Raw genomic sequence first — 70,982 nt, forward strand, 5'->3', positions numbered from 1 at the left:
GACATAATACAAATAAATAATAAAATAATAGACACTAATACAAGTATAATACTATATAATCATTGTGGTACTTTAATTAAAATTCTAATAATAACATAATCAGCTAATAGTGATATGAAATTATGAATAACAAAATAATGGACAATAATATAAATGTTTGTTAAACATTGACTATTTGGACCTTATTATACCTTATTAGACCTGATTGGAACTTATTGGACCTTATTAGACTTGATTGGAACTTATTGTACCTGATTGGAACTTATTGCACCTGATTGGAACTTATTGGACCTTATTAGACCTGATTGGAACTTATTGTATCTTATTGGAACTTATTGCACCTGATTGGAACTTATTGGACCTTATTAGACCTTATTGGAACTTATTGCCCTTATTAGATCTTATTGCAACTTATCTGAACTTATCTAGACTTATTGGATCTGAAACATAACTTTTAAAGTTTAGCAGAACGCACCCTAATAGTAGTATCATAGAGATAATAAGGCTAATAATGGATGTTATCTTTAATATTTAAGTAATTTCAGTTCGTTTATTCCCAAAAAAGAAACATAGAGATAATAAGGTTGATGAAGTTAATAATGAAACTGAATTTCAAAATTCAATTAAATATTACTCCCTCCGTTTCCTAAAGATCTTCCCTCTTTCTGTTTAAGGGTGTTTCCAAAAGATCTTCCCTCTTTTGCTTTATTCCTTATTTGGCAAAATAAATTTCCCTATTTACCATCTCATGTCACTATTATATGGTCCACCATTACATTATTAATTCAATTTTAGTCCCTTTCCCTCTCCTACTTTAACCCCTTTTTATTTGTTTATTTATCTTAACCCCTTTCTCTCTCCTACTTTACTCACACCATGCCCCACACAACTTGATTTTCCTTGGTATCTGTAGGAACAGTAAGTGGGAAGATCTTTAGGAAACGGATGGAGTAAATTAAGAAGAGTGATTTTCCTCTTAATATGTGAGAAAAAACTTTGATAAAAATTAAATTGACAATATAATTTGATTGAAGCAATCCGTACAAATAAATAAAGACTTGAATCTATTTGATATTAATAATTATAATGATAATATTTTAAAACCTAAATGTTGATTATTATTCAATAATCTCTATTATATAAATTAAACTCTTTCACTTTATTAATATTCAACGATTGAATCTGATACATAAATTCTTCCACTTTATTAGTATTTAACGATTGAATCTGATACACAAATTCGTCCACTTTATTTGAACACGGACTTCCTTCTGCTTTGTATTTCCTTCACTTATATAATAGAGATTTGAATAATGATGAACAAATAACTAAAAAAATCGACGAAACATTGATTTGAGAAAATATATTTAAATAATTAAAAATTATTATAAATATTTGTTCAAATCAAATATTTTGTGGTATTGATGAATAACTAATTGATAAAAAAAAATGTTAATATGACATGCACGCATAGCATGCAAAAAAATACTAGTTTTACTCAGAAAGTAGTGGTGGATGAGATTTGGACCCATAACCTTTATGTCACGCTGACTCTAGTACTATGTTAAAAGACCAACTCAACCAAAAGATTCAGCTGGTGGTTGAGGCCTCAAAAATAGTTTTATACTCTATCACGCGCCCTCACGCGAGGTCCTAGTGTGGATGCTGCACAAACCTCTCTCATACTTGGCGCTAAATATTCGATCACTTAGAAATGAAGGGTGGATGAGATTTGAACCCGTGGCTTTTATGTCACGTTGACTCTAATACCATGTTAAGGGACCAACTCAACCAAAAACGTAAACTGATGGTTGGAGTTTTAAGAATAGTTGTCCACCCTACCATAGCCTATTAACCTATGTAAGTTTATCAACTCATGCGAGTTGACATCTACACAAATATGATTGAATAGGTGCTAAGCTACTGTAATATTTAACTTAATAATGTCTAACCACCCAACTCACTCCAAACCCAGCTCTCTACATATAGCTAGCTCATGTCTTGTGCTTATATGTTGGAACTTTGGTTAGGCTGATATACGGTCCGATAGCCTTGTGTCATGCTACTCCAAGTGAAATCTTGACTGAGACATAACCTAACCAACGTCTCTATCAGACAATGGCTTATCCAGTGCGGGTTCAACTGAACACACGCGCATCTGAGGGAAAACCAAGAGAGGTTGAAAACTACAAAATAGTTACAAATATAAAACACGTATAACTTTGAGTCTTTGATAGAGATTCCAATCTGGCCCATTGGCAAAGTGTGCGTGCAATGTGAGTATTTGTGTGTTGGGTCACTGGTTCGACTCCTCACGATAAGTTTTATTTACTTGTCATTTTTTTTTCTTTCTTCCCTCCCTTTGTGAGATGTTATATTTTCATTTGTCATTCTTTTTTTTTGTTCCCTCCCTTTGTCTTATGTTATATTTTCAGTTTTCATTATTTGTCTTGTCTTATATTATAATTATATATGATATGCAATGAGAAGTGTGTTAAAATGTGAAGGATTAATGTTATATATATTTACAAATTCTATATGTGCATTTTATAAACTAAAAGTGTAAATATTAATTTTATGGAAAAAAATTTATACATCGCTTCTAAACAAAATTATTGACAGAGCCAAATGCAAAGACTTATTGTTGTGATTGTGTTGATTCGTTCCTAATTAGCCATTTTATATTTCTCATTTGTGCTAGTTGCTAATATTTGATCTTTTTTCATGTTTCATATCATAGATATATATGTATATATACATGTAATGAACCTTAAAGGCAAAGGAATTTTTATTTTGGCTAGAGGTAGCATATGTCTCTGCTTGCTACTAAGTACCGCTCCGTCTCTTATTAGTTTATCGACTTCTCCTTTTGAATTTTCTTTAATCAGTAGTAGTCTATCCATTTATTTTTTCTGTTTTTGAAATGGACTCACTAGTATTATACTACTACCTCCGTTTTCTATTATTTGCAACGATTAGACATTTTTCCTCTTTACTTTATGTCAAATCGTTGTACATAATAAAAAACATAAAGTATTATATTTTTATTTTATCCTTCTCTCTTGGCTCACACTAAATTCTCACTTTCTCTCTCTTTAATGCTCAGATTCTATTTGTTCTTAAAGTTTTGTGTCTAAAGAAGTGGGTAAAATCATAAGAGACTGAGGGAGTACTTACCTAAATCCATGTGAATTCACATATGGCTCCTTGAACTCGTTTAGAAAAATCTAGTAAGTACGAGCCCCATCATGACGCTCTTTAATTTTTATTTTTAAGAAAAATGAGAAATCTATACAAATATAGTAAAAGACGTTACTGAACAAGGAACATAGTCACGTGTCACTCCACCTACAAGTAAAATAAAATAGGAAAACACATTGTATAAGATATGATCTCGTGACTCCAAGTTTATATACTAAAATCTTCCACTAAACCAAGTGAAACTTAGTTATATAATTTTCAAGTGAAATATTGGCAAATAAAAAAAATATATTGATATATTAAAAAGCATTTATAAATGAGAAACAATGTTACATGACACTCTCCCTACAGACGTTTTACTCTATGCAATTCTTATACAATTAAAAAAAGTTTGCAAACTAGATAAGGTTTGATTCCGTGATTTCAAGTTTATATACTCAAATCTTAACCACTGGACTAAGTGATATATAGTATTATCATTTTAAAGTATAATATTAATAGAAAAAATTCATTACTCGAATATAACCCGGAACTAATAACTAGTTATATATAATTATCTAGAGGACAATTGTACATAGAAAAGAAAGTAGTTTTCTTCTATTTTTTTTTAAAAAATCCACTTTCACAGCTCTACTATGTACCCAAAAACTTTCCAAAAAAAACCTTAAAAAAACCCTCCACATGTACAATAGAAGACATAACACACTTTCCACACTTCTACGCGTATGATAGAAATAATCGACTCATGACAGCTAACATACGCGTCATTATACGCGTATAATAGACATAACAGAAATAAAACAGCTAACATACGCGTCATTGTACGCGTATAATAGACTTGACAGAAATAAAACAGCTAACATACGCGTCATTTGACGCGTATTATAGCAAATATTAACCATCATAACCCACACATAGAAGACGCAAATTCTCTCAAAGAAATTCCATTTCTTAATTTTCTGGGTGTTCCTCTAAATTTCTTGTTTTGATTTTCGAAAAAGAGGAAATTCTGAAGCAATGATAAAGTTTATTATGATAATAAACAGTAATGGGGATAAAATTGATCGATTTCACATATTTCTCTCAAACGTGATTATAGTAGTATTTGTTGGGCGAAGATTTTATGGAATTTGGAAGATAGTGAGGGGTAAACTTCATTATAAGGAGTCAATTATGTTCAAGCCTAACAAAATTAACTATTTTGTGAGTTCTTCTACAACTTTTTTATTTTTAAACTTGTGAATTCAATTATGTTTGTTTAACTTTTAAAATTTTTTTTTTTTTTTTTTTTTTTTTGTGAAAATTCCAGAAGACTATACATTTAAGACGGTTTAATTGTAAGTATTTGGATTCAATTTTTGTTTTTTTTAATGATTGACTCTTAAGTATCTATGAATATGATGTTCTAGTAACATGATATCTTTATATATTTTATACTGATTCTTGCTTTAAGTTGTTCTTGATGTTCTAGTTTAACTTGTTCTTCATGGGATGAGGCTGCAGTTAGTTATGTTCAATCATTCCCTGCTCTTATTGACTGAATGTAGCACTGATTACTTCATCAGGAATTTATGGAAGTGATGACAATTCGATAGTGAAGTGGTATTTTCATTTCCTCCTTTGAAAAGTTTGGTCTTTAATTAATGGGTTTAGTTTGTGGCTATAATTATTAAAATTTCTGCTCTTTTTGCTCCTACATGTTTCATCTGTGTTATGTTATTTCTGGGGTTGTTAATCTTCTAAATTTATCAGGGGGAAAATGGGCGCTTCAGTTCACAGAACTTCATGGGCAGAGTTCAATCATGACCTGCTCTTCTCGACTGAATGAGGCACTGATTACTTAATGAACCTCCTGTCGAAATTTTGAAATATCAAGTATCATAGTCATGTTCAGGTATCCTTGTGCTTTCTTGACTTTTGCTTGTAATATTTTAGTTTTTCTTTGTGCTAGCTGAAGGAGCATATAGCCATATAATCAGCACTCAGCAGTGTTTGTCATAAATATGCTAATCTTCACCATCTTCATATTAGGACTTTGACTTTTCTTTCTACTAGGAAAGAGGTTTGTATGGCATATTGGCATATCCTTTACATAGAAACTGTCGCTTTTAATTTATACGTACATCACTAGTCTTGTTTCAGCCTAGACCTTGAGAGTGTTGTTCCTTTACCTGATGTCAATTGGTGATTGTAGTTATTCTTTTCTCTTCTGTGTATGCATTGAATTTAAATGTGTGCTACTTGTTCATCATATGCAATTTCATGAATGAGTTTGCATTTTCTATCTTCAAGCCTCCCTGACCAGGTGGTACACGGCTTTCTGTCTAACTCTTAAAGGTTTATTGGGAATTGGGATTATCTTTTCTTTGGATATATAGTATCATTCTCGATGTTATTGATGGTTACATAATATATTTGTTATCAGTTATGGTTTCTCATTCAAGTCTCCCTCTGCTGCTGCAAGCTCACTTGTTAACCTTTCTGCAATATAGGGTACGGGGCCTACTGGCTATGTGTTAGAATCAGTAACTGCTTGATGGAATTCTCATAGTTAGCTTATTTGGTTAATCGGGAGAGAATTTGTTTTGCAGTGTTGTGGTTTACGAGGATAAAGTTTCTGTCTTTGATACTGGCTCTGGGATGGATGGAAGTGATGAGAATTCGATAGTGAAGTGGTACTTTCAGCTTCTCCTTTTGAAAAGCGTGGTCTTTAATGGCTTTAGTTTGTGGATATAGTTACTAAATTTCCACTCTTTTTGCTCTATGTTCTCCTACATCTTTCATATCTCTTATACTAGTTTCTTGGTTTTGTTAATTTATCAGGGGGGAAATGGGTGCTTCAGTTCACAGACTTGCGATTGGAGGAAAACCTCGATATCTCACGATTATCCAACCTAGTAGCAATCATATGTAGAGACTCACATATTCTGCAGTAGACAAAGCTAAGCTATCTTTGGAAATATAGATTAGTGTCTTCACTTAGTTGAGAGACTGCTCTTGGAAAGAGAATCTATTTGCCTTTAATTCCAAGGAGCTTTATTTTTGAAGCAAACAAAACTACTCTTGGAAATAGTTTCATAAAACCAATACTTTTCATGAATTATGTACATGGATTCTTTTGAGGAAGGTGGATCTTTTGAATATTAAAGTTGAGCATTTACTCATTTAGTCTATGTCGTAACCTGAAAGTTAGATTTATAACTTTGAGGTTTATCTGGGCCATTGTTTAGCTGTGACTTCTTTTTGTTACATGCTTTCCTTTTTCTTATTTTGCAGCCTTTTTTTTGGGATATATGGCTATGGTGGAACTATTAGGGATGTATGATAATTACTTCTCCTGCTCTCCTTATTGTTGAGCATGGAATCTCATTTTTGGCAATTTTTCTGAATTCTGTGTCCTATGCTAGGCATGCTATAGTATCTGCAAAGATTAAACAGTCTAAGAAAGTTTACTGGCTTCCTTTAAGGAAGGGATGCGCTATTAAGGCGGTCTGGGACTGATCTTAACTAGAAGGTAATATAGCTTTTCCGTGAGATGTGAACTTTTTGAAGTCCATGAATGAGTTCTCTTTCTTTAGACAACACTTTTCTTTGCAGGCTCTAGAAGTTATCTTCAGTGTTATTGATAGAAATATTTATTAATTTTCAGGCTGCGAGTGGACTTCAAGATTCATCAGACAGAGAGATTGAACTGTCCCCTCATATATGAGATAGTAATAGAGGCCCTCCATACCATAGGATTTTAAGTTGCTTGCTTATCTGGTGAACCTTTTGTCCTTCTCTTACTCTTTCTTCTGTTATTGAAGATTCAACCCTAGTAACCAATGTAGCGAAAGATAGCATCCTGATGCTATCTCTCCAAATTGTTGCATGTGCTATGTTTGAAAGGTAATGTGGTTGCTCACGCATATTTTCCATAGGGGAAGGAACAAACAATGTAGTGAACTTGGAGGAGGTTCTTTGGCAATTTCCTGATCTCTTTGCTCTCTAAGTATAATCTCCTTGGGCTCTAACAAGTCAAGAAGAAGTGATCTTGTTCAACTCAACATTTAGTCTCCTTTTTTTGGGTGGTGATGTGGGGGGATAAGTTAGTATCACTAGTCGAACTCTATTAACTTTAGAGGAAGCAGTGTGATATGGTGAAATCAGAGTGATTAAATCGTGAAAACATCTTTCATGATAGGTTTTACTACTTTGGTGATAAGACTATATATCCCTTGACCTTCAAGATGCCACCAGCCTCAATGAGTAAACGTTGTTGTGGCCGTATATGACTTATGTGATAGTGCGATCAATCAAAAGCACGACAATATGGCAATCACCTTGAAAGAAAGCATCAAAGTAACTTCTTTTCCTAAAATCTATGAGGACAAGAATACTAGAGGATTCAATGAAAGAGATTTATAAATGATTTTGTTGATTGTCAGAAATGATGCATTCATAAATTGGAGTGGTACAAATGGAGTACTCTGCCACAGCCATAGTAGAACAACTAAGAATCGAAAACTTAGATGAAGGGCCAGGTAATATTGTTACCTTTGTTTTTGAGAAGGAGAGGGTATGCGATTCATTTTCATAAAATGCATGCATCTGTTCTAGACTCACATGCACTTGTTAAATAGTTTTCTATCTCTCTCTCTTTTTCTTTCTTTATAAAAATATTACATTATTACTTAGTCATGACCTATTTCTCATTTACTGCTAAATGAAGGTGTTGCCCAGTGTTTGGGAGAATTGTATCGTCTTTTTGGTAAGAAGATCACATCTGGGTTCTCCGAAACAACAAGTATTGCCTCAAAACTTATGAAGTCTCACGAGGTATCTAATTTTGCTGATATCTAATGATATTTTACTTGTCCATTACCGACACAGTATGCAGTTGTATATGTCATATGCATCTTACCCTTTTCCCTTAGTGTGTATCGTGATGCACATAAGTAAGAGTCTGATATCGTTCATTATTTTACAGTTCTATTACCATCATGCATCTCACTTTTTTTTCCTTGCTGTGTATTGTGATGCTCATGTTTGAGAGACTGAGATTGTTCATTTCTTTCTTAGCTTTGTCTTAGGTATACTAATCTCCTCCTTTGATGCATTTGAAATTTGCATGTCGAAAGTGTTTGCAGAGGGAGTTGAATGCTATATTGAAATGTACAAGATTCATATATGTCCTTGAGCCTTGAAGCTTTGTATTATTGATGAGGGAAACGTAGCTATTAGAGGCGAAAGTCTTTAGAGGGATACTGTCAAATTAGTTGAAATTTGATATTGGCTGAAAGGTTTCTCAGGGAAAATCTCTTTGGGGGTACTTTTATCTTTTCTTTTTTGTATAATAAAATTAATATATGTACATTTAAATGTCTAAGGGTGTTGCTCCCAGAAAACTTAACTAGGAAGACACATTGTGAAGTCAAGACTACCCTTTCTTATCATGAAAGAACCATTGGAAGTGCTTTCCTGAAAAATTTGCTTGCATTATGCTCCAAAGTGATTACTTTATTGTGCCATGCATTCCTCAATAATAAATCTTGCAACTCTTCATGTATTCACTCTGAATGGTGGAGAGTGCCCCCAAGTCCTAAGGAAAAACCAAATACAGACGTGATTTATGTACCTGAATACATCATCTTGACCAGATATGGTTGAGAGACTGCACCAGGTAGATGCTAGCTTGTATTGACATCACCATAGCACAATACATAAATAATCATACATCTGAGACAATGATCCATGAGGTTGCTGTTACAACAAGATGTTGATTGTTTTCTTAACAACTGCATATGCTTAGGTTTGACTTTAGAAGCAGCATTTATTTTGTTAAGAAGTTGATCTGAGCACGATGCACATATTATGTGTGTTGGCAATCAGTTTGGGTGGTGTTTAGAAGGGTTTATGCTTATTGCTTTTTTTATTTTTATTTTTTAGAACCTTTTTATTTTAAATAAAAATGATCCTATTCCATTTTTAATGCAAAAAATTACAGGAGTATGTGAGAAAAGAGGCTCTTCACATGCTTCAGAATGCTATGGAGGGTTGTGGTGGTGTTGCTGCTGCTACAGCATGTACAGAGGCATTTCGACTCATCATGCGGTTTGGTGTTGTTGATAAGTCATCTATCGTCAGAATTGCTGCTGCTAGATGTTTAAAGACATTTTGCTAATGTGGGGGACCTGGTTTAGGGGGTGCAGACCTTGACAGTTCAGCCTCTACTTGTGTCAAGGTAGATCTTCCTCCCTTGCTGTATATTGTTGCTTCTTTATTTGCTGTAGTGATAATTTATATTAATTGATGCTAACTATACCAGGCCTTCAATGATCCAACTTCAGCAGTCCGTGATGCCTTTGCTGAAGCGTTGGGTGCAGTTCTTGCTCTTGGAATGAATCCTGAGGCTCAGGTTTTTACAATTTCACGCGTTTTTAGGGAAATGAGACTCAATTTTGAAAAAATATTCAGGCTTTCTTATATTGCCACAGTCCAATTAAGAAAAAGGACAGCTTGCGTCAGCAAAGAAACTAGAAGATGGTTTGCAGAGGCACCTGGTGTCTCCATTTGTGAAAGGTATGTCTTTCTTTGGGTGTCTACTGTCTAAGCCGTATCTGTCAAATACTTAAATAGTTGAGACATTTGGAGTGGAGGAAAGAGTTTAAGATGTTGGGGAGAGGGGGACGAGGAGGAGGAGAGAAAATAGAGAGAGAGAGAGAGAGCAGGAGAAGGGGAGAAGAAATTGAATTGTGTGAACATAAGCTCTCAAATTGAGTTACTTTTATGTTCAACTGAAGTAAAGGAATGTAGCAGGTGCATTGTTATACACTTGATACTTAGAGAGAATTATCTTGCCTCCAACATTCTACGATCTGCCACCTTGGGTATCTAAGTGTATCTGTCAATGTTATATAGTTGAGAAATCTGGAGCAAAGAAAGAGTTCGAGGTTTGGGGTGGGGGGGGGAGGAGTAAGAAGAGAGAGAGAGAAGAAGGGGGAGGGATGAACAAGTGTGATTGTGAGTTCATAAGCTCTTAAATTGTGCTACTTTATGTTCAACTAAAGTAACAGAATGTAGTAAGAGCATCGTTTATACACTTGAGAGGAACTCATCTAGCTTCCGACTACCTGCCACCCTATATAACCGTCGTCTAGCTAACTAGTTGATGTGTGCAAGATGGCTGAATAAGGTAACAACTAATTTGGTAACAAATTAAAAATGAGCAGACACAGCAAGATCAATTCAGTATTTAAAAATAAATGAACTACGATGCTATATCAACAAGAATCAACCATGGATTCTGAATTACTCAGAGTGTTCCACTTTGCTCTCTGGTCAATTGCTGCTGGTGACTGGCCTTGTCTTGGATTGCTAAACTGATTGTCATTCTCTCTGTTGCCATGAGTTAAATGAATGTTTAATCAAGAGAGCGAGACATAATGTTTTTATTTTGAGTGTGCTGTTATGTCGGGACTCTGGTGTGACGTCCTTGCACTTTCTACCTGTTGCCAGGCATCGGCACATTAATAATCTCTGCAGCATTGCTAGCGGGCTGATGCCAGCAACTTTTCCGTTCTGACTCTGTAAAAAGTGGAAACCACATATGTTGATATAAATTGCATGCCAAATGAACAAGCTTGACGAGAGATGAACAGTGAAGTACTTTTAACTGCAAATGCTCATGTCAATTTTAGATCACCATACTATATGCGTCATCCTTTTCATATTGAATACAGTTCTTTAAAAATTGCAACATTTTGATTTTGACAGCGTATTTCTATTGACCATTAAACTAATATATATAGATGCAAGTGTTATTATTTAACATAGATGGTATGTTTTCAAAATATGAACTTCCCATAATTTTTACTAGTGAACAATCAAAAATATTACTATTCAAAGTTATGCATCGGCAAGCGTGAAAGTGAAAGTCTTGCAATTTATGAAGAAACAGAGGAAGTAATATATATTGAAAATATATGGTAAAAGCATAACTTATCTTCGACTATTTCAAAGATGATGTGTATCTTCCTTAATTTTGCTTTGAACGCAATACATCTCATGATTTAATTATGTGGAATGACTATGGAAATAGTGATTGCTTATTCTCATGAAATGTAGAATGCAAGACCGAATAATTTGTTACTAATTACTGTTGAATTGTTTAGAAATACCATGATTTCTTTGTTTAAATGAGTAAATTATGAATTAGATTAATGATAAATAATTATGACTAAATATTCTCTTTACTATTGGAATAGGTTCACTATCAAATTCCTAAATATGCTCTTTGTCCTATTTGGGATCGATGTTATCCCCAATTTGGACCAATGAATTCATTTCGAATTCAGTTATGCTACCCTGATAGGAATTTAACTCAATTTAGTTTAAGATTCTTTTGCAGGACCTTCTGATAAATTATGTTTCTTTTCAAGACCTTTGGATAAATTAGTTATGTTTCTTTTCAAGACCTTTTGATAATGACTATAACATATCTTTTTTAAAGTGCAGCAAGTGGTATTCGGTCAAGGATGTGCGAATCAGTTTAACTTTAGCATGGGTCTCCTTTCTGCAGGTTGGTAATAATATTTCATTTTGCTGAATGAAGCTTCACTAAGTTTTTATTAGCTTTCTTTCATATGTATGGATAATTAAAATAAAACTTCTGAGCTAGTTGCTGCATCTTTTGAGGTGAACTCTTAGAAATTTTGGAGCTGATGCGTCATTGCACTTAGCTTTCCATGATAGATATGTACAAATTTTGACTTGCACTTGGAAGATGTATGTTCTCTTTTTGATGTATCTCTAGTCTCTACTAATGTTTATCTAGCGAATTCATTCTTTTAGTGGCTAGGCAGCTGAAGAGCTGTGTATGTGAATTAGAAGTGGCTATTGGCTTGTCCTATCCTGTGATATTGTCATGCTTTATCTCAGAGCTAATAATCTATAGGAGTTTGGCTTTTACAAATAAGAATACTCATTCTCACTTTTAGTTTGGATATTTGGCAAGCCCAACATTCTTGTATCCCTTTTTCTCTTTATGAGAGAGTAAGAGATGGTCATTTATTAGCTCATAGGACAAATTGGTTGGCTGTGCAAGCTGCTGTTAGTGCTTAATTGCTTGATATGTCTTCTGTGCAGAGTGTGGCCATAATCTGTGTTTGGAGGTTCTGGTAATCTGTTATATTTACTTATTTATGTTGCATTTGTGCTCAGTTGGCTTCTTGAACTGCAAATTTCAGGCCATTCTCCTCAAGTATCTTCATCCGGACAGTGAACTTCAAGACTTCACTTCGCAAGTGATGGACATGCTTCGAGTGGATACATCCGTTGATGCACAAGCTCTGGTAGTCTTTTTCAAACTTGCTAAACCTATTATTTTAGTGCGTTGGCTTATGATCTTCCCTTAAAATCCTGAACATTTCCTTAAGCTCTGAAAATTTAATAAAATTGTAAAGACAATAGAACATAGAGGACTAGTAGCCATCTACATGAACCAAAATATGATAGGGTAATGTTGTACAAGCATATTCAAAAATTCTCATTGGTTTCTCGGTTTCACATTTCTTAATTAGACAAGTTGTTTATTGAAGAATTTGAAGTAAGGAGGCTAGGTAATTTCGGTTTTGGGCTGGGATACGCCCATTGGGATGAGAGTGATATGGAAGCTGGAATGACTTTTGGTGGTTCTGAAAGTAACTTGACAACAGAAGGTTGACGTTCAAGTCCATGTTGCCAGCTAGAGTAACTTTCAAACTGTACATGATGGCTGTCCAGTCATAAGCTTTGTCATAAGCCAGAGTAACACGGACTCGAAAACTGAAAGAGACATGAGTGTAAATTAATAGGATAACCGAGAGAGTTCATAGGTTTTTTTTTGTTGTAATAAGCTCTATTTCCCAGATTTATGCTAAGAATATAATTTGGAATAGGGAGCCACAAAATTCATCATGTGACAATAATTATAGTGTCGTTATCTTCTTTCTCACTGATTCTAATAGAAGTTTATCTTAGCCGAAAAAAGCTCGATCTCTTTTACTGTAAATTGAACGAAAAGCTGCAAGACTATGAAGTTGATTTTAGAAGAGTTTCTGCTGAAAGACTATAAAGTGGATCTTAGTACACTTCCTGTTCACTAGATACTCACTCTTTTTCCTCCTTTTTGTGAAAATTGGGACAGGGGGTATATAATTGCTAAATTTTCTGCGTTTGCTTGTGATTTTTAAGTTTGAATATTTCGTTGGAACTCCATGGAAGAATCTGTTCTCTGCAGTTCATGGTGAGCTGTGGCAAATAATCGTTGTACCGTCCCAACCTATTGGATATGGCTCTTTTATTGTTAGTTTTAGTTGTCAAATTAATATTATCTCTCTGGGGAATATGTACAATTCCAGGAAAATTAAATCTGATAAGCTTTAAGAAAGAGATGGCAAACACATTTCTTTCTTGGTTACTAACTTTTGATTATGATAGATACAATGAAATACATTTGCTTTTGGACGCAAGGAAAAAATCGCGGATGCGGTCGCGATCGCCGTTACATTTGCGTTGTCGCGGAAGCGGCTTGTAACGGATGAATGGAATGGATCGCGGCCGACACGGCGTGGATTTTCTGAAGAAATTCACATTAATATGTTCTAACCTTATTTGCGATGTTTTCGTTTATGAAGCATTATTACAACATAATATAATCAGAATATCATGTTTCATTAGCTATATTATTAATTCATAAAATATTTTTGGCCAATTTTTCAAAAGAACGGATGTAACGGGGTTCAAACGCTGTGACTCGGGGAGTTCGAGTTACGGAACGGACAATGCAGCTAGAAGTATGTGATTTTTATTATGGCGTTCCGTAACCGGATTTTGCGGAACGGCAAATCCAAAATCCGTTACAGCTGTTTTACCTTCATGATTAGAAATGAGAACTACAGTAATCCAAAATCCGTTACAGCCGTTTTACCTTCATGATTAGAAATGAGAATTATAGTCAATTTTAACATGCTGGCTCCCTTTTTTGTTCCTTTTTTTTGGGTTACTGTAAGCGACTCAATGATATATACGATATACCTAATATAGTTGACCATGGTGGCGAGGCCTACTTTTTCTGCTTTTTTTGTTATTATATGCTGGACACTGATGTATCAATGGTTTTTCAAGGCATGTGTGCTATATATTCTTAGGGTTGGTATGGTCGATCAGATGACAGAACCTACTCAAAGGAGCTTCTTAGTTATCCTGGGAAAGCATGTTTGCTGGATTAAAGTTAGAGCTATTGATGAATGTCAATGATGTTTATCGGTGTCTATTTCAATTTATGCCTGTGTTATCTCTGGCATTTTGCAGCTTCAATCTCCTTATAGTAGCGCGCCAATGAAAGTTGCTGCACTGCGTACATTGTCATATACATTAAAAACACTAGAAGAGGTAAACTTAGCTGTTACATCTACTTTAATCTTTTTGTTGGTAATCTGATTGATGATTAAATGGTTCTTTTGACTCACATATTTGTGGGTGTATTTGTGAACAATATTTGAAGGAATAAAAAGAGTATCTGAAGCTTGACTAAGGTTGCAACTCGCATTATATAAGCAGGAGCACGTTTTGTTTGGTTTAGATCGACATTGTCGAATAGAGAAGGAGAGAAGAAAGATCTCTTGATCTGAGGATTTAAGAAAAGTCACAGTTGAGATGATAGAGCAGAGAGATAATAATTAATGGCAGAATATGAACATTCTTGTTTAAATATATCTCCGACAATCAGGAAATGACAACTGAATAAAGTTCTAATAATTCTATCCCTTCTCGAGGGAGGTGGGATTGAGCCTGTCAAATCCTCATATATTGTAATAAAATGAAATTGAATCGAAAAGGAGTGCATAGGGTGTGGACTGTGGAGATCTGCTCAAGTTTTGTGTGTTCCTCCCATCTTTTTTTTAAGGTTTGCCGTTTGGGTATCAATGTCCTTTTCTTTGTATGGTAATATTACAATAGATTGGTGCCTGAGTTCATCCATGGTGTAGGTTCCAATGGAGTTTAGGGAAGTTCTAGATGATACCGTTGTTGCTGCGCAGTCACATCCTTCACAGATGGTAAGTACTAAACTCGTCCTTCTAATATCTTCTTTTGCTACTTTATGAGATTGTTAGATCATAGCTAATAGCCACAATTGGAGCAAGAGTCGCACAGTGCAGAAGCTTGGTTTATTGCAATGTCGCATAAAGAGTCATTATTGATGCGACTTGGATTTTACATCTGTCACTTTGGTGGTATCGGCCTAATATTGGTATATATAGATGTTATTGGACTGTACACAAGTATGTAACAGTCTTTTACAATTCTGAAAATTATCTGTTCGGCAAGATGTAAAACCAATGCATATCAGTTAATATGTTGTGTATTGTCCGAGATTTAAAGCCACGGGCTTCTGAGTCTGCATATCTAGTTGTTTGTACACAACTACACAAGTGTAATTCTGTATGGATTTTGAGGTGTGAAAATAATTAGTTTTCAGTTTCCTCGAGTTAGTGTTGGCGAGTGTGCTCTGAATTATGAAGAACATCTTCAAAATATCATGTTGGACGTTCTTTTATGAAAAGATTTTGGATAGAGTAGTGCAACACAGAAAAAATTATGGACACAAGTAAAAGGGAATAAGAAACCATGCTTCTTATTTGTGAATAAGTAAAAGAACAAAAAATATGGGGTAGACAACAAGGCGGGCGTCCAATCTGCATATTGGGTAGACAAGAGCCTTCCTGTACATTTGTTTACTCAAGTAAGTCTTTTATGACAATGTCCACGGAACTTTAAGCTGTAAGTCACAGCTTGGATGTTTTTGAAATACATATCTTATGGAGATTTGTGAAGAATGTGAACTACCTAATAGAACCTATTGGAAAAGGATTATGATTTTCCAATGTCTACATACTTAATCACTGTCACCTTGTCTCTGCTTCTTTAGTTTGATTTTGCTTTTGGCAATGTGATTTATGTCGTTTTGCATATTTATCTTTATGCTTAACTTGTGTTTGGTCTGGTTTATATATGTTTCTGTAACTCATGCTTTACATTAATCTTAGGTCCGTGTTGAAACTGCTTTGACTCTGCGGGCATTGGCTGAAGTCGATCCTACTGTGCAGTGGTTTGGTCTCTTATGGTGTGACGATGCTATCTGCCTTAAGAGAAAGTGTTTCATTTGACAAGGTTAGATCTACATAGCTACTCCTTTGGTATGTTTTCTAGGTCATGCTTAAATGGTGTAAAGCATGATTGGCACGTGATTTTTGAATACCTTCCTTTTTTAGATGTGTACTTGGTAAAAATAAGCTACTAATGTAGCAGCGATTCCTCTGTTCTTGTGGTATATTTGCTGAATGATTCTGCTTGAAGATAAAATTACCCTTGTTTTTCTACTTATAGCTATTTTAGTTGTAAATTAACTTTCTTTCTGTCAGAATATACCATTTTGATATGTTCTTCTCTACTGCACTATGTTCAAAGTTCATTATCTTTTAGCAATTCTAATTGCAGAGCACACTTATGCCAGAGCAATCTAAAATTTAACATATCTTCCATGTAGGGAAACACCTTTAAACTGGACCTTGATTCTTTGCACGGGCAAGCCACGTTACTTGCCGCTCTAGTTTCTATTTCGCCAAAGCTACCTCTTGGTTATCCAGCCAGGTAATGCTCAATCTTGTATTACATTCTACTTCTCTCTGTTATTTTTTAATTGCAACGTTTCCCTTATTTGGAAGTTTCATACTAATCGCAACTTTTCCTTCTTTGATAATATCTTCTCTCTACCTCTCTCCTATCACATGGCCCCCACTTCAGATCTATCTCTATTTCTCTCCTCTTAACATGGGTTTCTTAAAAAATGTGTCAATGGGATATGTTGCAATAATTATAGAACGGAGGAAGTATTTTACTTGGACCTTCATTTTACCTAAATACCTGTGCCAAATCCTCGGACCTCGGTACTTTGACTTGGGTATGACAACACTCCAATTTAGGCCAAAGTCATGGATAAGTTTGATAAAATAGTTGAGTCGGGCACTTGGAGTCTCGGATAAATTCCTGTGTCCATAAGAACTAAGTCTTAACATATTTACATTATGCTAGGAATCTTTAGTTTTTAATGGCTAAGGTCCTTATAACTAATTATCATTGTTCATGTTGCTGTTATTACTATTGCTTCTTGGGTTATGTTCTATTTTCTTGGTCTATGAAGCGGTGCACCTATATTGATGAAAAACAAACCTTTGGGACCTGAGGTATCCCCATTTCGGAAACTCAGATTATGCGTGTTTCAGGAAATGGTGGGATGTTTCCCCTGTTTCAGGAACGTTTTCATTTCCGAAACTTTAGCCGATTCCATGCTACATTATTTATATATCTTCCCGTTGGATTTGAAACAGTGATGATTATGTTAATTTTATAACTCATTCTGATGCTGGTGATTACCATATAGGCATTTAGCAATGATGGAAGATCAATTTCTGGTATTTTGGTAAAAATTGGTAGTCGTGGTAGACTTAGTCCTAATTCTGGGAGAATACTGCACTGGGGTCTCTTATGCTTTTTAGCTGTATAGTTTTTCTTCTACTTCAAACATGAATTTCTTCATTCATTAGAAGAGTCACCACTCGGTCTTGTTGGTTGATTGGCTGTTTGTCTTTAACAAAATGTAACAACCCTCTTCCAAGCTGAACATGTTTGAATTTCTTTCTATTCATATTAAGTTTGCACCATGTCAGTTGCTAATTTTTACATCTTTTCTACACAAAAACACGAGTTAACAGTGGAAAGGAAAAGTCAGATTTTTTGAAAAGTCAAGTAAATCTATTCACCCTTAACTAACTTACAATTTGAAAATCTGTCTTCGAAGTTGTGGAAATCCGCTTGATGTAATAGAAGCATCCCTGATTTGAGATATAGTTCGTTTAAGCAATTGTTTGCAACAACGCCAATTGATTGTAAATATATGATAAACCCTAATCCGCAATTCCAATTGTCTAAGTGATTGATAAAACAATTCTTCTCGAATTAATTGTTGCAATATAGCTAGTTTATGTATGCAAGAAACCGAGAGGGAAACAAGTGAGATTGGGTGGGGGGGAACAAAAGCATGAAGAAATGGTTTTTAATTGGATGGAGAAATCGACAGAAGACGTGAAGGGGTAAAAATTGTCTAACTTGTGGAACATGGAAGGTAGTTAATTTTTTTCGGAAAGGACTTATTACCAAAAAAATCCTATTACAAAGGCTTAGCAAGTGCCCTTATATCTCTCTGAAAAGATCTTAATCTCTTATGCCATGCCATGCTTTCTTAAAGTTAAGTCAGACAAGATAAAGATACAAGATTCTGTCTATCTTATCTCCTTTTCTCTTATTATTCGACTTTTCCTGGAGTGGGTGACCACCTAGTTCTTTTTCATCACTAACCAATTTATAATACGGGTTGTTTCTAACATTGGTGTAATCTGACTTGCTTCCACCGTAACCTTTATTTTGCTAGATATGCATGAACTTTTCTTTTGTTTCGAGCTTTTTTATCGGGTTGAGAAAGCAACACGCATATGTAATTTTCAGACTTCCACACTCAGTCCTCGAAGTATCCCAGAAAATGTTGACGGTTTCCAATAGGAACCCTGGGGCTGCAACTGTTGAAAAAGAAGCTGGGTGGTTACTTCTAGCTTCAGTTTTGGCATCTATCCCGAAAGAGGTAAAACAACATTCTCATCTTCTGTAAACTGATTTTGACATTTTAGCTATATGTTTAACTTCTTTGTGCGTGCAGGAGCTTGAAGACCACACTTTTGATATTCTTGCCTTATGGGCTCCCTTATTTAGTGGAAATCCAGAACTTGAAAATCGACAAACTGGCGATTTGGCATCTAAAATATGGTAAGCGAACTAGGGACCTTTTGCCACTACTGTTGTGTGTTGTTTATACTTTATAGCATCCTACTGAATTTGGACATGAGAAACATGTGTCATCTAGCTAAAATGATGATCAAGACAGGTACTCTTGATTCTTGTAGCTGCATGAAAAGTTGGGAACAATGCAGCAGATCTGTCAACAGATGAAACTTAATGAAAAATTCAGAACTGGATGTTTGCTTTTAATGAGAAATAGAACTTCTATGGAACTTTGGCTTGGTAGCTATCAATAGGAATTATATTGAATGTTGCTCTTATTGAAAAGTGAAACTTTCATGGAATTTTGGCGCTGCTCTCAGGAACTCATAAATTTGGTATGCTAGATTGGTTCTGACTGGTGAAGCTGGCAAGGGTTAGCCTAAAATCTCGGGAGGGTGAGCCAAAAGCTTTGGCCTGTCTGGCCTAGAGAAGGGTGGATATGGACTTGTAGATTTTATCTATATTGGCTGGACCTGTAGTTTATCCTAAGTCTGCATTTGAGTGTTTGGTCAGCTATTTACCAGTAGAGATTGTAAAGCACAGTAAAGGAATGTTTTGTTGGGACTTTCCGCCTATTAAATAAAAAACAGAGAAGCTGTCAGCTTAAATTAGTGAAGACAGAAGTTTGGTGTAGCTCTGGTCATTAGTTGGATTACGCTGCATATTATGCAAATTGTCAACATTAATATACACAGTTTATTTCAGGGAAAGAAAATTTAGTACATGAAATTTTCATGTTGTTCTGAAAGAATAGTTTGTTGTCCATCAGTTTTACGGGGTTGTAGCGTGGGGAGGCGGGAACAGGGTGGTAGTAGGCAGCACAGCTGCATATAACCTGATCGAAGCTCTTTCCATATGTCTATTTGTCATTGTGGGCTCTTGCATAAGTCCATTTCATAATTGCCAATAACTGTAAAAAGGATCTCATGGGTTTGCTCTGCCTATACTTGTTTCTTTTATAATTAAGATGTTGAGAAATTGTTGCTGAAGTTTCTGTGAAATATGTGTTTGCAGTGTTTGGGCAGCGGCAATTGAAGCACTTACAGCGTTTGTTAGATGTTTTCTTTCTCCTAAAGCTCTGAATTATAAGATTCTACTCCAGCCAGTGCTAGTCTATCTTAGCAGGTATATACGGTATCTTATTATGTTTTTGGTTAATCTGCAAGACTTCTTCTGGGCTCTGTTTGTTTAACGTGCTGACATTTTATGAATTTCATGTACTGAGCAGTGCATTATCCTACATTTCTTTTATAGCCGCTAAAGATCTTCCTGGGACAAAAGCTGCCCTGGACGTGTTCATTATAAGGACGCTAATAGCATTTCAGTCACTCTCTGATCCAATGGCATATGAAAGTGATCACCATAAGCTTCTCCAACTATGTACAGGTCCATTTAGGTAATATTGAGCAAGATGGTTTTTTGGATGTTGCCATCTGTGTTCGTGGATGTATTATCCTTTTTATTTGTTTTGCTTTTATGGTGCTGTAAAGTTATTTTGTCTTTGTCAAACTGCTGAAGGTTTGTGTCCTTGTATACCTGATTACAGGAATCCTTCTGCTTACGAAGAGAGCTCATGCTTGAGACTGCTGTTAGACAAAGAGATGCTTGGTTGGGGCCATGGATTCCTGGAAGGTTTTCATACTTCACATTTCAATTTAACTATTATGTCTCTTCTTTTGTTCCTGATATATTTATTTTATGTTTTCTATTATTATCTTTCAATTAGCTATATCCAAGAGAAATTGTCAAATTAACTAGTGCATATGGGGCTTCAAAGAATTTCTCATTGCATTTATTTTGCTGCTAAGACAAGGGACCTGTCTATTTTAATCTAAAATCGTGCTACAGGGTCCAATACCCCTCCCCCCCCCCCCCCCCCCCACCCCAAAAAAATCAAACAATTAAGCTCTCAAAAAGAAAAGAAGGGAACATAGAATATAAATTACAACAACAACAATGCCAAGGAATCAAGTCCAATAGAAGAATGTACATTATAGTTGAGATCTCAAATCTAACTTGTAAATTTCCATCCTCTGTCATATTCAAATGTAATACAGCTCTCTGATAGTTATTGATTGTAATCATGCAGGGACTGGTTTGAGGATGAGCTTCGTGCTTTTCAGGGTGGGAAAAATGGTCTGATGCCCTGCATCTGGGATCCTGAACTTTCTAGTTTTCCTGAGGTAATCCTCTTATCTGTGAATTGTGAGCATTAGGACTCAGTTTAGTAATGTTTGCCTGTTTGGGAAATTTGGCCCTTCTTAATCAATTTTGTCTACTCATATATATTCTATTTAACTCTAGTAAGGTTAAAATATCTGAAATTATTCTTTTGAAGATATAAAGTCGGCAACTATAGTTCTTTTGCACGAGAATTTTGAGGTTAGATCAATCAATCACTAGAGAGCCAATTCTATATGTATATATGTATGATCAATTGGCGAATTGAATTATTGTTTCCATATTTGCAACAACTTGGTGGTCCTTGTGACCAGAATTGGGACCGCTTGGTATCGGTTGTGGGTACCTGGTCATTTGATAATTCGTAATTAATACTAACATTAGCGACTATTCTAGTATTTAAGCTAAAAACAAAATCTAATTACAGTCACTTAAGTCGGGAGAAGCCAATTACAGCGAGAGCATCTTGTGAGAGTGCAAAAAATCATGCCTAGAAGTTTGAAAAGAAGAACAATCATGATAATTTCAACTTTCAAGGTTGGACTCGCTTAACCAAAAACCCAACCGGTTCCCCTTCCATATGGTTGGGGACTAGAAATGGAACCGGTTTTAAGTAATTCCCATTATTGTACCTGTGTAACCAGTTCCCATTTTCTGTACTCGGCACCAGACAACTGGTTCAGGATCCTGAACCGGGTACCCGACTATTTTGCTTATTCCTACTGGAGATATGGCAGAGACAAGGTTTGGCCTTTGGGTTTCAAGGGATTGGGCTAGGCAGGGGAGGGAAGTGGATAGAATAAGGTGGGGTTGCTGGTCTCCTCTTGCAACAAAAGGGGGGGGGGGTTTCAACGTCTGTGTACCTGGCTGGGTAACCCCCCTAGAGAAAATGATGACTTTAGGGCTTGGGAAGACGGCGAGGAGAGGATGTGATCGTCTGCTAGAGTGGACAAGACAACTTAGATATTTCTAATAGCAGTTGCTGATCTCCTGTTTTTTTCATCTAAAATTGCCTGGATTGAGTTTTCTCATTTCGTGCATGTTGTGTTCACAGCCTCACATAGTTTTCTTTATTCTTGATAACTACTTCCTCTGTGATTCCTTTCCCCTTTTATCCCCAACAATTATGCTTTTTATTTCCTTTTCCTCCAACCCTTTAACTTCGTGTTTTACTTTTTTTTTATTGTTTGTTAATGTTGTCTGAAGCCAGAGAGTGTGAGTAAGTTGATGGTCAACCAGAAGCTACTGTGTTTCGGGACAATGTTTGCAGTTCAGGTACAATGCTTACTCTAAACTTTGCTGCTCTTTCTGAAGGCAAACCATAACTGGATTTTGCTTCTCTATGCTCATTGGTCGTGCACCCTTTTCTCTTTTTTTTCTTCTTCCTCATTTATTTTCTCAGGATAGTGGGGGAATGCAGTAACTACTTGGTGCCATCGAGCAATCTCTCAAAGCTGGGAAGAAACAACCATGGCATGCAACCCTTGTCAACAACATATGCGTCGGGTTGCTTGCTGGCTTGAAGGTTTCCATTTTTGCTTGTGTAAATATAGCATCTGTTATATCTAACCTGTTGCTGTGGTCTCATTTCAACCCTTGTTGTGGACAATGTTTGCAGGCTCTGCTTTCATTTCGTCCTCAACCATTGAAGTCTGAGATATTAAGTCTTCTGCAGAATATCTTTCAGGTAATTATTTTCTAATCGCTTGACACTGTGAAGTATCTACTATAACACCCCGACCTCTCATGGTTGCGAGTTGTTACCAAATGTTACATTTAGGACCAAAAACTGGCCTCACCGTCCTAATACGATTTGTCATCCTTTAAAACTTTCTAGTTGTGGAGTAACTTAGTATATAAGCTCCCTAAAAGGAAGGTGCTCCTTATTGGTATAGCAATATAGGTAGTGCCATGAGATCCTGTTAAGCAATCGTGCGAATTAGGCTCATATTGATGGTGCCATGATGGTTGGGATAGTTCACTAGATGTGGTCATAGCAGTGGTGCTTCAGCCCCCTCTTTGTGTGATTGACTCGAGCCAAAGAGAAATGAGTGGAAAAGTGAAGAGGTTGGAACATTTTAGCACGACGATGACCCACGACATACGGCTGGTGAGGCTCCGGAGCGGATAAGGTGGTAATTATACCAGAATTGAGAGAGAAAAAAGTATCTACTCTTGGAGCAATTATATACTTCCTCCATCATGTTTTAACTTTTAAATGAAACGCAGGGGGATTGGCATGGGGATCTAGGAGAGGAGAGAGATAGAGAGAAAGAAAAAGAGGGACCATGTGATGAGGAGAGAGATAGAGATAAGTAAATACCAAATAAAGTAATGTGATATTTATTTTGAAATGGCCTAAAATGACAAGTGTTTCATTTATTTTAGAACAGAGGAAGTACTATGCATCATTGTCAAAATACATATATTTCAGACATAAACAGCTGATCTAAGGATCAGGATTAAAAGGTAATAATGATTCTCTAGTTAAGAAAATTATTATAGACTCTCTGGTTTTGCAGAGTATTCTGGCAGAGGGTGATATATCTGCATCTGTGCGTAGAGCATCATCAGAAGGCCTTGGATTATTAAGTCGGCTTGGAAGTGATACTTTTACAGCAAGGTTGGTTAGTCTGACATTTGTGCACATTATTACGTTCTTCTTTTTAGATTCGTTCTGCTTTTCTTCCCCTCTCTTTGCTGACATTTCTGCCGCTTCTCCTCTTTTTTCCTTTTGACTTTTGTTTCTCGATGGGGGTCGGGTATTACAACCAGACAAAAGCACTCCTTGGTGATCTGTCTCGTGCAGCAGATGCAAGCTATGCTGGCTCCCTTGCTGTGGCACTTGGTTGCATACATCACAGGTGAAACAGAATTTCATCAGCAATTTCTTTATTTCTGCCCCCAAAGACAGATTAAACCTACTTTTACAGTTTGTTTGTGATAATTACGAATTTGCTCCAAGGCTATTAACTCTGCTGGGGAGTACTTGAAGTCATGCTAGCATTTTTTTAAAGAACTAAGCTTCTTGATATCTTACTACTATGAACTTTTCAGATCATGAAGGCTCCTTAGAGATTTGTAAATGAGATTCATCTACTTTATGACATGAGCTTTTAGGTTATCTAGAAACATTTGATGCGAGTTTTAACATTCGGTATCTAGGCTAATGGGTATTTTATTGTCATCACCTAATTGTCAATAACTGTCATATCTCCATCAAACCCTACTTAAACCGAATCGTGTCGTCCCCCTCCCCTTCCAGATGTGTCATTATCTTCCCTTCCCCTTCCAGATCTGCCATTTTTCTCTTTGTTCTTCCTTTTTTTTTTAGGGTTTGTGGGTGGTTTAGATGGTGGATGGTGGTGGCGGTTTCTGGTTTTTTGGGTGACTTGAGTGGGCGGCTTTGGTTGTTGGGTGGGCGATTCTCGATGGTTAGTGCATGGTTGGGGTGTTGGACTCACATGGTGGTTGGTGGTCGGTTCAAGTCCCGGTGGTTAGGTGGGCAGGTGGTGCCGATTGGGGGGTCGTGTAGTGTCGGTTAGGTGGTCTGGTGGTGCCGGTTGGGTGGTCAGGTGATGGTTGAATGGCGGTGCTAGTGGTTGGGTGGGTTGGTCAAGTGGTGGTCGAGTGGTCAAGGTTCTCAAAGAGGTGGTCAATGATGAGTCAAAGAAAGGGAATGTGAAACCTTGGGGGGTTGGGGGAATGAGAATAGAGGACTTTGGGGATAAGGAGAAGGTAAAGGAAATCATTAAACTAAGCAAACAAACAACAAGTAAGAGAATCAAGTTTCTTGATTCCCTTACCCTTTCCAAAAGACCCTCAACCAAACGCCCCATAAGGGAATACTAAAGGAAAAAAAACCCAAACCTTATCTCAAAAACCCCTTTGGGGAGGCCGCCGCCTAGCCTCACGGCTAGTGTAAGGCGTGTCTCCCCTCCCTCTACGTGTTTTTCTTTTGTTTGTTTCGTTGTGTTTACGCTCGATTTATTTCCTCATCCTCATAGTTTCTTTGTCCCTCCCCTCTATTCTGATTAGAGAAAGTGAGGCAAAGTGTTTGATTGTGGTGGCCCTGAGGCGGTGATCTTCCTTTTCAATAAAGGTTTGTCTTCTCATCTGGTAGAAGTTTGTTCTTTCTTTTATTTTTGCTCTGTTTATGGTTGTTTCAGGGGAAGGTGTGATTTGGAAGATGAAAGATCTGATCTACAACAAGTGTATTGATATTCAAAAAGTTACGGCACGTTCAGTGAAGATTGAGTTAAAGATGCGTAGACATCGATTCAAATGAGATCGAATAGATTTTTAGTTGTCTTCTTCGGATGATGTATTACTTGTTGTTTTCATATCTACTTCCGTATCTCATTTATCAACCAATGTAGATGCCAGATGACTTTTCAGTGAATGATAATTTTCTTCCTGTCAAAAAAAAAAAACTTTATCCTTTGCTTCTGATCAACTTCAAGCTACGACCGTACAACGTATAATCTTCTCCAAATCAAAACTACTGCACAAGTTATTTTTTTTCTATAATTTATATTTCCTTCGTTTCTAAATAAGTGCAACATTTGCATAGTGTTTACTATTCACAGTTTAAATTTTAATTTGCTTTGTTGATTTAGGGTTTAGGAAAAACATAATCATGTGGGAACTTGTTAGATTCGTCTAAATTTGAATTTTTTTAATATCAATTTTTTATAATTTTACGTATTGATAAGTGAAGACATTAATGGTTAAAATAATGCATTGGCAAACGTGAAAACAAGAAGTGTTGCACTTATTTAGAAACAGAGGAAGTACTAGTAGATAATTAAAAATATTTACACACGCGAGTTCTTCAAAGTTACATCTATATGCTTTATATCTTTGATAATAGCTCCATATACTTTATAAACTAGTGTGTTGCCCGGGCTATGCCCCGGGGTTACTGTTAACATTTTGTGAAAGTATTGGGTCAGACCATCTGACCAATACTTACTGTCAGACAACTAAGCCTAAAACTTCCTCTGTCATATATTGCTACTTCCTCTGAAGCTGATTGTTGTTCCTACCGCCTCTCCTGGTGTTGTAGTGCTGTTTGAACCTCCTCGTCTGTGGGTTGATCCCCTTTGTATGTACCAAAAATCCGATCCTATGAATCATCTCCTTTTATTGGGTGATTAGAGACTCAAAGAGTATTATAGACACTATTCTATCTCATTTCTCAGGACTACCCAACGACGTCACCGACTAAAGTATATTCGTATAGTGTCGAAACTCCCTGTAAAATGTAAATATATCAATCTTGTATTGCTTTCTTGCATTCTTGTCGTTTTGTTCAACAAATTTTGTATATATGTTCAAGAATCATCTGGAAAACAACTTCCTCTGTCATATATTGCTACTTTTCGCCATATTTTCGTGAATTCTTCGCTGCAAAAGAGATTTCCACCATTCACAACAAATTGAGGTTAGAAATTTTCTTCATGAAATTCTTAATTTCATTCTTCATTCTTTTCCTATTTTCCATTTTCAGTTGGACTTTGTTTTGTTTCAGTTGGACTTTGTTTTGTTTCAGTTGGACTTTTGTTTCTTTCAGTTGGACTTTGTTTTCTTTCAGTTGGACTTTGTGTTCTTTCAGTTGGACTTTGTTTTCTTTCAGTTGGACTTTGTTTTCTTTCAGTTGGATTAACTGAAACAAAATGAAGACTACCTGAAGAAAAATGAAGACTACCTGAAAAAGAATAAAGACCAACTGAAACCCAAGTAAGTCTAACTGAAGCACAAAAACCAACTGAAAAAAAAAGAAGAGTAACTGAAAAAAAAAAAAAGACTAACTGAAACAAAATGAAGACTACCTGAAAAAAATGAAGACTACCTGATATATAATAAAGACCAACTGATACCCAAGTAAGTCTAACTGAAGCACAAAAAACAACTGAAAAACAAAGAAGACTAACTGAAAAAAAAAATGAAGACTACCTGAAAAAAAATGAAGACTACTTGAAAAAAAATGAAGACTACCTGAAAAAAAATTGGAACCACCTGAAAGTCGTCCGACCAAGATTATGGTCGGACGAGTCCGACACAATACGTTCTCTAACATTTTTGTATGGTTTAACTCTGGTGTTTATTGTTTATGGAAATCGTGTTATTTCCTTCTTATCATTTAAATGTAATTTCTTGTATTATTGGTCATTAAAAAAAATGTTTCCAACAACAAATTATGCATTTAAAAAGCGATTCCAAGCACAATATAGTACTAAGGTAAGAGCTTCATGGTGTTTAAAAATTAAAGAGATTGACAAACAAAACTAAGGTAAAACGCCAGAGTCTTCTATTCTAATATTTTTAAAAAGTGATGCGATTCATTATGCTTTATTGCTATCGGACATTCAATGTGCTCCTCATTGTAATACTCCGTATTTTTAGTAGTAATTTCGTACTAATTAAGAAAATATAAAAGAATTAATAAAAAGGTATTTTAGTTTATTTACAAATTAATAGGAATAAATTATTGTTAATAGGGAATTGTTAGGCATTTTCGGAGTTTTAAAAGAGTAACCTAATCTTCACTTGACCTAGGGTTACTACCTTTTGAAGGGAGTATAAAAAGAAAAGGAGAGGGAATTTCAGAAAACCCTAAACCCTTCCTTCTCCCTCTCCTCAGCCGACTTTCTTCTCCCTCTCTCTCTCCTTAGCCGATCTCTCTCTTCCTCTCTCTCTCGGATCTTCTCTCAATCTCTCGCTGCTCTTCCTCTCGTCTCCTCCCTATCGTCGTCGGGTGTGCGTGGTGCGGTAGGAGTTCGTCGAGGGTTTGGTGCGATTTCCGACGAGAGTATTCGAGAAGTTTCGGTGTGAAGGAGTTCGAGGTTGTGCGATTTCAGGCGAGGGTTTGGTGCGAAGGATCGAAGGTTCGTGCGGGTGTGTCGAGGTTTTCGTCCGTGGGTTTCGTGCGGCGTGTGTGTGGTTCGAGTGTTGCGACGAGGGTCGCGGTGTTCGAGGGTTGTGCGCGAGGCTGCTGTGTGGTTGCGCGAAGAGTCGGGGTCGTGCGGGTGTGGCTGCGCGACATACCTGGAATTGTGCGAACCAGCGAGGCTGGTGCGGGTGTCCGTGGGCGACGAGCGAAGCCTGGCGAGGCTGCTGTGCGCACGTGTGGTGTGGTATTTCGGTCGCCGGAGTTCTTTCGCCGGCAAATTTAGCGGTATACCCTATTATGTACCTAAAATATTATATCAGTTTTATTACTTATGTTTACTGTTTTCATAATTACGTAAGGTTTGTAATTAATAATTAGTAATTAGAGTGTTTAGTAAATTATTAGATTGTTTAACTAGTTAAGTTATTATTCTGTTTTAAGTTGCATTCTGGTTAGGTTTGTAATTGGAATAAGATAAAAGTAGGAGAGGTGTGTATTATTATTAGTTACAATTATTATCGTTTCATGGGTGACTTGTTTCACGGAACCTGACTTTGGGACTTATGACTTACTTTTGGACATATGACTTACTTTTGGGACTTATGACTTACTTTTGGACATATGACTTAACTTCTGGACATAAGACAGGTTGGACTTATGACCTTTTCGGATTGGTAAAATAGTGGACTAATGTTACTAACTAACTTAGTTACTCACTAACGCTGACTTCTAAAAGACGTTAAATTCACTAGATTAGAATTATAACGAAAGTTCTGGAATAAGGTTTTAACTATTGTTTAATTCGAATCGTTAGATCGTTATGGTCTTAGTACGTAGTAGTTGATAGTGTTATCAAGGACGTAACACTAAAGCTTTGTTTTAACGTATAGGTCCCAATTTCATAAGCGGCTCGTTCTATTAAGTCAGCGAAAATTCTCCGCTACAAGGTACGTACGCGTACCAGTTTACTTTCAAAGCTTAGTATCATGATTAGGTTGCAGTTCATGTTATTGGAACCTAGTACCATGATAGGGAACATTTGATTGTGATTGTTTGGTTAGACGTTTATAACGTGAAATCAATATGATGCGTTGAAATATGTTGCATTGAAATGCGAAGTTCTATCGTAGTGTAACATCAACATTATTAATCTGATCTATAGGGTAACAAGAGTGTTACCAGAGATAAGATTGAGTTTGGTAATTAAGAGAGCATGTAAATGACTCCTTAAAGTTATAAAAGAATGGTTGGTATTAAAAGAAGATTATGGCGATACTTGTAGTTGGATTCCCTACAAGTATAGAACAATGGGGGAGTGTGGGACTTGTCCTACACTCCTACGCAGGCCTACTGTGACGACAGTAGTGTCCTTATATTTTGATAACTCAAGTAGGCGGAAGGTTCCGTTCGATCTTGGGGGTATGCATACTAAGGTGATGGGGTGAGACGGAACAAAACCGTATTTGCATTTCATCTAATAGACCAAGTTGTCTATTAAGGATTCAGTAGCCCGTATGATTCTAGTAAGATGACGGTGCCCGTTCGATGCCAAATAATGAAAGATTAAAGAATGTGAGATATTGTAATTTCATATAGTAGTCTGTAAGGTGTGCATCATTTATGTTCATATAGTTTCAATGGTTTATTACGTACTCAGCATAGCTGACTCTGTGTGTTATTATGTGTTTGTTGTCCTGTGATGAACCATTGACACTTCAATGGGGAGCAGACTAGGTGAGCTGGTGCTGCTGCATGATATCAAGCATAAGGGGCTAGTTGTGTAGTTTGAAGTTAAACTTTTGGTTTAAGTATTACTGAATTTTATAGAACATTTTTACATGGTTTGAGTTTGAATAAAGAGGGGTCAACTATGATTCCCGAGTTGTATTTACATTTTCTATTCCGCTGCAATTTGGTTTTGAGACAATGAATTTGAGTTACCATATTTCTAATTATGCCTTGCGTTCCAACGCGGCGGTAACACTCCCAAAGTCGATGCGACGTAGCATTAGACGTGTATGGATTTTGGGGGTGTTACACTCATTCTACAAAAAGAGAAGACAAAAAATTAAAATTTTATTAATATGGCCATCAACAAAGAAAATCTAATGAAAGATGAAATAGTAATTACTTAAATAAATATGCACATTTTTCCGCGTAGTCGACATAAGTTACATAGTCTAATATATAAGCCGATAGATGAAGATGATGAAATACAAAAATATATGCATTGCGCACACGTGTAAGAAGTTCGGATCGTAGCAAAACTCTATCATGCACCTGCAATAAATAAATCAAAATAACATAATTAATCTGAAAATTACAACGTACATTATATTTCTATTTAGTCATGTTATCAATAAGAGTAAAGTTCATAAAATTATATAGTACCGCATCAAACATGTGCTTCAATTTTGCTTTAGTTGAATGGAGTATAAACTCAATTTGTTTTGTAAAGAGCTTGACACGCATTGTACCGGTAGACTCGAGTATATTCATATATCCATAAACACTTTTTTATTGTGGAAATATTAAAAACAAATATATAAAGTCGGTAAGCAGGTTAATAAAAAGTAATTATAACTCTTAACATATTTATGAAATTTATATCCAAATAGTATAAAAAAAAGAGTACCTAATAGTTGTTGGAGGCTTTTCTTTGTTACAATTACTACAAATCATATGCTCACTAACATGTTGTATATCAAGTCCAAAAAATGTGCAAGTACCATATGTCATACCATGTAAAACTATCAACATCGATATCAATTAATCTCCCAACCATTCTGTAGTGCTTTCCCTGCGCATTAATCAAAATAGTAATAATTTGGATAGAGAAAGTAAAATTTTCCTAGAAAATAATTTCGACGTAAATAAATGTGTATCACGTACTTTTCTTTTTCGTTTGTAGCTCGCTATAGTAGTCCGGATTGCATTTGAAGTCGACAATGCCCGATTTATTGGTAGTCCACAATTATTAAACCACTTCATCTTCCTCTTGGCAAAATTATCACAGACAAACCTGATTATTAACCAGGGCAATGATTATATATATATGTATGTATATATATGTATATATATTTATATATAACCCGAAGCTAATAACTAGATATATATAATTACAAAAATTATTAAAAAAATCGATATAATTTTAATATAAAAGTAGACCTAGTCACTAAATAAATTAAACTAGTCACAGAAATAAATTAACCTAGTCACTATTTGACTAATTTTCTTTTTTATATCCACTTTCACAGCTCAAAAAAAAAAATGTACCAAAAAACCTTAAAAATACCCTCCACAAGTCTACGCGTATGATAGATATAACGCATTCATGACAGCTAATGTACGCTGTCATTATACGCGTATGATAGTAATAACAGAAGAAAACAGCTAACATACGCGTCAAATTGACGCGTATTATAGCTAATATAAGTTATTCTTTCAATTCAATGCTTTATTTGCTCTTTGTATTGGCTTTCATCTCTCACCTGCTCTTATTACTTCATCAATGCCTCTTCCTCTTATGGAAGTGTTGAAGTTTCTGCATTTCATCTGTGTTATGTTATTTCTTTTCTGGGATTGTTGATCTTCTAAATTTATCAGGGGAAAAATCAAAAATCGATCGATTTCACATATTTCTCTCAAACGTGATTATAGTAGTATTTGTTGGGCGAAGATTTTACGGAATTATAAAGAGTTGAATTTGGAAGATAGTGAGAGGGGTAAACGGAGTCAATTATGTTCAAGCCTAACAAAATTCACTACTTTAGGGTTTTTGTGAGTTCTTCTACAACTTTTTATTTTTAAACTTGTGAATTCAATTATGTTTGTTTAACTTTTAAAAGTTTTGTTTTTTTTGTCTTGTGAAAATTCCATTTAAGACGGTGCTAGCAGACTTAATTGTAAGTATTTGGATTCAATTTTCTACTTCAGTTTGTTGTTTGCTTCTAGTTGCATGACTCTTTTTTGTTTTTTTAATGATTGAACTCTTTAAGTATATATGAATATGATGTTCTAGTAACATGATATCTTTTTATATTTTATACTGATTCTTGCTTTAAGTTGTTCTTGATGGAGGACATTTTAGTCCGGTGTTTAAACATGTGATTGAGGTTTACGAGGATAAAGTTTCTGTCTTTGATACTGGCTCTGGGATGGATGGAAGTGATGAGAATTCGATAGTGAAGTGGTACTTTCAGTTTCTCCTTCTGAAAAGCGTGGTCTTTAATGGCTTTAGTTTGTGGATATAGTTACTACTCTTGGAAATAGTTTCATAAAACCAATACTTTTCATGAATTATGTACATGGATTTTTTTGAGGAAGGTGGATCTTTTGAATATTAAAGTTGAGCATTTACTCATTTAGTCTATGTCGTAACCTGAAAGTTAGATTTGTAACTTTGAGGTTTAGCTGGGCCATTGTTTAGCTGTGACTTCTTTTTGTTACATGCTTTCCTTTTTCTTATTTTGCAGCCTTTTTTTGGGATATATGGCTATGGTGGAACTATTAGGGATGTATGATAATTACTTCTCCTGTTCTCCTTATTGTTGAGCATGGAATCTCATTTTTGGCAATTTTTCTGAATTCTGTGTCCTATGCTAGGCATGCTATAGTATCTGCAAGGACTAAACAGTCTAAGAAAGTTTACTGGCTTCCTTTAAGGAAGGGATGCGCTATTAAAGGCGGTCTGGGACTGATCTTAACTAGAAGGTAATATAGCTTTTCCGTGAGATGTGAACTTTTTGAAGTCCATGAATGAGTTCTCTTTCTTTAGACAACACTTTTGTTTGCAGGCTCTAGAAGTTATCTTCAGTGTTATTGATAGAAATATTTATTAATTTTCAGGCTGGGAGTGGACTTCAAGATCCATTAGACAGAGAGATTGAACTGTCCCCTCATGGAAGTTTTACGGAGGTGGAGTTTCTGCATGTTTATCACCTTGTTGTCTTTTGGCTCCTTAGAGTTTTCTTGCTTCTGTTTAGGAAATTCCCCAACTTACTCTTTTGCTTGCATGTTTTATAAGCTTATATTTAATTCCTTGCGGCATGCTTGGACTGGGGGCATAGAATTAACTTAAGGGGTAAATAAGATAAAATAAATAGAAAGAAGATGGGTAGAGGTGGTGGTTGAGAGAGGAGTAGGCATGGGGGAAAAATGTTACCATAAACTAAGGGTGATTGTGCTTTTATCAAACTGTCATCAAGCCACAGGGCCCACAGTCCTTGGTGGCTGCTTCATGTCATATTATAAATATGGATTGGCATCTGATTAAGTTGTTTTATGGTGGTCATAATAAGCTCATATTTTGGTTATCTATAAGGTTTCCCAGGTGCTTACTGGTGTAATTTACTGATCTTTCGTTTTTGTTAGATCAATGACATCAATTTTGCTGACTTTGAAATGAAGTCGCGGTGACGAATCTGCATTCTTCTAACTCTAAGGGCCGAGACTTTGTCCTGAATCTTCACTTTTCTTTTGAAAAAGATATGGTTTTGTCTAAATCTCCAAGTAAGACCAGTATTATATCTTGATTAGTATTTTAAAAATCTACTCTAGAAAGTCTGCCTTTGACAGTTAAGGTTTCTCTCCCTGCCGCTCAGTTGGTTAGCGTCTAGTTCTCATCGTAGACTTTCTTCCCGTTCTCTTGACTAGCTGTGTAGGTGTTTTTATCTATTTTATGATGTTGATTAACTTCTTCTGACTGCTTTTAGGTGTACAAGCAGCGCGAGAAGGGAATGCGCGCCTGAAGTTGTGTTTACTTTCCCATTGTGGAGGTATAGACTTTTGTATAATTTATTGTCTTTTTTATGGCTTTCGAGTCTATTGATGTTTGTATGTTCTCTGCAGGGCGAGGAGAGTATTGAGAAATTTTTGGAAAAACTAAATTCTGCTGGCTGTGGAATTCAAGACGACTATGAATCTTTTAGTCGTATTTCCATCAGGCTGTTGGGCCGTCTTCTTTCTGAAGCTCACTGGGTTAGTTAGTCATATCACCTACCTCATTTGTTGTTTTGTAATTCCTCTTGTATGGCCATTGACGGAGGAGATGTTTTAGTGAACATATTATCTTCTACTTCTATATATTTTTGTTACTTTTTCTTGTAACAGCAGTTCGTATTTCTGGTAATCTGTCATCTTTGCCTCAATGTGCTTACTTGACAGCATGTGAGAATGACCCGACCTTATCTAATATGTTCTACAGGAGCTGCTACCTTTCACGAAACCCAGACAGAAGAAGGGGAGAAAAGTTGAAATTTTGAAGAGGGTGCTGTTCAAGAGATTAAGTGCTTCATTGGTAAGATTGTTTTCTTTACCAAAAATCTTATTCTAAATGTTAGTTTCTATGACTTCAATAAATTTGACATTTTCCATTTTGGGTTTTAACAAAGTAATGTTCATCTCTCTTTATTTTTCTGTGGCTCTATATGCTTTTTCTTACCCTTTTTTTTTTATCTACCCACTTAACACCTATATTTGATCTCTGTTGCATCCCAAGATGTGAAGATTTCCGAGGGACAGACGGAGTATGTGTTAGTGCACTCTTTTTCCCGTTTTTTTTTTCAGTTTTTATATGGACTTCTTTCTTTTGCAGACACCGACGCTGGTTTTAATCCAATACCATCGAAAGTATTGAATTGCTATCAGCGCACTAGATTGTTTGTTGTTATTTCTCTCTGTCCTGTACTCCTGTCGTCTTTCAAGTAGAGATGTCTTTTTATTTAATCTCGTCCCATCCTTCCAAATTTTGTTCTCTTCCTGCTATGTGTGAGGTTTATATCAGTTGTAAGGTTGCTGAAATGTTATGATAGCAAACTGAATAAACAAGTTTTAATAGCCTTTAGATACCAGTGTTCTTTTTCGGGAGACACGACTGTGTTGGAAATTGGATGTCTGCTTCTGTGGAAAGAGTTGTTTTTGTTTTCTTTTTTCAAAAGTTGAAAATCAAGAGTAATTCAACGTTGAGGACGTGTTTCTGAAGTTAATGAAACTAGAAACCTTCTTTGTCAAACTGCATTTTGCAAGTACTTCAGAGTTTTTCGTATCTATGCCCAATGTTTTCTTGCCATATGTTCGAACTATACACTGTTTTCACGTTTCTTGGGTTGTAATGAAAGCATTGCCAACCACTACCTCATAATTTGTGTTACCTGCCTACCACTCAACCAACTAAACTAATAGTCAGATAGTGATACTTGTTTTAAAAACTGAAAAGAAGCCAAGATACTTGCGGCTTTAAGTTTGTGTCTGATGTTCACAACATCGTATTTCAGAACATAGCAAAAGTTTAAAGATATTACATTTTCCTAGACACATAAATGAGAAGTTGCTGATATGGTGTGTTTTCTGGGTGGAGAATAATCGTTCTATAATTTGCAGCCCTCCCAGGAAAGCTGTATTTCCTGCTCCCCTAGAAATAAGAAGATGGAACAACATATAAAATATAATATTAGTGTCCAAGTCATTTAGATTTGTTAGTTAATTGCTTCCCCTTGTCCTTGTATTTCTATGATGCTTCTTTTTACTAGTAATGGTAATTGTTGTACCGCCTTTTGTTTAAAGCCTGATCTTAGATGGTGAATTTTTCAGACTGATTTAGGTCCTCATGACCGTAAGCATTGAAGGATCTGGGAGGTCGCACTCAGAAAGAGAAAGGTGACTTGCTGATCTGTCTCATCATAGTTTCTGTACATTGTAATATGTCCTAGGTCTTAATAAGCATCTTAACTGATTAATTCTTGTTGTAGTAAAAGTTCAAATTTTTAGAGGTGAAAAGCAATTGACACTTCAACAACTGGAGCGAGAGTATCAACACTGGATTCTACAAATACATAGTCAGTATTATAATGAATTCAACTGTGGTGATCAAAAACCTGTTTTTCTTGTTGGTGAAAGAACTTGGCATAACTTGTAATGTTAAAGTAGACAATACCTTTATTATGAAATTGTTATCTGAACTTTTCTTTCTGAACTTAAAAGAACTAATGATTGAAATTTTTCGAACCGTTCCGAACTTTTGAACTATCTAGAAGTACTTGAAGAAAAGGCTTTAATTACTGTACTAATTACTCAAGTAGTTAGCTTGACCATTCTAAATTAGAATTTTTCTGTGATTTTAAGCACTCAGCTTGGCTAAATTGAACTGTTATTGTTCAATTTTCCTACAAAAGCAATTCCATCAAAATGTCAGATATTTGGCTAGTATATGATTATAGGAGGTAATAGTGAAATAGTGAATGTTGATGTTAGTGACAAGGTAGACGTTTATAACTAGAGTGTGCTTGGTCGAGTGTAAAACCTTTGCAAAATTACATTATAACATTTGTTGTTGCCTACCAAATAAGCCCCAACAATTGATGAAGAAGTTTATTATGGAATGTAGAGCATATCGTTCCCCCCCCCCCCCAATCTTGCTGCCTTGGGTAGATGAATGATTTAAGAATGTACTTGTCCCCAACATCAATAAACTCAATTGTTGCTGTATTTGTTGTGTTATTGTTTATGACCTATTTTTACTATTATGTAGTTGTGAGGGTTCTTCAAGCTATAATTGGAAGTGCAGATCTTGGAATAGGGGACATGAAGTTAAGATTCTCAAAGGTGCATGCTGTGGCTGTCATAAGAACAACCTATTTGTAACGCTCGGATATTTTTTACTTGAAGGCCTTGAAAAGGATACAGGAGGTAAGTGACATATAGGCGGTATTTCATCTTATCATCATGTAATACCGTTCTGTTATACATTATGTGTAGCGAAGATGCCTCTATGTAATGGAGTGCTCTTGCTGTGTCATTTGCTTGCTAATTGCAAACTGTTTCTTAAAAGCAGGAGAGGCGCGGATTATTTGCAGGTATATATGAAACCTCAACTTTCTGTTACTCTTCTGCTAGAGTTTTACTGTTTTTATGTCTCCTGGTATTTTGTTTTGTGAAGGCCACTAGGGTTGAGGAGGAAAATGGTAGTGTGCTTAGAGTTGATGCTACTAACAGTGACTTCGAGTTCGAACTCCGCAGCTTTATATCTTTGCCTATCACTGTGTTACATCCAGGAAAGGTTGGGATACTTTTCCTTGTATAAAAAATTGTCTTCTTAGTGATTAGTGAGTGCATCAGAGAATATTACCTTAGGATGTAAAAGAGGCATGTAGAGCACATTCAGGTATTAATGGGGCTCTCTTCCCTGCAGTGTATTGCCGTTAGCGACAACGACTGGAATTGCCAAGTTGACAAGCTAAATCTAAAAATTCCCCCGACAAGTGCTGGGACCAAAGCAATGCAATGCATTAGAACTTGATGGGGTCAGTATATTGGCATCTAAATGTTTTAGATTGTAGGGAAAGATATTATTGAAAACAATAATCATATTAGTTAATTGAGAAGATCTCCAAGATACAGTAATTAATGTGATATTAAGGAGACCACGTGGATATTATCTAGAAAGTGGACCTTGCTAACCAAACATGAACTGAAAAATGTTTGTTGTTTTCTTTGTGGTATCAAGTGAAACCTATACTTTGTAGTTATCTACTTAAGCCAGTGAAGTTTTTCATTGTTACCCATATTGCAAGTTGCAACACCATTCTCTACAATTCTCCTGAATGTCAACTCTGCATTACTTTTAAATCACTTCTTGTGTTTATTGATGTTGTATCACATTGCAGGGATTACTTAGAGATATGCTTATGTTTCTGCTGGAACATTACCTCCTATAGAAGTTGTTGCCTTACTGCGGCCTTCCAATTTCACTTGAAGTAGTGCCTCTAATGATTTAGACCAAAAATACATTCTAAGGGACAATGACGACATGCCTGGATATTAAATTCATGACTGCAGCTGCAAAATACCCTGAGGGTGACCATATTTTTTCAGTAACTGTTACAAATACATCACGTGATGGATGTCAGGGTTTGTATAGATTTTTGGTGGGGTCAGTGTCATGTTTATTTCAAAAAGCTGGAGTTATTCATTTTCCTTCTCTCTGGTATCAAATCCCTTCTCCTGCTTCCTGCATTCTGGATTTTGAAAGATTACAATTAGGATTTGCCTCTGTACAGAAAAAATCAGCAACTGCAAGTTCTGAATTTTGATTGTGAGGGTCAAAGCATCATCTAATATCAAACGCTGGGAACTTTCAAAAGATGATATAGAACTGCCTTTGAGTGTGAGGTATGCTACTACTCGTGGATATTTTCTCTGTATTTCCAGTTCTTTTCACCTTGAATAATGAACTGTTATGTCACCTATGTTGCATGTGCAGCTAATGTGGGTCTTGCTTACCTGACTAAAGGAAGAAATTTAGTTACTGAGCTGCTTTTAGTCTTTCAAGTTGTATTAAATTACAGTATGTAGAATTAATTTTTTTGACATGTTGAAATGCTTACATAAATCACACGAAACATGCTATTTGATGATCTTCAGGTCGACTTCTAGGTCAAATTTTCACTAGCCTATCTTGGATAGACATGACTGCATAAGATATGAATGTTAATCCTTTTTTCTCTTTTTAAGGGTGGGTTAGGAGAAGTGAGGAAGATTTTGTGCATTGGACTTTGTATTATCCACGCCCTTGCTCCCGTTCTTTCAGCAATCTCAACATCATGATACATCTTTTTCATGATTCTTACATCTCCACTCAATATGAGCTCTCTTGGTAGGAGGATTTGATATGCTTCATCGAGATTACCTGCGGCTTTGAATTTTTATCTTTGATAGATAATAGTCATACTCATAATACTCCTATTGTTGTTAGTTGTGACCTCCCTGCAAACAATCTCTCAATAGATTTTCGGCTTCTAGCATGTCCTTTAAATTTTAGCAAGATTCTAAATTGGACCTCGTTTGTGTCAGCTTGCTCTTGAGGTGGCTTAGATGTACCTGGAAATCTGTTTTGTTACTCGACATGATCTTATAGTTAAGAATTTTGACTTGAACGAAATGTTACTTCCCTAGGTTAGCTATGCAGCTACTTATAGATAAAGTCATGGAGTAGGTTAGTAAGATCTGAAGTTGCATATGGTCATGCATTTCTGGTGCATTTAGATTGCCTGGATATGGAAGGACGAGTATGTTCTTTTCATATACCTCTAAGTAAGATAGTAGGTTGCTTTTGCTGCTGCATTTTTTATGGAATTAGATTGGTGGGATCTGGAAGGATGCGTATTATCTATAAATTAACTTAAAGAGCCATATATGTTCTTCTCAGTTTGTCATTGTTTGCGTGCTATACAATACATGTTTTTTTTTTCCTGAAATGGGAGAAAGTGATAGAGTTTGCAAGATCTGGAGTTGAGGAAATAAGGCTTTTATTCTCGTCCTATTCTAATGCATATATGCCTAAAGCCATTAATACCCTAAGCCATGCCAATTTGTCATTTGTTATATGTGAGTGATGTATCATTCTTGATGTTTTTACTTTCGTTGCCAAATCTGTTTATTCCTCTAGGCTTTCTGAATCAAGCACTGCAAACACTTTTTTCCTTTTTAGAATAGAGTGAATTTTTGGATTTATCTACAACCACAGTAGCAGCAACTAATGCAGCCATATCTTCCCTACAGTTCAGGTTCTTGTCACCATTGACAGTTGCCTGTTAGATGAATATGACAACATAATTTTTTTCAAGAATATGCCAGATATAGAAATCCAGTTAACGCCTAATGGTGTTGTGCTTTCTCATCTAAAGAACGTGAAGGTGGATTTGTCATCAGATATGTATCATTTGATTGTTTCGGTATGAACTGTATGGCCTTCTGTATATTGTAAAATTGAGTTGTGCTGCAACCTGTGGTTAGTTTTAAGATTTATATATTTATAAAATGCAGAATGTGCGATTACAACTGATAATTTAGACATTATTATCCCAAGTTATGAAGCCGTGTTAGTTTTATCTCGGCCTGATAAGCGACCCTCAGCATACTTTGTCAAGGTATCCTAGCATATTACTGCCAACTCAATGTGCTGGGTCTTAATCCTATTCGCCTAAAAAGAGTTAGCATTTTGACCATATTTGGGCTTGATAGTACTTTTCTGCTTTCTTTTGTCCAGTGTTTTCTGGACCTCTACGACTTGTCAACATTAGTTCGTCAGAATCAGGCAAAACGTTGCTTCACAAGCTGGTCGTTGAGGACTTCAAACTGGAGGTATTTACGTTTTCAGGAAGTTGTTCAACTTATTTCGATTCTTTCTGATACTATGTTGTGTGCAATTCTACCTATAATTACATCGCAAGTATTCTACATTCATAATTTAAAATGTACAGATGGAATGACTCGAATGTGACATTGTAACTGAAACTTTTTCTAGTCTTGTACCATGTGGCGAAATTGCTGTCATGTCCATGGTGGAACTAGAGTTTTTATCAAGTCGATATCTTACGTTAACAATGGGAGTATGTTTACAAAATTGAGCTGTTTGAATGAGGGCTCATTTTCTATTTGCTGTCAAACATACAACATGTACTTAAACAAAAATTAGAATGCTGAGTCGCTCACCATTTTCCCACAAAAATTGCTGTGTATTTTGCTCGATAATCGATTTTTTTTTGACATATACAGTCTAAGTGAGTTCATTGGGACCCTTCTTTTCTAATGTGGCTGTCACAGTCCAGTAGAAATTAATTTAGGTGGCTCTTTCAGATCTTGAATCAACATTAAACATGAAGTTCAAATTTATATACCTCCTTTATTGACTATAAAACATTTATCGGAATGGAATATTGTGGAGTTGATAAAAACGACTGAAAAAATATTTATTGATTCTTTGTGATTCAGGATCTTGCTGGAACCTGCATTAGTTGTTAGGATTTATGACGTGTCTGTTGTACAAATAACGTTTTTTAACTCCTTTTGCAACTTTTGGTTATCATTACTTAAGTCAATTTTGCATGACCATATTGGATAATATATCTGGGAAGATTACTTCATCAATGCCTCTTATAAAAAATACAAAGTCAGGTATACCTGTGCTTTCTTCACTTTGCTACTTTTTAGTTTTTTTGGCTAGCTGAAGGAACAATAGCCATAATGCCATATAGGGCATAGGCAACCATATTTGTAATAAATTATGTTAATCTTCATCATCTTGATGTTAGGACTTTGAGACCTTTCCTTTTCCAAGGAAAGAGGAATGAATAACATAAGCTTTATATTGAAACTGTCACAGTTAATTTATACGTACTTGTAATTTTTTAGCCTAGACGCGGGGATTTTGATATGTTGATCTTTTACCTAATGTCTGAATTGGTGAGGTTAGTTGTTCGTTTTCCTTCTGTTTCCTCTTTATACATTGAGTTTAAATGTGTATGACTTGTTCATCATAGGCAAGTTCATGAATCAGTTTGCAGTTTCTATCTTCAAGCCTCCATGACCAGGTTGTATACAGCCATATGCCTAACTCTCATGGGTTTATTGGGATTATCTTTTCTTTGGAGATATAGTATCATTTTCAATGTTATTGATAATTACATAGTATCTTCATTATCAGTTAGGATTTCTCATTTAAGTCTCCTCTGCTGCTGTAAACTCACTTGTTAACCTTTCTGCAATATAGGGTACTGGAATCAGTAACTACATGATGGAATTCTCATAGTTTGTTTTGCAGTGTTGAGGTGTACAAGAATAAAGTTTCTGCATTTCATACTGGCCCTGGAATTTATGGAAGTGATGAGAATTCGATAGTGAAGTGGTATTTTCAGTTCCTCCTATGAAAAGCTTGGTCTTTAATTAATGGCTTTAGTTTGTGGCTATAATTATTAAAATATCTGCTCTTTTTGCTCCTACATGTTTCATCTGTGTTATGTTATTTCTGGGGTTGTTAATCTTCTAAATTTATTAGGGGGAAAATGGGCGCTTCAGTTCACAGAACTTCCAAAAAACTTGCCATTGGTGGAAAACCTCCATATCTCACGGTAATGACAAAAGTTTATCCAACCTAGTAGCAATTATATGTAGAGACTCACATATTTGGTAGTAGAAACCTATCTTTGAAAGTAATCATGTATAGGTTAGTGTCGTCCCTTATGTGATTCGACGCCTCTTAGAAAGATAATCTATTTGCATTGACTTCGAGGGAGCTTTATTATGAAGCAAACAAAACTACTCTTGGAGATAGTTCATGAAATGTGTACTTGATTTTTTTAATGAAGGTGAATTATTGAATCAAGGGTTAAAATTGAGCATTTAGTCTAGGTTGTTATCTCGAAGTTAGATTTACAACTGACTTCTTTTTGAAAAGTGCTTTTCTTTGCAGCCTTTCTTTGGGATGTTTGGATATGGTGGAACTAGTGCTTCTATGCATTTATGGAGGTATGATAATGGAGTCTCTTTACTGTTGAGTATGGAATCTATTTTTTTTTGGCATTTTTCCGTACCATGTGTCCTGTGCTAGTCGCTAGGCATGCTGTAGTATCTGCAAAGACTAAACAGTCTAAAACAGTTTATTCGCGTCGTTTAGAAAGGAATGCGCTATTAAGATGGTCTGAGTCTGATCTTAACTTTTTTTTTTTTTTTTGAAAGAAGTCTGATCTTAAATTAACTGAAAGGTAATATAGGTTTTTCTTGAGATGTGAACTTTTTGAAGTCCATAAATGACTTCTATTTCTTTAGACAACATTTGTTTGCAAGCTCTAAAAGTTATCTTCAGTGTCATTTTACAGAGATATTTATTAATTTTCAGGCTGCAGGTGGACTTCGAGATCCGCCAGACATAGAGACTGAAAACTTAACTGTCCCCTCATGTAAGTTTTACGGAGGTGCCCTCTCAAAAAGAACGCTGTATTTCCTGCTCCCTGCTCCCCTAGAAATAAGAAAATGGAACAACAAATAAAATATAATATTAGAGTGTCTAAGTCATATGGATGCTTTAGTTAATTGCTTCCCATTGTCCTTGTGTTTCTATGGTGCTTCTTTGTACTAGCAGCGGTAATTGTTGTACCGCCTTTTGTTTAAAGCCTGATCTTTAGATGGTGAATGTTTCAGACTGATCTAGCCCCTCATGATCGTTTTAAAAGCATTGAAGGATCTGGGAGGTCACACTCCTCAGAAAGAGAAAGGTGGCTTGGTGTACTGTCTCATCATAGTTTCTGTTAAATTGTAAAAATGTCCGATGTCTTAATAAGCATCTTGACTGATTAATTCTTGCTGTAGTAAAAGTCAAATTTTTAGAGGCGAGAAGCAATTGACACTTCAACAACTGGAGCGAGAGTATCAACACTGGATTCTACAAATGCATATAGTCAGTATGATAATGATGAACCTGTTTTTCTTGTTGCTGAATCAATCAAACAAGAACTTGGCATAACTGTGATGGTAAAGTAGATAATACCTTCATCCTTTGAACTTATCTTTCTGAACTTTCCTACACTTTTCTGAAGTTACAAGAACTAATTTGTTTGAAATTTCCTGAACCATTCCGAACTTATAAAACTATCTAGGAGTACTTGAAGAAAAGGCTTTAAGCTGGTACATGTGGTAAAGCGTATAAAATGCCCAACAGTCCAAGGTCTTCTATGCACGCTATCCGTGCGAAAGCGTATAAATCTTTTCATATATAATAGTAATAGCGATACGGTTATCTTAGTTTTTTTAATAAAGCAGGTAGTTAATCTTCCTTTTTTTTTCTTTTTCTATTTTTTGGTGTCGCCCATGTGTTCCCTTATATAATAGAGATTAGTCAAATATATAATAGTAATAGCGATACTGTCTTTGTGTCTCCTAAAATTTTGTTTGTGAAGGCCACTAGGGTTGAGGAGGAAGATGGTAGTGTACTTAAGAGTTATGCTACTAGCAGAGACTTGGATCTCCGTGGCTCTATATCTCTGCCTACTATTGTGATGAATCCAGGAAAGGTTGGGATACTTTTCCTTGTATCAAAAATTGTCTTCTTTGTGATTAGTGAGTAAAGACATAGTTGTAGTTTCACTCATTTAATCTTCAATGTTTGCACTCATAAATCAGTTTTCATTCATTGTGTTTTTATATATATGTCAATACAACCTAAGACGCTTGCTTATATAGGTGATAAACCCTAGCAGAGAATAACGGCTATACACATCTGTCACTTGATTACATAAGCAGCCAAAGTTTTCTAGGACCACAACAATCATCACGTACATACACCTATGATGATTTCCTGTGAACTGATCAGAGTGCAGGAGTAGTGCTCCCCTTCATTCCTGATAGAAATAAAATGCAGGGCTTTGGACAACAGAACCTTGGACGCCATGTGGACTGGGCCTAGAGATACATAGTGTCCAAGCATTTCTACTCTGGTGGACATTGATTTACTATAATTATAGCCCTTTCAAAAAAAAAAGGCTGATGAAGTTAGCAGTATGAAAGTCAAAATAATGCAATAAAAAAAGAAAAAAAATGTTCTTATGGTCTCAAACTCTCAACTATGGCTGGTTAACTAATAAGTCAAAATGGCCACTTAGCTTCGTCAAACTACAAATTAAGTAAATTGAGAAACATGTACTGGTTTAATATATATGTTTAGTTAATTGAAAATTACTTCCTTTATCCCATTATATAGTGCTTGTTTTTTTTTTTACATGGTCTTCAAGCTAAACATCTGACCTTTGATATCTCCAATTTCTTATTAATAGAATATATAAATTGTTGATATTATAAACTACACGTTGAAGTGAATCTAACAAGATGTCATATTAATATGTTTTTTTATATATACAAATGAGAATATTTGGTCAGAAATTTCAAAGTTTGACATCAAAAGAGAGAAACAAGCACTATATTTCAAGACGGAAGAAGTAATAGATGAGCTTAATGTGTCATAACTCATAATTAATCGGATACATTAAGTTGATGGACCATTTCTAAAAGAGACCTCCAAAATTGGAAATTTTATGGATAAAGGAAAGTTGGGACCTTTAAAAGTGAACATGACATAAAGAAGTATTAAAAGATTATTTTTTTGCAATCTTGTTAATTCTGAAATTGTAAGAAAATAACTATATAGAGATAATAAGACTAATGAAGTTAGTGGTGTCATGGTGTGAAAGTCAAAAAAGTACAATAGAAAAAAAAAGAAAAAAAATATTATAGTGGTATCAAGCTTTCAACCATGGTTGGTTCACCTAAATTTGCCCCCAAATGATAATTTGGCTTAGTTAAACTACAAATTAAGTTAATTGAGAAACATGATGCTCATCAAATAATCAATTTTTATTAATTACAAATTAGAAGAGTTTAATTTGTCATAAGTAATCAGTTTAACAAGTTAATTACGTTGATAAATCGTTTTGAAAAGAGACCTCCAAAATTGGAACCTTTTCGTGATAAACGAAATTGAGACCTTTAAAGGTGAACATGACATAAAGAAGTATGTGAATATGGGGTTTAAGTTCCTTTCTGAAATACTCATTAATTCTAGAATTGCTATAATCACTATTATAGAATATAGAGTCACACCACTCTTCTATTTTCTTACAACGCACTATAACTTAGGGTCCGTTTGCTTGGAAATATTTTAGGCTTGGAAACGGATTGAGGTAACACACTCCCTTATTTTATGTTTGGTTGGGTTATCCATTTTTTTCACTCCCTTACTAGCTCAATTTTGATTCCCCCATTTTGAAACCCTCCTCACACCATAGGAAACATAAAGTAAGGGAGTCATTAGGCCAATGATTCCATTCCTACATCAAAACAAAAAAGTGTCTAAAGTAACACATTCCATTTTCATTCCATCCTTTCATCCCATTCCATTCCCTTTCCATTCCTTATTTTGAACCAAACGACCCCTTCGTGTATACACTACTTTGCTAGAACTGAAATAAAAGAGATAATAAGACTTAGGAATATATATTATCAGAGTAAAAAATATTCTCACATTTTTTCTTTGTTAAAAAAGAAAGGTATTTTCAAATACCTATTTTTATTCTGTAACAACACCACCACACCACCAACCACCACCAGCCTTTGAACCCATGACCTAGCTGTACAAAGTGTTAGCACTTTGATACCACTAGGCCGCAGGATTGGCTAGTGAAAAAGCTTACAAATATAGACTTCTATAATAGTACTTGGGCCACAATGTATGGGCTCTACACATCATGTTGATGACCCGCTTATATGGGCCTAACTTGGTTCATTATTTTCTACCTAAGCCCAATGAGTTCGGTGGACACTTTCATACTGGACATCTCCAGACAAAACGAACTTAAAATGTTATTCCCTTTGTTCTTATATCAACACTGTTATTTCTTCGTTTAGCAACTAATCTCTAAAACTTTTTCTATGCTTTTCAATTTTTTTTTGAAGATACTATATGAAATATTTCTTTTCAGTTAAAAAAAAATATAGAATGTTTTAGCGAAAAAAAAACTTCTTTGAGCTAAATTAACTAAAAGTTATTAGAAGTTATTGAAAATTAATTTAAACTTGTTTGATAAAGTCTGATAACTTTTGAAATTTATCAGAACCTATTAGGCATCGACATTCGATCCTATATTTATCTGAAGGTGAAGGATGCACACCTTTTCTGATTGTTTTGTTTCGAAGATGGACAACTTTTAATTCAATTTCAAATAAAAGGTGCAATATGGCACTTTCTAACAAAATAATACACTAAGATAGTAAATTTGAAGTATTCAAAATTATACTTCCTCAGTTTTTAAATACATGCAACATTTGTATGGTAAGTGGTTATCACTATTCATCTATCCCATATTCTCTCATTAATATATATATATATTCAAAATAGTCAAGTATGATTACATTTGATTTTTCTTAATACATACTTTGATTATATCAATTTTTTAAATTTTTATTTATATATATAGTAAGTAATAAAATAGTGAATTAAATAACACGCAGAAATAAAATGTTGCATGTATGTAGAAACATAGGAAATATAATAAGATTGTTTGATCAATAGGAAGCCACCAATATAGATCATACAATTGTAGGACTATTAAAATGATTGTAACATAGAAATATAATCGAAATATTAAGATGAGTAACATTGACGTTTTCCCCCCATTTTGACGAGGAAGCATGACCTTTCACATATAGCGGTTGACTTACGTACGAACTTTGCTAATTGTACATTTGTACTAGTCGAATCAAGTCACCTATTGAAAATTATAATTGTCAACTATGATAATCAGTATTAAAAACAACTTAGTTCCTTAAAACAATCAAAAGAGAAAAAGAATTAGCAAGAAGAAAATCTTTACTTAGCTGCCAAATCTTTGGGGATGTACAAAGTATTTATATTATTGTATAACTTGAAGTTTAATTCTCGTGCTCTAGCATGATAATCATATTATTCTTTTCACTTCAACTGGTTCCAAGTAAGTGTCTTTCGAAGTATTAAACTGGTAATGCGATTGGGATATACAGTTGGTCTTGTAAGAGCATGTACAATGGTTGGTATCTTTCCAACTAGCTCTCCACACTCTCTCTCCTATTCTCTCTCTTCAAGCTACTCTCAAGAGCCATGTTTAATTTAAAAACACCCAACAACAATAAAACCCTTTAAAGAGCTCTCCATTCAACTTTTCATTATTTTGTGGTCCCCATGTCAATAAATAATTCTCATTTCATATTATGATCAAAGTTATATAAATTAAGTTATTCATGTAAATTAAATATAATTACAAATTAATCTTTTTCATAATTTAAGCAAAGTAGAATTTTTAAAAAACAATATAATTATAGTGCTAATATTTAATTTTCATAAATTTGGCATGGAATGAAGAATTAACCTACAACATGAAAAACTAATTTTTAAATATCCAATATTAGGCTCATTTTATAGATAAAGGAAAATTATACTTGTTGGCATAATAATTATTACCATCTTTTTTATAATTTTTATAGAAAAGATCATTAAATGGTTGCATGAAGAAAAAAGAATTGAATTAATTACAATAAAAAGTGGATCCCACACATTGGAGAGCCATCTCTCCATCAACCCAAATGGTATCTCCCCCAAGAGCCCTTTGGCAAAGTGTCTCCATGGAGAGACACCCAAGACACACCCAAGAGCCCCATTGTTGGGTAAGAGGTGGCTCTCCATTTTCTCTCTCCTTGGAGAGCTAGTTGGAGAGCCCCATTGTACATACTCTAAGAGACCGCCTAATTTTAACTTAAAATTAGACATGGTCCAAGCCCAATATTAAGAGGAGAACATGTCACCTTTTTTTATATATAGTGACTAATTTAATCTATTTAGGATCATGTTAATTTATTTCGTGACCAGTTTAATCTATACAGTAACGACATTCTTACCTGAAACCACAAGACTATATATACATCCTTAGGTACTTAAAAGTTGAAATCAAAAGCGATATATATACTTCTTCCGCTTCAAAATTATCACAACAGTACTTGCATTTGGCACAATAGGAAGGAGTTGAAAGTAGGATATTTTGTGAATATTTATGTTACTTACAATTTGGTTCTTTAACTCATTACTTATTATTAAGTGTCAAACCAAGAAATGGTGTCAAGAACTTATGTTCAATGAATCATACGGTATAGTACAAATGTATTGACGCAACAAATCTTTGAATTAACCAAGATTAAGATACGATAATAGATTGATTAATTATGATCATTCATAACTACTAACGAAGAAGATCTTCTAATCTTTATTCACCAATCTAAAGCAATGTAATTAAAGTAATTAATACTTGAAAGAATTGAGGTTGATAATCATACAATAGTGTCCACACAAATGTCAAGTCATTATCCAATGGTTAATTCATACATGCATGTTGTGCTAAAATCCTAAAGGTATTGACTATCACGAGGAAATCACGTGCACATGTTCTTTACATACCATGCAAATATGTCATTTAATTTGTTATTATAAGGTAACAAAATATTTAACATTAGTAGTTGAAAAAGCAAACATTTTGGACCATAAGATGTCCCACTGTCTGCTAATTCAACTGCTTTTTTCTTAATTTAATCACGATTGTCTTCTTATTATCTTCATTGTCTCCTTCTATCTTTCTCATCCACTAGTTTTGATATATTTTTTTCAGTTGAAATTTTGTATTTATAATATTTATGGACTATAAAAGTTTACCATATAAAATATCCAACCGTTTCTTCTTAAATCATTGGTATTTGTCGTCCACAAAGGTATTAATTTATTGCTAACACATGCATGCATGATTTGAGGAAAATATATGTAGTAGTACAAGTTTTCATCCTTTTAAGTACTATTGCAGAGAGAATGTACTCGAATCTTAATTATTATTTTTAAGTTGAAGATGAAATTTATAGTTAATGGTGTTATGATCAAATTTGAAAACTTGTTGAAAGATAATATATTATTGAAATGTCATTTATTTTGTTAATTAGCAGTGTTTAATGTGATAAAAAGGCCGAACCAAAAAAAAATCATTAACTAGTGGAATAAGCTATGTTACGTTCAGATAAGTTTAAATAAGTTATTTCATGTCTAGGAAGTATAAGGCTCTAATCTCGTAAAACAATCAATTGTAGGGGACTAGGGGCTATTATTGATATATCAAACTTATCGATGGTAATTACCCCAATTATCATAATTAATTAATTATATATATATATAATATACCCCAATTATCATTGCATCATCGCTCCCCTCTTAGATTAAAAAATAAAGTAGTATTTTCTTTTGTGATTAGTTTTTTTTTACGATATATACAATGATTACTTTTATGTGTGAGGCTATCTTCTCCCATCTAAATTCAAACTATGTTAAGTTTAAAGCTTATAATTCACATATATAACTGTGCTTAGTCGTTCATCTAAACCAAAGGAGAAAAAAAAAGATCACAAAAATGATAAGTTCATAAGAGAGAAAATCAGGTCAAGATAACCCACTCATATGGACTAAAAACATACTTTTTTTGGTGTTAGAGAGACCACAAAGACAAGAGATGAAAATCAATTCCAAGATCTCATAAAATCGGAATCGAAACTCTAACCACATTAACTATCCCTCACTCTCACTAAAACATACTCGAACAAGGTATCTTCAGTATATCATATGAACCTATTAATTATTATTAATTCATCCTCCCAATTAGCAGGATCTTTGCACAAATAAATAGAACCGTCTTTTCAACAAGCAAGTAGAGAAAATCTAAGTAATGTCATCCTCTTTTGCCCCTTAATTACATGTAATAGTCAGGAGGATGTAATTAGTCATGTCTTGATTACGGGGGAAAGCACGAGGCAAAAACATGTTTAGGGTTTAGGGTTTTGGGTGTGCATTTCTAAGCCAAATCCCATTAAATAATTTCAAGTTTGATTAGTTTTGTTTCTAACAGTAGCCATATTGTGCATGAAAATTGGGAAAACCTGATTTTATGTGTTTGATTCTGTTGTTTTAGTGAGTTGCACTCGATTGTTACTTACTTGATGTACTTTGTGGTTCAAGCGTTCTAGCTGTCATTTGTTTGCTTCTATGCATCTTTGTACAAGCTAGGTAAATTTTTTATTTGTAATTTTGTCACAAATTAACCATTTTTTTTGTGTAGAAACAATACCATCAATTATTTCATTTATGGTTTTATAAGTATATATTCATGTGGAATATGGTAGATAGATGAATGAAATTTTACTACTTTCTCCGTAACATAATAATTGTAACAAATGAATATTTTATACCTTACGAATAATATCCATTTGGTGCAGTTATTATGTTGAGGAGGAAGTGGTGAGATCTCGTGAATTTCGTGAATTATAGTATATATTATTATACAATTAAAATTCTCTTTACATAATAACACTATTCATATACATCATACAATATTTTCTTAAATTATATCCCTCGTGTTTCTTTTTAATCTAGACATTTTTCTTTTTGGTAAGTTTGTTTTTAATCTATACACTGTTGATTTTTAAATTTTTAGTAACATGTCCAATCTACTTTTTCCTCTTTTTCCACCCATGTCATCAATGTTTTAATATTTTAACCCATATTTTAAATTTTCTCTCCCGTTATTCAGGTTTCCTCTCGTACTTTTGTACTTCATCCGTAACTCATTAATGCTAAAAGGTATAAAGAAGAAGAAAGTTTTCATGTCCTTACCAACAAAAATATACAAAATTTGTAATCTTTTGCACATAACATTATAAATAGAAAATTAACTTGAGTTTAAATATATGAGATTGATATTTGATAGGCAATAGCAACGGTGCATGCTAATTGCTAAGCACAAAAGGTCAAAATCTCATCTTTCTTAGCCGCAAAATCCCAATTTTAATTCAATTAAACAACTATATAAACACTAAACAGTAGAATCTTTTATGTATATGCTCATTCAAAGTCATATATGACTTCTTAATCTTAATATTCTCTTCTTTTTAAAGGGATGGGAGTTGTTCATGCCACCATTACTATAATATTGAAGTATATTACGTGACTTAATACTCCATTATAGAAGTATATCGTTCTTTATAATAAGGAATATGTGTTCAATCATTGAACAGCTGACTTATTCCAGTACTAACTACACTTGTTTAAGCTATTAATTAATTCCATCTTCTGTTTTCTTTCCCTGAAAAATGCTAAATGACATCATGCAAAATTTGGATGTAATACAAGCTCTTATATGCACACGCCACACTCTTGGCAACCGAAGGTTATTTCTGATAAGTATAAATGAGATTGGTGAATATGGTGATAATGTAATAAATGGAACAAATTAATAAGAATCATGCACTAAGGATTTCATGAGACTATTATACAAGTATAAATGAAAATAATAATGGTAATAAATATATATTGTTAGGTATCGGAGTGTTGTAGTTCGATTAATGCGGAACAGACTCAATGAAATAATAAATGATGAGAAAAACAATAAAGAAGATAAACAAAAGTGATTTACGTGGTTCGACCAAAACAGACCTACGTCCATAGGTGGGGGATTCGAGCTTCTTCACTATGGTGGAGAAAAACAGAGAGAATAATTACAAGGAGTCCTGAAATTGTAGAGGCTAAAAGTGTTTCATAAGTTGTGTCATATAATGAGCACCAAGATGTCCGGTAAAACATAAGGAACCCCGCACAAAAACCTTAGAATATACTCCGTACAAAACCCTAAAAAGAACAACTTATTTGGAAACGCATCTCGCAAATCGCGAGGCGCTATGGCTAACGCGAGTTGTGGTATCTCGGTAGTTCTTCATAAAACAGGGCGTAACTTTCTCTTTCTCAGCGGAATTGGACATATGACCTATCATTGGAAATCTCTTGAAACAAGCTATCACTTTCAATTTGAATTACATCAAAACTATTTATATATCGAGAGATATGTGCGTTCAAATTCAGCCTTATATCATTCACAAAATTTCAAGTCACAAATAACATATACGTATGAGATTATCGTACTCATAATGTTCTTTTATAGCCATCTTATAACTAAGTACTAAGCACCATCATTTAAGCGCGCAACATATTGGTTCAAATGTCTTAATATGATATAGTAATATACTGAATTTTTTATATCCAAGAAATTTGATCCGTACGTTATTGTCAAGCATTAGGGCACCCTCTACTGTAAGGACACTTAGCTTCTAGCTTAAGGGGAACCCTAAAGCTAGTAACAATATGTGTCTCGACTTCATCCTCTAATATGGTGTTGGTATTAGCTCAATTTTGGACTCAAGCATAGCTAGGTATAGGGGACCATCTTATATAGCACATAATCCATAGTGATCGTCTTCCATACCTAAGTAAAAGAGTAATGCATAAGCCTTATGTCTATTTAATGACATAATAATGCTAAATATTTGTACTTATTGATTGAAGTTTACAAGGACTAACTTTTCTCATACTTCAATCAAGGTAAATAGGTTAATATCTTCATCTCAAAATAGTTCCTCTTTTGTACATATATTGCACAAACCAAAAAGGAGCTATAACAACAATTAGATTTTTCAAACATTCACTTGGACACATAACTCATGTAAGTATAATGAATTATAATTAGCTAGTAAATTCCTTCAAATGATGCACTTGATTTTGGTCTTAAAGTTATCTAGTTGTGTTTTTATCATAGATACTTTTATGAATTGATATAAATTATATAATTGCAAATTTGTCAATGAATGAAAGATCACATATAAAATATGTATTAATATACTTACGCTCATTTCTACAAAACTCGTCTAGTTGAAAAGCAAACATGATCTTAAATCATTCATTATAATTACTTTGAAATTATTACATTTTAGAGTGTGATAAAATATGTAGTCGCGGTGTTTTTTTGTTCAACGTCTTTCCAATTTGATTTTAAATTACTGCCACTATACAAAAGAAAATATAATCATATAGATATTTTAAAAAAAATTCATGTGTATTTTTGAATACATTACAGATCACGCAAGCAACACAAAGCTGAAAGAAAAATAGAGTACACAATTGGAGAACAACAAGGATTGTAGTTCTTAATATCCCTTTTGTGTGTTAAAGGACTAAAGTACTAGTTTTTACCAATTCAATTGATAAAGGTTAATAACTTACTCGCTGGTACTCTACAATGGTCCCGTATTGTGTTGGCAAAGAGAGGTAAACTTAAAAACATGTAAAACCATTTGATAAGGAGATATCAAACTATTCTTCTTGTTAAAAACAGAGTACTCTGTTTTTATCCTTCTAACTCTTTAACCCCTTTCCCAAGACACCAACCCCATATTAACAAGTACCAATTCATTCTAAAGGATGGAAATCGTCTTATATTTGTACGATCTCTCTAAAGTATTTTTACTATTGATATCATTAATTACGCGTTAATATATATTCTAGCAGTTGATATTTCTAAAATACACATTGAGTCTATCCTAACAAGATCTATTGTGAAAAAACATATGGTCAATAATGATACACTACGAGGAGGTGTTTGGTTTAAATAGAGAAATGAAAAGGGAATGAAATCAAGTAGAGTGGAGAAATGATAACAATAATTGTTACTTTTATTGGGTGTTTGGTTCAAAAATGGAAAGGAATCACTTGTAAGGGAATGTAAAAGATCTTTTTTTTACGTACTCCTCCAATTTGTTTCAGATTATTGAATCCGTTTTCGTGTCCTAAAAAAAGAATAAAGAACTTAACACTGTGTAGATGATAAACTTTATTGGGCCTAATAAAAGCCCATGTTAGAGAAAAGTTTGACCACATACAAGGTTGATATGTTCCATCATAAAACCAATTGATGATAGGTTGAGTAACCCACCGGTCTATATGTTAGTTCATTTTCTCGCTAATTTTTCAATGTGGGAAAACTATTGCTAACTCACATGTGGGTTATATTTTTAAGAATAGATTAAAAAGAAACAAACCAATAATAAAAATGCGTAGATTAAAAAGAAACGGAGAAAGTATGAGACTAAGAGCTCCCAACTCCTAATTATGATGCGTATGAGGTTGGAGATTCAATTCTCATAAGCCCCAAGTTTATTGCAAACTGATGCAGTTTCATTTTTTAGAGTACAATTTCTATACTTTTTTGATAATGAGAAACAAACTAGGTCTGACCCTTAAGATAAGACCAACCTATAACATTTTTCCGAATCATGGAAGAAAAAACAATATGATTAAAAGAAAACCAATACAACAATTTCCACATTTATAGTGTAATTGGTTAAAGTTACATTCTTTTGGACAAGTAATATTCTTATTTACAAAACCATAAGTCTATTAACAAAAATCCAAAAAAAAAAAACTGAGTCTCAAACCATAGTGCAACTAAAAGCTCTTAATTCTCATGTGGCACAGACAAAAAGACAGTAAGATAGAAAAATAAGGAAAGGGAGTCTTTAAAATTAAGGGTAATAATAGATTCCATTTTAAGGGGTAGGGGACCTAGGTAAATTGTCTTCCTACCCTACACCATTTGGACCACTTCCTTAATTTTCTCTCTCCTCAATCTCAAATTCCCCTTTCTCTATAAGTACTCCTTTGGCTCTACTTTTTTCTTTCAAGCTTCAAAGTTGAAAAACTCTCACACCCCACAAAGAAACCAAGAACAAACAACTCTGCAACCAAACACAGTCTTAAACTTTTATTATTTCCCCTGTTTTCCTCTGTTTTTTTTCTCTCTCTTTTAATCTCCTAAATTTGTCTAAAAATCTTCATGGGAAGTTCAAGAATGATGAAGGAATCTGAAAAAAGAATGTCAAGCAGAAGATTAGGAAGGTTTTTAAGTGAACAAAGAGGAAGACTTTACATCATTAGAAGATGTATTGTTATGCTTTTATGTTCTCATGATTAATTAATTCTGTTTTCCTCTGTTTTCCTCTGTTTTATATTCTCCCCCTTTTCTTAACATACTAAATTGGTCTCAACACCCTCAACTATAGCGCAGGCGCACCAAACAACTCCAACTAAGACTTACAAAGTTCGAGGAGTAATTTTCTATTTAGAATTCCAATTGTATATAGAAGAAGAGTGATTATGTTAGATTTTTAAGATAGTTAGCTAAGTTTGATCATGTTGTATGGATGACTTCTTTTTCTTTTTATGTACATGATTGAATTTCTAATCAACAATGTCTAATCTTTGATTTTGGAGCACTTACAAGTTACAAGTTTCCTTTCTTATGATTTTTGTTCATATCAAATTTTGTGCTTGGTAGTTCCAAACTTTCAGGGCAATCATGGTAAAAAGGGTTGTCATAATGTTAATCCTGTGCTAACTGTCACTACTTACTAGGGTAATGGCGTTCGTGCTATGTCGGAGATTGATACATCTACCCAAAACAAACGATAATTGATAATTGGGAAAAGTTATATGTAATCTTAAGGGCTGCATATAAGAAGCTAAAAATGGAAATAAATTGCATTAATTGATCATTTATTGCATAGGTTGATGTATAATTTTTCAATAAATTGACAACTTATTTCCATTTTAAATAGTGTATCTGTTCTTATATGCAAACCCTAAGAACTGTATATAGCATAATCCTTAATACTTAAATATTTTTAATGAGTTGTATTAGTAACACTTCCTCAATTTTTATTGTTTTTCCAATTTTTATTGTGCTATTTTCTTACTTTTTGGAACTTTTCTTGTCTTTCTACACTTCTATGTAAATTATTGCACTATTACTTTTTTTGGTATTTTTTCTCTTAATTTTTGCTATCCAAAAAAAGTAATATTTTCTGTAAGTACAATTTATTTCTAATGGATAGTTTGCCTATTGAATACACAAAGTTTTTTGTACACCACATATTTTACTGCTTAATAATGCAATTCAAGAAATCCATTTTATTAGTATTAGCAAGTAGACAAGGAAAACCTCACTGAACTACTTTGAAGGGGGGGATTCCCGTATCCAACTTTCCAATTGTTTTGAAAGGGTCTGACTGGTTGAAAGATGGTATGGGGGTACTTGTGAGAGTTAAGCTCATGAGTTATTCATCTACCTATCAAAAACAAAGTCGCAGTCATCTAACTTAGTTAATAAAGTTTTGTGGAGGCAGTAATCAAAATTTAAAATCGGATTATATTTACGTCACTACGCTTAATTGCTCATTTTACGAAATAAAATAAACTTATATAAAAAAGTACTTATTTCATTGGAAAATAAATAAAACACTTTTCTCTTTACATGAGACTTTTTTTAAGAGGAACATTTCATTTATTTCAGAATTTTGTGCAGTTTGACTCTAAAAGATACTTAAAAGAAACTAATAAATCGTCATTTCAATGGTATTCATAGTTAAACTACTAAATACAGTCATATTAGGTATGTTATTCACTTTACTAAGAAACGATCACATCAATCATGTGTATTATATTAACTTATCTAGTTTTCCAACTAATATTCTTTAATTTGAAGATAACTTAGAGCACCCACAATGACAAGCTACAACTACTTGTAGCTTAGTGTGCCACATCAGATTTCCAAACTACAATATTCCTAAGCTACAACCTTTTCCATTGGAAAACTACAACTACTTGTAGTTTTTGTAGGTCCCACATGTTATCACCATACAATAATTTTAAATGTGAAAGAGTAAAGTAAAAGTAGGGCCCACAAAAAATTGACAAAGCAAGTAGCTTTGTGGAGCTACCTGGCTTCACAAAGCAACAAGCTTGTTTTCTCTCCAACAATAGAGCTAGTAGCTCTAACTTTTGGAAAATTGCAAGCTAGGACCTAAGAGCAACCATTGGAGTTGCTCTTATACTTCCTCCGTTTTTAAATAAGTGCAACACTTCTTGTTTTCACGTTTGCCAATGCATTATTTTAACCATTAATATCTTCAATTATCAATAAGTAAAAATTATAAAAAAGTTGATATTAAAAAAATTCACATTCAGACGAATCTTACAAGATCCCAATCAACTATGTTTTTCCTAAAATGTAAATCACCAAAGCTAATTAAAGTTTAAATTGTGAATAGTAAACACTATGCATGGATGCAAATATTGCACTTATTTAGAAACGGAGGAAGTATATTTTTTTTAAAAGTTGGTAAGTTGAATGATCCTATTGAATTGACACCTCGCACAGATATAACCAGCCAGGTTTATAGGTCAGACTTTTTGAAGGGAGGAGGGATGGTAAGGAAAACCTCACCTCAAAGAGCCCGTAATAAAATTTAATCCCATTACCTTAAAGTGAAGTTTTGCTTGGTTGAAGATAGCTTATAAGTTATATGCATCCCCTGAAAAGGAATTAAAGAAAAACAAAGAACTAAAAAAGATAACGGATACACATGGAGGAGGAAGCACCTTATTGGATATGAAAATGACTGCATAATAATGGCTTGAACATATCTATAATATATGTATTATATACTTCATGAATCATAAATTCATAACAATTAAAAATGGCCTTTGAGGTCTATGTGAAGCCATGCATGCACGTATGAGCGATCTTATACTAATATAACTATGCTAACGTCGGAGTATGTAGGGGTAAGGTAACATGACTAATTATCTATATGTCTACCAAGATAAAATCCTATACTATCTTTTTTGATAAATTATACTCCTTCCTTGTTAATTTGTTTCATTTTGACTATCTACATAGTATAAACTACAAAGTCTACAATAATATACATTTTACTTTTGAACAATATTAATATTGTGTAATTTTGTACATTGACCAACATAAAAAGTCAAGAGTGGAACAAATTTTAAAAAATAAAAAAAATAGAATAATAGAAATAAAACTAACCATCAATTAATCTCAAAAATTACATTACATGATTAATTACACAAAAAAGTATCATCGGCTAGCACACTGAATTAAACAGGAACATACAAAAAAGAAGCATTCTTAATTTTCTTTTTTGTTGTTTTTATAGAACTACTATATGATTTCAGGGGTGGACTTATTTGTGTATTCGTGGGGTCAATTGACCCCATTTAGTTTTAGATTTTGTAAGCTGTTAAAAGATATTTTTAAAGGTTTGATTTATTTATTTATTTGCAAATTTGATAACTTAAACCCATTAAATATATGTAAATATAATTTTGACCCCATGAGATATATTTTTTCTAAAAAGTCATTAATAGCTTGTCAAATCAAATCAATACAAATAAAAGCATTTGTGATTAAGAAATTAGATTTTTAAGCATTCCACTATTGCAAATTTAAGGCGTTTTCAACACCATATAAAACTATGTATTCTCAAGCACATTTTGTAAAACAAAAGAGAAAGCATTTAGTTTTAGGTGCTCCCAAGAACACTACAGAAGTTTTCACAATATATAGTTGTAACTATAAATATTATGATTTGTCGGATTTTAGAAGTATTTGGCTAGAAATCTTTTCTAAATCTGGAGATAAGATTCTTATATGATCACATAAAAAGAAAAGAAAAGAAAAAATTTACGTGCCCTTAGTGGTAGACATCTTCCCTTTGCAAGTTTGGGATACAGTTTTGAGCTGAAAAGGCTAAGCTTTTGCTAGCTTAAGATCACTATGAAAGTGGCCCATTTTTTACTGTACTTTGGAACTTATGAGACAGTTGTTCTTTTGTCTTTGGACTCAATGCTGAAATTCATAGATGGCATAAAGTTCACCGAAATAAGATTAACTGTGTATATTGTAGATATATATAATATCAAGTATTCAATATGTTAAAGTTTTTTTCCATTTATTGAATTAGCTAAACGAAGAAGTGCCTGTTAAAACATAAACTTATCCTTTTTGACTTTAGGATAAGAATAAAAAGCCATCTAGGAACACAAATGTATATAGATTTTGTAGAATTCTTAAGAAGTTCTTCGATTTCGTCCGGAAGCAGATGAATATCTTTCGTTTCTCATGTTCTGTGAATAGCCGAGGCATTGAGAAATATCCACAAAGGCATTTCGAGAATCGTCTCATTCTATCTTTGTTCCTTCCGTTTGAAGAAAGGAAGGATCCTGAAAAATCGATCTTTCTTTTAGTTGTTGAATCTCTCTTTTATTGATTAATGATGTGTGCAAGGACCCATGTGATATCATAAACGTAACTACGGTAAAGTAGAGGAAAAAAATACTAAAATGAAAACAAGCGAACTGAAGATAAACTTGAATTCATGAAGGTAGGTATTAAGAAATGGATGGAATAAATTTCATTAAGAACAAAATAGTGTACTTTTTCTTAAAGGAAATAATGTACTTATTTAACATAAGGTTTTATAAAACATTATTATTCAAACTTGTACATATAGCTTGATTAATAATTCTTTTCTAAATCATCTACACATTTAAAAATATCTTACATAAGAACACCTGCCGATCAAATATTAGCAAAACAAGTAGGCCATAAATTCTCTTTAATTTTGACTTTATAATAAAGTCCTTTAACCCTAATTAATTTCTTCTTCTTCTTTTTTTCATTCTCTTTTGTGGGACTTGAATCTTTTTAGACCTCTATGAATAAGGGTAGGTCTCCCAAATTATATGGGATACAACCCACTCACACGTGCAATTTTTTTGCATCATATAATATACTTTCTATATATCTTGACAATTGGAGGTGTCCCAATTCCACTCTGCTTGTTTACTGTTGGCTTTGGCCCCTACAAAATTAAATGAAATGTGGAAAATTTTCCACTTTCACATGGTTTGGCTTCTTTTGTTTGAGAAGGTCAAGATATGAGTAATTATTTTGCAGGATGTTGTAATAACAATAATGTATATATGTTATGTTTTATGTATGCATGTAATGTATACTTTCCTTTGTTTTGTTTGGACATTGATGGAGGTTCATCACCTGCAAATTTATTCAAAGTAAATTTTGGCTACTCATACAGTCATGCAACCCTCCAAAAACAACCTAATTAAGTTTCAGAAAATATTAATAGAAATAATTTACAATCCTTATCAGTAATGTACGCATGCTAACATTATTGATAGTATTGACAATGTTAAAGGACCAACTCGAGTCGTACCTGACGCTAAATATCCCACTTATAAAGAAGGGGGTAGATGAGATTTGAACCCGTGACCTTTATGTCACACTGGCTCTGATACCATATCAAATGACCAACTCAACCAAAAGCTTAAGCTAATGGTTGGAGTCTCAAGAACAGTTTAATACTCTATCGGACAATACATCATCAATAACTCATCACCATCTACCATCACTCGAGACAAGTTTTATTTGGACTGGACAAGTATTACTAGTTTTTTTATAATAAGATGCGTGAGAGCAAATGAAGCTTATTTTAGTTTTCCTTTGCTTTGTTTTATATTTGGAAAATATACTTTTGTTTTAATTTTTCTCGACCTCAATTTAAAAAAAATAATAATAGTATTTTCACTTTGATGCATCAACAATAGAATAATTATAATCCTAGCTGAATTATGATTACATTTGTTAAATGTCAATAATATTCCACAACCAGCTTTTCATGTGACATATCATATATAATTAAGAATTTTTGTAAGAAATATAAATTTAAAATATTGTTCATAACATCACTAACAATTTGAGAAAAATTATACAGTGATCCATAGAAGATATTATCTAAATTTAAATCTAAACCCCAAACTTTGTAACCATTCTCCGGTTCTCCGGCAAGCAACATTTTGTCACCATTTCCTCCATGGCTCCACCATAGTCATTCCACAATAATATGACAAATGACAATAGTGAAAGGATAGAAAAAGTAGGTTAGTCACAAGGCAATGGGACCCATTTGACAAATGTATGTGTTGTGTTAATTGTTACTTCCCCAGTAATAAAAAGAATGCAACAATTAAATATTTTATACTTTACAAATAATACTCAATAATTGCAGTTTTTTTTTGGTTATGGAGGAAGTACTCACTCTGTTTTTTTTATCGTTCTCACTTAGAATCTTGACACTATTCATACTTAGAGAAAAAAATTTCAATATTTTTCAATTTATAAGAAAAAATATACCCATGTGGGATCTTGTTTGATTCGTCTCAATTAGTACATTATTGATATTCAATCGTTATAATTTTTACTAATATATAATGAAACATATTTAAGTTTAAAGATGTGCATTGAGAGATGTGCACAAGAAAATGAGAAAGATAAAAAACAGAGGGAGTATATAAAAAAAAAAAATTAATCGATGTTGTAAGAATAATTAGCTAAAAAGAACTTAGTTGTCTGTTGTCAAAATAACTTTACCATAAGTTATGTTTGATAAAACTAGCTGTTAAATTAGAAAAAAAAAAGACTTACGATAAAAAAAAATTATATCCTACAAAGCTACCTCAAAAAAGTTACCTTTAGTAATCAAGAAACAAATTCTAGAGGTTTTCCAATACCTCAACTTATTAATCTTCTTGATCAACACATCTTAAAGAATTAATTTATTTTTATATACTTTATGTCACAATTTTAGGAAATCTACTTTCAATATCATAAAGAAAATAAGTAAACGAAATATCATCATATATAACAATAAGTCAATAAGGATAAGCATTGGGCTTATGAGAGAAGATGTTTGATGTAACACTCTCCAAACTCACAATTATAATGTCTCATACATTCTCACATCACTCACATGCATATAGACATATAGTCATATATCCATATAGACTAGAGTAGTTGTAGATTTAAAGAGATTGCCCAAACAAATTATTAAAAAAAAAGAAGATGAAGAAAAAACAACGGAAATTTTGATGAAGCACATTTGAAGTTTGACATAATTCTCAAAATATCCTTATTAAATACTGAAGTTTAATTACTTATTTTAAGGATATCTCAGAAAATTAATGCACTTTAATTTTCGTATACATTAAAAGTATTTTAAGGGAAAATATTTGAGTAATCCTTAGGGTTGCCAACCCTCCTAAACACATTAGAATAAAATATTGATATGTATGTAATAAATGAAAAGAGAAAAGATATAAAAATAATGTTTCAATATATTCCTAATCAATGAAAATTCAATAATAAGAGGGATGACAACCCTTAAGGTCACTCAATCATTCTCCGTATTTTAAGTAATGTATCAAACCTCAAAATATCAGAGAAATTCCCAACATAAAAAGAGTATTTTGAGAAATACGTCAAACCTGATGAAGGACCTGTTCTCTTCGGCATAAAACAGCTGAACTGAACTGAACTGAATTGAACTGAACTGAATTGAACTGAATTGAATAGTGATATGTGAGAGTAAGGGCCTGTTCTCCCCAACTTATTTTCAGTTCAATTCAGTTCAGTTCAGTTCAATTCAATTCAGTTCAATTCAGTTCAGTTTAGATCAGTTCAGTTCAGTTCAGATCATATCAATACTTTTAATCTCACATATCACTATTCATTTTAGTTCAGTTCAATTCAATTCAGTTCAATTCATATCAGTTCAGTTCAGTTCAGTCCAGCTGTTTTATGCCGAAGAGAACAGGTCCTAAAAGTATTGTCAAAAAGCTGAACTGAATTGAACTGAACTGAATTGAATTGAACTGAACTGAATTGAACTGAACTGAAAATAAGCTGGGTAGAACAGGCGCGAAGTGATGTTACCTCACAAAACTTTCCAAAAAAGAATTGAAAGACAAAAGTAGAGAGGCATAGAATAACGACAAAGTAGTGACTAGTCAAAATGGGTATCAATTGTGAAGCCCACGTGCGCCTCCTTTCTTTATTGGGCCCTATTTGCTGCTTCATTATCAAACTACCCAATCTGCAATCACCAACCAGCCCACCACCAACACATTATTTTCTCTCTCCTCTCTTTTTAAAATTCCTTTTTATTTGTTTTTATTTGGTCTTTTTCCTTTTATTTCTGATCTGGGCTACAAGTTAAAACAGTCCATAATATGGTCCGCCATTTTTTAGACCATTATATATCATACAAATCATGTAGATAGTACTTATAAAGGATAGGAGCTAGCTCAAGTGGGTAGAGCGCTCCCCCTTGGCCCTTGAGGTCAGGGGTTCGATCCTTACTCCCAGCATTATGCTGGGGTATTTCCTTAGCATGCTATGCATGCCTTACGCCAATGTGTTGGTAGTTCCTACAGGCTAGTAGCCTGGTAGGGGTTAGCTCTTGGGCTAACTTAATTTCCTAATCAAAAAAAAAAAAAAAAAAAAAAATGTAGATAGTACTTATATAGTTGTTACACATACACTACAATTTTTTTTTGTATTTCTCCATGTTCTACATGATGGATAGTAGTATTGTGGAGTATAAGAAAGTCGACATTGATATTTCTGACATGCTTGGTTTTTTTTAAACAAGTCTTGATTATTGATTAATCCAAAAATAATTTCAAACTTAAGAGTGTATTTTTCAAATAATATAGATGATATATACACAAATTATTAAAAGAGACAGTCTAATTTTTATATAAAAGTGGACCTAATCAATAATGGATTAAATTAGTCACTGAAAGAAATCAAACTAGTTACTATTGGGCTATATCTATTTTTAATATAGGGTTTGTCATTACCTAATTTTAATTTAAAAATAGGCGGTCTCTTGCAAGACTAACTCTTATGTATAATATGTTATATACTTTCTTTGTTCTGTTTCAAATGAAACGTTTGCTTTTTCGCGCAACCCGACGTGCTTCTTTAATCATTAATATTTTTAGTTGCGCACACGTAAAAAATATAAAAAAGTTATAATTTGATAGTATGAATCGAAACGTATCTAACAAGACCCCACTTAACTGTGTTTATATATATATATATAATGGCGATAAATTGGAGTCAAAAGTGATCAATGAATTGTGCCATTTCACCCAATGTTTCATTTAAAACAAAGTGGAGGAAGGATTTTTTTTTGAAATGAATTATGTTTCTTTCTCTTATAATTTTTCTTTAATGTAACCATCACACACACACTGACACACAGAAAACTAACCCTTGCTAGGCTACTAGCATGCAAGACACACCAGCTCAAAGGTTAGATACAAAGCTAAACAACATAGAAAACAACAGGCATGTCGAATGCCACCACAAGAAAATTTCCCTAACATATTGTTATTTGTTAGAATGAGATCCAAACCGTTACAATCCCTGAAATTCGAGATGCTACATACTCCACGAAGCTATCACCTCTTTTTTCTCACTCTTTTTTTTTTTTGAGGGGGCTTTTTTCTCACTCTTTTATATGTTTTAACAAGTTATAAATTATCAAAGACCGATTTTAAATATAAGTAGTTGAGTATGTTTAGAAAAGATGGTGGATGATAGCACTACTGATGTCAATTTTTTCCTTTCTATTAAAGTAATCATATATCATAGGAGTGGTACCATTATACTCTTAGCTAGCTCCCTGCCCTATTTTTGGCACACATGGTATTAATAAATAAAGAGTACGGTGTTCCTAATGCAATATTCGATCATTCAAAGGATTTAGCCTTGAGAAATTTGGACCATTTTTTTTTGAGTGAAAACTAAATTAAAAGCACTTCAGATTTGTTTGTTCTTATATATAATAACTCAAAAAAATTAAAGGTTGCTATTACAATTTTAAATAATTAAACTTCAGATTTGTTTGTCTTTGTAAAAGACCGCCTATTTTTAAATGAAAATTAAGCAATGATAAGTCTAATATTTAAAACAGAATAAACCCAATAATGACCAGATTAATTTATTTCGATGACTAGTTTAATTCATTTAGTGATTAGGTCTACTTTTATATTAAAATTAAATCGTATCTTTTAATAATTTTTGTATATAATAACTCAAAAAGTTAAAGGTTGCTATTACAATATTTTTAAATAATTAAACTTACTAGTGAATATTTTGTTCCCCAACTTCAAGCATGAAGTTTTTTATTCTTTTGAAGACAGCATCGTTTTTTTATTGTTTTTTTTTCCGATTGTTGTATTTATATAATTATGGAATACCATATATTCTTGTATATTACCAACTTAAATGTCTCATACAGTAATCACATGCATGGATGATGGTATGTATGAGAATATGGGTGGATGTATCAATGTATGTTTAATTATTGATCCAAGAAAACCGACCATACGTCCCCCATGTATATCTCTTAATTCAACGAGGCAATAATCATATTCTAGCTACTGTATCTTTGAATTTGAACAATATAATGAACATGTCCTGTTATAGAGTTTCTATCATATAGTTTTAGATATTTATTATTGTATCAGACCATCAGTATTTATTACACTTATGGCTATACGAATGTAGGTTTTTTATTTTTTTACTTTACTCAAGTAAGATGAATAACTCTTTAAGTAAGGGAATTTTGGGATCCCACTTAATTTGTAAGTGCAAGAATCATTGTAAGTAGCTAGAGTACTATAGCTGATAAATAGGTTGTTTCGTGTATTCGTGTCAAATTCGCGTCGTGTTCATCGGTATCAACCCTAATCTGACTCATATAGTGACCCGTTTATCAAGCGTCCATATGTACATAAACTAAACAAAAGTATGTTGTATATTTTAATCCACGTCTTATAAGTAATATTATACGTAAATAAACCCAATCGAACAACAAAAGAATAAATCTTATATATTTATGAAGGACATATTCAAATTATTTCAACCCCAACTAATAATATTGATAGTATAGTATTAATTAAACTGGTTGTCATGTCGGACGGGTTAAAGTATATAACCCTAACCCAACCAACCCCGTTTTATAAATGGGTTGTGTAGAGTGAACTAAACGGTTGAAAACCTCGACCTCAACCTGCTCATTTCACGTCGTAATCGGGTAGTGAGTCGTGTCACTTTTTACCACCTCTAATTGTAATTATGTTCCAATGAAGGTATGTTGACATTTAGGAACCAAAGGTTAGCAAGAGAAGACGAATTTGAAGTTGTATATTTGGTAGATGTATATTTTTACTCCTAGTAAGATGAAGGGCTCCATAAGACCGAAACTTATCGCAGATTAAATCAATTTGGATTGTCGAGCAGACACTTTGAGAGTGGGAAAATGATAAGGGGAATTCCTCTCCTAAAATGCCATGATATAGTTGCTCAAATATCAACAGATTAATTTTCATTCCCATACCTCTAGGCTCTAGCTAGTTACTACCTTGGTCCCTATATGATATAGTTGAAAATTTCAAAAAGCGGTTGTACTATTAAAGAACGTTAATAGTGTGAAAATAATAAGACTATCTTTATAAAAATATAAATAGAGTAAATTTCATACAGGTTAAACAATATTGATAAGAACGCACATCAATATCATGGGTAAATTGTAAACATCTTTGATCATCTTGTCCTTCATGTATTTGCATTGGTTATTACTTTGATGCCTTGTTTGATAAATGGTAACAAATGATTTATAGTTTGAAGTAAAAAAAAAAAATCATGGTAATGATTTTCCACCCATAAATTTGTGATTTCTTTATAAAATATCGTAAGCATGGTGAAGTAAGAATACAATTTTTTAAAAATATCATATATTGCATATGAAATTGTATTATCATAATTATACATAGGGGACAACTATATATACTACTCCCTCCGTTTTTTTAGATGTAACATATTGACTTTGGGTACTATTCATCCAATACACTTTGACCACTAATTGTTATTTACATAATAAAAAACATAGTCATGTGGGATCTTGTTTGATTCGTCACGATATACACTTTCCAAATATATATTTTTTTTAATTTTTACTTTTATACAATTGGAGATATTATCAGTCAAAGTTGTGCCTCGGCAAATGTGAAAAGTCCAATGTTACATCTTAAATAAAACGGAGGGAGTAATATATAAAAAGGTGAAACGGCGCTACATGCGTGGCGCTCTCCCTTAGTTTGTTTTACTACATGTGATTCATATACTCCAACAAAACTAGAGTAAATGCTTAATGTAAGATTTTATTTCACAACTTCAAGTTTATATATTAAAGTCTTAACCATTAAATTAAATCAAATGATATTTGATAATATTATTTTAAATTAAAATATTAATAATAGAAACAATAAGTTTTCAAGACATAATCCGGACCTACAAATTCCTTACCTATTACCTATGATTTCATTAACCACTAGTGTTTAGGCCCGGGCAATGCCTCGGGATTTTTCTGTACTACAATTTAGTAGTAGTTAAATAAGTCATCTCATACTCATTTAAAAAGTTATGTCATTCATTATATGGATTTCGAAAGTTGTCTTTTCATACATCATCATTAATTTTGATTAAATAAGCAATAATAGTATAGTGGAGTGATGGTTGTATCTTTTTCTTTCATACTTGAGGTTGGGGGTTCAAATGTTCACGTATGTTTTTTTTTTTTTTTTACTATATGAGAAAGACGTGGATAGAATGTTACTCAATAAGGCATGGTGACACATGGCACATATACGTTCTAAGGAACGCTTCTCAATATATTAGACGTGGATGCGGCCTAGGCCCATATTTAATACAGACTTATGATCAAATTTTGTTTATAGTATACTGTAAATATAAGGGTAGTACTGTAGTGGTCAACACTGCTTTTCAAATAGTATCATGCATACATAATTAATTTTAATGAACATGCAAATTTATTTATTTTTAAGGATGCAAGGGATGTGTTTAATAACATTAACTAATTACAACACATATTTGTAATTTTGTGGAAACATGAATCACTAAAAGACGTTAGATTAGATGGTGATTCTTTGAAAGCCCTTACATAAGGTCAGGGGTTCGAGCCCAAGCTTTAGCATATTTATTTTTTAAGTAGTGACCCCTTGACTTTGTTGGTTAACAGACACGTGGCAAAAATCTGGTGGCAAGAAGAGGGTGCCACATGGCGCATCGACGTTTTTACTCACGCCTTTTAATATATTTGTATAGATAAGATTACTCAATACCGCCAAACAAAATGGCCGTAGTCTCATTTCTCTATCTTGTTGCATCTTTATATTTGGAGGGAATGGCCCAGTCCACAAGGCCCATTAAAGGAATATGTGGCTCTTTCTATGATAATAGCGGCCAGATAATTGGCTGGCAATTAATCTTATTGGGCTATCTGACACTACAATAACAAAATTTTGTTTTTTGCCAACTTGTTGTTAGCGGCATAAGAGATGAAATTAACTAGAAAATTATCGTAATTGCTAAATGCATTATTATTGTTTGGAATATGTTGCATTCGATTATTTGATATCAAGTATTTTTCATATTAAAGTAGAATATTGTATCACTTTAAGGGGGCGTTTGGTATGATAAATGGAAACGAAATGGAAAAGATTTGAATAAGGAGGGAAAATGGAAATAATAATGAAGGATTTTATCCTCGATCAAGTGTAACAAACTAAATGTATATGGAAAAATTATAGAGATAATATATTCAATAATATTAGGTAACCGCAACGTTTGCTATAAGCTAATTTCGGTTTGTTGAGCTAGTATAATAGGACCAACTACTAATATATATTGGGTTCTATGAGGTCAGACAATGTGACAACCCTTGGATATTACCCGAACCCATTTGGAAAAAGAGTTTGACGGTTTTAGATGGGTGGAGTGAGATGTAAGTCATGAGATTATTAGCTCATAATGTGTGTGACATTATGAGGCAAATAAAGCCTCATGAAACACCTCTTTGTAACCACCCTATATAAGGATATGGGGGTTACAAAGTGAGTACAACACATTACATCATCTAGAGAGACAAATCAGATTTTTCCTTTATCTTCCTTCCCCTCATTCGACTACCATACACCCCCAAAAGCAAGAGAGTTTTCCTCTCTTCTGTACTAGCATACGTGATGATCCAAGGATTGTTCAATGACCACCACTAGAGGAACGGCGTTTGATGTTCTAAATGATCTCCACTAGAAGGCTTGTGGTGTAAGAGGAATTCACGCATCAAGATGTACAATTCTATACTCTTATTAGATTCATGTTAATTTATGCAAAGATCTTGGGTTAGCTGTTTGAGTATATGATACTTGTTTTACGCATTGAGCATAGTCCTACAAATAATTGTTACCTTTCATAGTTGTTTGGTATCCTTGTGGAATAGAAACAATTGAGAGGTTTATGATTGAGGAAGAAAATGTGATTTGTTTTTTGATAAGGGTAACAAAAGGGGGGATTGTGTTTCCCTCCAAAAACATTACTTGTTACTTAACACTCATACCAAACAATTAGAAATGGAAATACTTATTTAAATTCGTTTCTTACATCAAATTTTTCTATACCAAACAACCTCTAAACATATAACATAAAATAGTCGTACACAGTAATCACTGGTTTAGTAATAACTACATAATTCAAATTGCATAACATGAATCTCGATTATTTATGATATTAAATAAGTTCCATAAGTCATGCTTTTTCTAATCTATGTTAAGCAATGTGTTAAGAAGTATGATATATTAAATTCCATAAGTCATATGCATTTTTTAATCTATGATAAGCAATATGTTGAGAAGGATAATAATGTCTCATGATTTTACATGTTTACATATGTTATCATTTATCAAGAGGTTTAGTATCTAAACAAATAACGGTATGAAATTGGAAATCACAAGCAATAATAATGCTGAATATACACATGAAACAACAATATATATTGCACAATAATAATTAATCTACAAAATCATAAAACCAAAAGATAAATGGACCTAAGATAAATCACCAAACAATGCACTAAATTCGACGGGACTTAGCAAATTAAGTTTCCAAAATCTTTCAAACTAATAACCTAACCATACTCACATCTCACCTTTTCTCACCACACATAATTCTACCCTTTCCATGCCTTGTATTCATAGTTAACGTAGAATGATACAATCGTATCAAGGATGTTTTGTTGTGAACGATATTGATATGTCACAAGTTTGAATTCCCTCCCTCCTTCTTTGTATTGCCTTTGTGACTCCAATCATACAATAAATATACAACTTGCTTCCCAAACTAATTATAGTGAGAAATTATAAATAGTCAGTTCATACCTAAAATGAAAATGTTATAATTAACATGAGACGCCGGAATATATAAAGAGTCGATTTCTAACTCATTAGGCTCGAAAAACAAAGAAAAAAATGTGTATTAATGAGATTTCCAGTAACAAAAAGAAGGAAAAGAATCGAATAGAAGATTTCTTGAACATTTCGTGATTTTAAATGTGTCCATATATTTTGTAATTGATGTAGGAGTATAAATTAGGACAACCCAATGTTTGATGCTCTTTCGGAAATTTTATTTTTTCACGCGTCATTCATTAATCTTTTGACTGACTAGTCTATTCTAATTCGAATCATCTTCCTCAATCATCCCCAAAATATCTGCGAAAAGCAAACTCATTATCCTCTTCTATACCCAAACCCTAACCCTAATTTCCGATCTCCCCAATTCTCCTTCTCTCAAAGATGGGAAACACCGAGAAACTAATGAACCAGATCATGGAGCTCAAATTCACCTCTAAATCACTTCAACGTCAATCTCGTAAGTGCGAGAAAGAA

At 33.8% G+C, this 70,982-nt stretch overlaps 5 protein-coding genes and 1 long non-coding RNA gene across 29 annotated transcripts in view; all 6 read left to right on the forward strand.

Moving 5' to 3' along the window:
* Positions 1-3,949: 3,949 nt before the first annotated feature.
* Positions 3,950-9,614, forward strand: LOC130590415 (uncharacterized). Of its 14 annotated transcripts, none has more exons than XR_008968336.1 (11): positions 3,950-4,404; positions 4,511-4,538; positions 4,767-4,803; positions 4,954-5,095; positions 5,627-5,694; positions 5,793-5,876; positions 6,025-6,715; positions 6,851-7,724; positions 7,913-8,019; positions 9,188-9,424; positions 9,531-9,600. It is a non-coding gene; the product is annotated as an uncharacterized LOC130590415 (long non-coding RNA). The 14 variants fall into 14 exon arrangements; XR_008968339.1 differs by lacking the exon at positions 5,627-5,694 and having other exon boundaries at positions 3,954-4,404; positions 6,025-6,520; positions 6,609-6,715; XR_008968338.1 differs by lacking the exon at positions 5,627-5,694 and having other exon boundaries at positions 3,955-4,404; positions 6,851-6,963; positions 7,122-7,724.
* A 95-nt stretch (positions 9,615-9,709) lies between these two features.
* On the forward strand, positions 9,710-25,743 carry LOC104905616 (protein SWEETIE). Of its 7 annotated transcripts, XM_057392794.1 has the most exons (19): positions 12,429-12,533; positions 14,370-14,436; positions 14,533-14,613; positions 14,726-15,127; positions 15,210-15,278; positions 16,269-16,392; positions 16,769-16,872; positions 18,784-18,916; positions 18,992-19,098; positions 20,128-20,238; positions 20,342-20,509; positions 20,660-20,745; positions 21,203-21,296; positions 22,501-22,569; positions 22,697-22,819; positions 22,913-22,981; positions 23,817-23,917; positions 24,070-24,158; positions 25,333-25,743. In XM_057392794.1, the coding sequence occupies exons 6-13, from the start codon at positions 16,354-16,356 to the stop codon at positions 21,253-21,255; spliced, it is 801 nt and encodes a 266-aa protein (XP_057248777.1). In that variant the 5' UTR covers positions 12,429-12,533; positions 14,370-14,436; positions 14,533-14,613; positions 14,726-15,127; positions 15,210-15,278; positions 16,269-16,353; the 3' UTR covers positions 21,256-21,296; positions 22,501-22,569; positions 22,697-22,819; positions 22,913-22,981; positions 23,817-23,917; positions 24,070-24,158; positions 25,333-25,743. The 7 variants fall into 7 exon arrangements, with proteins under 7 accessions (XP_057248781.1, XP_057248782.1, XP_057248780.1 ...); XM_057392798.1 differs by lacking the exons at positions 14,370-14,436; positions 23,817-23,917; positions 24,070-24,158 and adding exons at positions 9,710-9,762; positions 11,698-11,761; XM_057392799.1 differs by lacking the exons at positions 14,370-14,436; positions 24,070-24,158; positions 25,333-25,743 and adding exons at positions 9,710-9,762; positions 11,698-11,761 and having other exon boundaries at positions 23,800-23,917.
* Positions 25,744-31,490: 5,747 nt separating this feature from the next.
* Positions 31,491-39,692, forward strand: LOC104905648 (uncharacterized). Of its 5 annotated transcripts, XR_008968330.1 has the most exons (12): positions 31,535-32,902; positions 33,038-33,106; positions 33,904-33,966; positions 34,040-34,168; positions 34,395-34,487; positions 35,780-35,845; positions 35,938-36,024; positions 36,717-36,874; positions 37,020-37,244; positions 37,377-37,488; positions 37,852-38,356; positions 39,675-39,692. XR_008968330.1 is itself a non-coding variant. In XM_057392801.1 (10 exons), the coding sequence occupies exons 6-10, from the start codon at positions 35,796-35,798 to the stop codon at positions 37,943-37,945; spliced, it is 444 nt and encodes a 147-aa protein (XP_057248784.1). In that variant the 5' UTR covers positions 31,491-32,902; positions 33,038-33,106; positions 33,904-33,966; positions 34,040-34,168; positions 34,395-34,487; positions 35,790-35,795; the 3' UTR covers positions 37,946-38,171. The 5 variants fall into 5 exon arrangements, 3 of the variants coding, with proteins under 3 accessions (XP_057248784.1, XP_057248785.1, XP_057248786.1); XM_057392801.1 differs by lacking the exons at positions 35,938-36,024; positions 37,377-37,488; positions 39,675-39,692 and having other exon boundaries at positions 31,491-32,902; positions 35,790-35,845; positions 37,020-37,041; positions 37,125-37,244; positions 37,852-38,171; XR_008968331.1 differs by lacking the exons at positions 37,377-37,488; positions 39,675-39,692 and having other exon boundaries at positions 31,508-32,902; positions 37,852-37,881.
* Positions 39,693-39,722: 30 nt separating this feature from the next.
* On the forward strand, positions 39,723-43,581 carry LOC125494939 (uncharacterized). Its single transcript, XM_057393052.1, has 10 exons — positions 39,723-39,750; positions 39,871-39,918; positions 40,010-40,113; positions 40,233-40,327; positions 41,787-41,870; positions 42,021-42,093; positions 42,420-42,490; positions 42,861-42,921; positions 43,163-43,236; positions 43,331-43,581. Exons 1-8 carry the CDS (start codon positions 39,723-39,725, stop codon positions 42,892-42,894), a joined length of 537 nt encoding a protein of 178 aa, XP_057249035.1. The 3' UTR covers positions 42,895-42,921; positions 43,163-43,236; positions 43,331-43,581.
* An 11,453-nt stretch (positions 43,582-55,034) lies between these two features.
* On the forward strand, positions 55,035-55,723 carry LOC104905605 (hypothetical protein). Its single transcript, XM_010694195.4, has one exon. The coding sequence runs from the start codon at positions 55,285-55,287 to the stop codon at positions 55,420-55,422; it is 138 nt and encodes a 45-aa protein (XP_010692497.1). The 5' UTR covers positions 55,035-55,284; the 3' UTR covers positions 55,423-55,723.
* A 14,987-nt stretch (positions 55,724-70,710) lies between these two features.
* Positions 70,711-70,982, forward strand: part of LOC104905598 (ESCRT-related protein CHMP1B) — a 1,006-nt gene continuing 734 nt past the window's right edge. Inside the window, exon 1 of the mRNA XM_010694188.4 lies at positions 70,711-70,982. This exon is cut by the window's right edge and continues 734 nt beyond it. Coding sequence (XP_010692490.2) covers positions 70,890-70,982 — 93 coding nt within the window. The 5' untranslated portion in view covers positions 70,711-70,889.

Source organism: Beta vulgaris, chromosome 2, assembly GCF_026745355.1.
Source record: "Beta vulgaris subsp. vulgaris cultivar EL10 chromosome 2, EL10.2, whole genome shotgun sequence".
NCBI lineage: Eukaryota > Viridiplantae > Streptophyta > Magnoliopsida > Caryophyllales > Amaranthaceae > Beta > Beta vulgaris.

Excerpts from the sequence above, each read along its gene's own strand:
- LOC104905648 (XM_057392801.1), top strand. The coding sequence starts at position 35,796 with ATGACCGTAAGCATTGAAGGATCTGGGAGGTCGCACTCAGAAAGAGAA. Across the intron at positions 36,875-37,019 it reads CCTTGAAAAGGATACAGGAG|GAGAGGCGCGGATTATTTGC; the intron begins GTAAGTGACATA and ends TCTTAAAAGCAG. Across the intron at positions 37,245-37,851 it reads CTGTGTTACATCCAGGAAAG|GGATTACTTAGAGATATGCT; the intron begins GTTGGGATACTT and ends ATCACATTGCAG.
- LOC104905605 (XM_010694195.4), top strand. The coding sequence starts at position 55,285 with ATGGGAAGTTCAAGAATGATGAAGGAATCTGAAAAAAGAATGTCAAGC.
- LOC104905616 (XM_057392798.1), top strand. The coding sequence starts at position 16,354 with ATGCTATCTGCCTTAAGAGAAAGTGTTTCATTTGACAAG. Across the intron at positions 20,510-20,659 it reads CTATGTACAGGTCCATTTAG|GAATCCTTCTGCTTACGAAG; the intron begins GTAATATTGAGC and ends ACCTGATTACAG. Across the intron at positions 20,746-21,202 it reads GGGCCATGGATTCCTGGAAG|GGACTGGTTTGAGGATGAGC; the intron begins GTTTTCATACTT and ends GTAATCATGCAG.
- LOC125494939 (XM_057393052.1), top strand. The coding sequence starts at position 39,723 with ATGCAGCCATATCTTCCCTACAGTTCAG. Across the intron at positions 39,919-40,009 it reads TGTATCATTTGATTGTTTCG|AATGTGCGATTACAACTGAT; the intron begins GTATGAACTGTA and ends TATAAAATGCAG. Across the intron at positions 40,114-40,232 it reads CCTCAGCATACTTTGTCAAG|TGTTTTCTGGACCTCTACGA; the intron begins GTATCCTAGCAT and ends TCTTTTGTCCAG.